The sequence below is a fragment of the Zea mays genome, chromosome 10 (genome assembly GCF_902167145.1).
Source record: "Zea mays cultivar B73 chromosome 10, Zm-B73-REFERENCE-NAM-5.0, whole genome shotgun sequence".
NCBI lineage: Eukaryota > Viridiplantae > Streptophyta > Magnoliopsida > Poales > Poaceae > Zea > Zea mays.
Genome location: NC_050105.1, coordinates 71,530,725 through 71,602,813, shown reverse-complemented (window position 1 = coordinate 71,602,813; position 72,089 = coordinate 71,530,725). Strand labels below are relative to the sequence as shown.

General features: G+C 44.6%; 2 protein-coding genes across 3 annotated transcripts; one reads left to right on the top strand and one right to left on the bottom strand.

Annotated features, from left to right (window-relative positions):
• Positions 1-6,979: 6,979 nt before the first annotated feature.
• Positions 6,980-9,966, top strand: LOC100283340 (uncharacterized). Of its 2 annotated transcripts, none has more exons than XM_035963066.1 (6): positions 6,980-7,252; positions 7,366-7,590; positions 9,030-9,090; positions 9,210-9,357; positions 9,458-9,540; positions 9,607-9,966. In XM_035963066.1, exons 1-5 carry the CDS (start codon positions 7,054-7,056, stop codon positions 9,536-9,538), a joined length of 714 nt encoding a protein of 237 aa, XP_035818959.1. In that variant the 5' UTR covers positions 6,980-7,053; the 3' UTR covers positions 9,539-9,540; positions 9,607-9,966. The 2 variants fall into 2 exon arrangements, with proteins under 2 accessions (XP_035818959.1, NP_001149713.1); NM_001156241.1 differs by having other exon boundaries at positions 6,999-7,252; positions 9,458-9,534; positions 9,607-9,965.
• A 32,469-nt stretch (positions 9,967-42,435) lies between these two features.
• On the bottom strand, positions 42,436-48,279 carry LOC100192720 (NADPH--cytochrome P450 reductase). Its single transcript, NM_001358542.1, has 17 exons — positions 47,812-48,279; positions 46,245-46,304; positions 46,096-46,172; positions 45,686-45,827; positions 45,533-45,569; positions 45,378-45,447; positions 45,059-45,250; positions 44,857-44,949; positions 44,551-44,758; positions 44,372-44,455; positions 44,117-44,268; positions 43,937-44,033; positions 43,465-43,617; positions 43,301-43,378; positions 43,092-43,214; positions 42,891-43,004; positions 42,436-42,768 (listed from the first exon to the last, which is right to left on the bottom strand). Exons 1-17 carry the CDS (start codon positions 48,148-48,150, stop codon positions 42,688-42,690), a joined length of 2,100 nt encoding a protein of 699 aa, NP_001345471.1. The 5' UTR covers positions 48,151-48,279; the 3' UTR covers positions 42,436-42,687.
• Positions 48,280-72,089: the final 23,810 nt, after the last annotated feature.

The following is a 72,089-nucleotide window of genomic DNA, read 5'->3' as shown; positions in this document are numbered from 1 at the left end:
TACATGCCAAAAGGTGTGATGAAAGAAGTCGCGAGCTGGTCGGACTCTTTCATCCTGATTTGGTGATATCCTGAGTAGGCATCGAGGAATGACAGGGTTTCACACCCAGCAGTAGAATCTACGATTTGATCGATGCGAGGCAGAGGGTAGGAAACTTTCGGACATGCTTTGTTTAGACCAGTGTAGTCTACACACATCCGCCATTTCCCGCCTTTCTTTCTCACAAGCACAGGGTTGGCTAGCCATTCGGGATGGAATACCTCTTTGATGAACCCTGCAGCCATTAGCTTGTGGATCTTCTCGCCTATGGCTCTGCGCTTTTCTTCGTCAAATCAGCGCAGAGGCTGCTTCACGGGTCGGGCTCCAGCTCGGATATCCAGCGAGTGCTCGGCGACATCCCTCGGTATGCCAGGCATGTCCGAGGGACTCCACACAAAAACCTCGGCGTTCGCGCGGAGAAAGTCGACGAGCACTGCTTCCTATTTGGGGTCGAGCTTGGAGCCGATCCGGACTTGCTTGGAGGCGTCGTTGCTGGGGTCGAGAGGGACGGACTTAACCGTCTCAGCTGGCTTGAAGTTGCCGGCGTGGCGCTTCGCATCTGGCACCTCCTTGGAGAGGCTCTTCAGGTCGGCGATGAGGGCCTCGGATTCGGCGAGGGCCTCGGCGTACTCCACGCACTCCACGTCGCATTCGTACGCGTGTCGGTACGTGGAGCCGACGGTGATGACCCCGTTGGGGCCCGGCATCTTGAGCTTGAGGTAGGTGTAGTTGGGGACGGCCATGAACTTGGCGTAGCATGGTCTCCCCAGCACTACGTGGTAGGTTCCTTGGAACCCGACCACCTCGAACGTGAGGGTTTCCTTTCGGAAGTTGGAGGGAGTCCCAAAGCAGACGAGCAGATCGAGTTGCCCAAGGGGTTGGACGCACTTCCCGGGGATGATCCCATGAAAAGGCGCCGCGCCGGCCTGGATCGTGGACAGATCGATCTGTAGGAGCCCGAGGGTCTCGGCGTAGATGATGTTGAGGCTGCTGCCTCCGTCCATGAGGACCTTGGTAAGCCTGACGTTGCCGATGACGGGATCGACAACGAGCGGGTACTTTCCCGGGCTTGGCACGCGGTCGGGGTGGTCGCCTTGGTCGAAGGTGATGGGCTTGTCGGACCAGTCTAGGTAGACTGGCACCGCCACCTTCACCAAGCAGACCTCCCGGCGCTCTTGCTTGCGGTGCCGAGCTAAGGCGTTCGCCACTTGCCCACTATAGATCATGAAGCAGTCATGGACCTCAGGGAACTTCTCTGCCTTGTGCTCCTCCTTCTTGTCGTTGTTGTGGGCTCTGCCACCTTCCGCCGGTGGCCCGGCCTTGCGGAAGTAGCGCCGAAGCATGACGCACTCCTCAAGGGTGTGCTTGACGGGACCCTGATGATAGGGGCACGACTCCTTGAGCATCTTGTCGAACAGGTTGGCGCCTCCAGGAGGCTTCCGAGGGTTCCTATGCTCGGTGGCGGCGACAAGGTCTGCGTCGGCGGCGTCGCGTTTCGCTTGCGACTTCTTCTTGCTCTTCTTCTTGGTGCCGCGCTGAGCGGACGCCTCGGGGACGTCTTCCGGCTGGCGCCCCTGAGGCTGCTTGTCCTTCCGGAAGATGGCCTCGACCGCCTCCAGACCAGAGGCGAACTTGGTGGCGATGTCCATCAGCTCGCTCGCCCTGGTGGGAGTCTTGCGGCCCAGCTTGCTCACCAGGTCGCGGCAAGTGGTACCGGTGAGGAACGCGCCGATGACATCTGAGTCGGTGATGTTGGGCAGCTCGGTGCGCTGCTTCGAAAATCGCCGGATGTAGTCCCGCAGGGATTCTCCCGATAGCTAGCGGCAGCTTTGGAGATCCCAAGAGTTCCCAGGGTGCACGTATGTGCCCTGGAAGTTTCCGGCGAAGGCTTTGACCAGGTCGTCCCAGTTGGAGATCTCCGCGGGAGGCAGATGCTCCAGCCAGGCTCGGGCAGCGTCGGAGAGGAACAGGGGGAGGTTGCGGATGATGAGGTTGTCATCGTCCATTCCACCCAGCTGGTAGGCCAGCCGGTAGTCCGTGAGCCACAGTTCCGGCCTTGTCTCCCCCGAGTACTTGGTGATGGTAGTCGGGGTTCGGAACCGGGTCAGGAACGGCGCCCGTCGTATGGCCCGGCTGAAAGCTTGCGGACCGGGTGGTTCGGGCAAGGGGCTTCGATCCTCCCCGCTGTCGTAGCGTCCCCCACGCCTGGGGTGGTAGCCTCAGCGCACCTTATCGTCGAGGTGGGCTCGACGGTCGCGGCGGTGGTGCTCGTTGCCGAGGCATCCCGGGGCCGCAGGCGCTGTATCCCGCGTGCGCCCGGTGTGGACCGAGGCTTCCCGCATGAATCGGGAAGTCGCGGCGCGATGCTCCGGGGGTACCCTTGCCTTCGGGAGGTAGAGCTTTCGGCCCGTCGGACCGCGGCATCCTCTAGGAGATTCTTGAGCTCTCCCTGGATACGCCGCCCCTCAGTGGTGGATGGTTCCGGCATCGCTCGGAGTAGTATTGCTGCTGCAGCCAGGTTCTAGCCGACCCCACTGGAAGTCGGGGGCAGCCTCGCCTTGCATCGTCGGCGATGCGGTGCTGGACGTCCTGGGCCAGATGACGCGCTTCTCCGGCCGGTGCTCGGCCTGCCCCCTCCTGCCCGATATTCTGCCGGAGCTGCACAAGTTGTCTTGCTTCCTCGTCGAGCATGGCCTGCATCTCGCGGATTTGCTCGAGCTGTGCGTCCTGACCCCCCGCAGGGACTGGGACCACAGCTAGCTCCCGAAGGATGTCAACGCGAGGCGCATGCCTAGGGGGATCGCCATCCTCCGGCATACCAAGGCGGTTGCCTTCGTCGAGACCCCCTAGATCGACGTCGAAACATTCGCGACTTGGGCCACAGTCCGTGTCGCCGAGGCTGTGGCTACCATCGGAGCAATCAGAGAGGCAGTAGTCAAATGCGGTCATGAAGTCCCGCATGGCACTGGGGTTACCGAGCCTGGAGAAATCCCAACCATAGTCGGGCTCGTCATCTTCCTCGGAACCAGGGGGCCCGTAGGTCGAGACGGGCGTCAGTCGGTCCCAGGTTGACCACATATGATACCCCGGAAAGTTCGGATATGCCTTTATGAAAGCATCCACCGAAGCGGGGTCACTTGGTGGGTCGAAGCTGAATCTAAAAGGCACAGGATAAAAAATGGACGGTACCTCTTGATCGACGGATGGTGACAAAGTCGCGACGGGGACGGACTGCACCGTTGTCTCAGGTGCGAGGCTAACGTTCAGCAAGTCCTTCGCGAGCGTGCTGGCGTCGTCCGTCTGCTTGGGGTTAGCGTGTTGCGGGGAGACGACGCTCGTCTTCGTCTCCGACGCGAGGTCAACGCCCGACGTGTCCCCCGCTGGGGCGCCGGCGCCGTTGACTCGCTCGACAGCCGACGAGGTGTCGCCTCCTGCTTGGCCATGGTTGCCCCGCCTCCTCCTCCGTCGGCGGGGAAGGTGACGGGACAGACCCGGATGCTGTTCTTCCGTCACGCGGGGAAGACGTCGTCGATTCCGCAGCCGGCGGGCGGGCTGACGGCCGCCATTGTCGTTGTCGCGCGGCGGAGGAAGGAGTATCATGTCGTAGCTACCGTCGAGGGACATGAACTCAAGACTCCCGAAACGGAGCAGCGTCCCGGGTTGGAGAGGTTGATGGAGACTACCCATCTGGAGCTTGACGGGAAGCTATTCATCAACACGCAGCAGGCCCCTACCTGGCGCACCAACTGTCGGCGTTTCGACCCCGGGGGCTCCCTGGACCGACGAGTAAATTGTCGCTGCGTGTCCCAGCCCAGATGGGTCGGCGTGAGATGGAACACAAGGGGGAAACAATAAGGGGAATCACGGCCTCGTGTTGTCCTGCGCCCAGGGCGGATGCGCTTGCAGTAGGGGGTTACAAGCGTTCGCGAGGGAGAGAGAGAGCCTGTGCGTCAGCCCATCCTCCCGCGCGGCCACCCTCTCGTATGAGGGCACTGGACCTTCCTTTTATAGATGTAAGGAGAAGGCCCAGGTGTACAATGGGGGTGTAGCAATGTGCTTACGTGTCTAGCAGAGAGAAACAGAGTCCTATGTACATGCCGACGTGGCTGTCGAAGAGGTTTTGGCGCCCTGTTCATGTGATGTCGTGGCCGTCGGAGGAGCGCTCGAGCCCTGTAGGAGCACAGCTGTCGGAGCTGTCGGGTCCTTGCTGACGTCTCCTTGCTTCCGTAGGGGGCTGAGAACCACCGTCGTCATGGAGCACGCAGGGTGCCATCATTACTTGTTTTACCGGGACGAGCCAGATGGGACGCCGGTCTTGTTCCCCGTAGCCTGAGCTAGCTAGGGGTAGGGTAATGATGGCCCCCTGTGACATGGTCGGTCCGAGCCCAAGGTCAGGCGAGGCGGAGGCTCCTCCGAGGTCGAGGATGAGTCCGAGCCCTGGGGTCGGGCGAGGCGGAGACCGTCGTCCGAGGTCGAGGTTGAGTCCGAGCCCTGGGGTCGGGCGAGGCGGAGACCGTCGTCCGAGGTCGAGGTTGAGTCCGAGCCCTGGGGTCGGGCAAGGTGGAGACCGTTGTCCGAGGTCGAGGTTGAGTCCGAGCCCTAGGGTCGGGCGAGGCGGAGCTTCCTATGGCGCCTGAGGCCGAACTTGGCGGCTGTCAGCCTCACCCTGATAGGTGGCACAGTAGTCGGAGCAGCGCAGGCGGCGCTGTTTTCCTGTCAGGTCAGCCAGTGGAGGGGCGAAGTGACTGCGGTCACTTCGGCTCTGTCGACTGAAGAGCGCGCGTCAGGATAAGGTGTCAGGCGATTCTTGCATTGAATGCTCCTGCGATCCGGTCGGCTGGCGAAGCGATCTGGCCAAGGTTGCTTCTCCGCGAAGCCTGCCCGAGCTGGGCCTCGGGCGAGTCGAAGGTGTGCCCGTCGCTTGAGGGGACCCTCGGGCGAGACGTGAATCCTCCTGGGTCGGCTGTCTTTGCCCGAGGCTGGGCTCGGGCGAGGCGAGATCGTGTCCCTTGAGTGGACGGAGCCTTAACCTGAATTGCGCCCATCAGGCCTTTGCAGCTTTGTGCTGATGGGGGTTACCAGTTGAGATTAGGAGTCTTGGGGTACCCCTAATTATGGTCCCCGACAACTACCTCCCAAGCATATCAGACCCAACACACAACCACATCGTCTTGCATGATTCTAGGTCTTATTTAACTCCCCGTAATGTATATGATTACATACATGTACCTAACAAAACAATTAGGGACGGAGCCATGAAAATTTTTAGGAGGGGTTGAACTAAACTGTTACAATGACACAATCTCACTAAATCATTAACAATAGACAAATATAATAGTTTAAAGAAATTAAAGTACTCTTCTATTGAAACATCGATGCATAGATCTAATTTTAGAGAAGGCTTTAGAGGGGCTTCATGGGATCGGGAGCGGTAGGTGGCTCGAGCCCCACACGCTCTACCACTGCATCTATCCCTGAAAATAATTATATAGACTACGACCACAAGACATTCCAGCAGCCATGGGTACCGATCGATTCCATATGTGCAACAACCACCATATGTGTCGGCGTGCACATGATCACACTATAATTACAATGTTTTCATACACATTAATTTAGGCATCCAAAAACCAATGACGATGGGGCCTTCAACATCCACTCCTTCGTATGCAGGTGCTTCAAGAACTAAAACTAACAACAAACAATAAAGTGTTCAATCTAATTTTTATTTTTGTTTTTGTTTTCCATTATGCAGAGTTTCTTCAGGCGTATGGCGACGAAAGAGAACCTTTCATCATGTTTGACTTCGACCATAACACCGAGATGTACCTTCGATTGTGTCTGTTCAAGATGTCGTTGGGCTCTCACAGATGGGGGTGCACTGCCACTATGGACATAGGAATATAGGATACCTAGCCAACACCTGTAGCCACCGTGCGGCCAGAGAAATGATGAGGTCTCTAGGTCGTCACACCTACTCCTAGGACCACGTCAACGCGTAACATGGGTCAAAGAGGTCTCGACAACCAAGAGATGGTTAGATGATTCATTATGTATGCTACAATGTAACGTTATGATTGTTCGTCCAAACTTAAACTCTTATTATTGATTCCTTGGTTTAGATTTATCTCACTGCCATGACAATAAACTATATTTGACAATGTTGCTACATACATTGAAATTCTCGCTTAAAATATGAAATAAGTAGTTTATATGCTAATTATAGCCTACACCGAAGCGACCGAGACTAATTTATGAAAAAAAAATAAAATATTACATAGCCTCTCCATCCTGGAGCGATAGGTAACTGCAAAAATTTAAGGGGTATTTGCACGGTTGCCCGTGTTCACGACCCTAACTTTATTTTATCTCTGTTTTTTGAACTTTGCATCGTTGCCTCTGATTTTTTTTCGAAACGAAGCCTCTGCTTGCCCCTATTTTGTTATAAGCACATAATGGTGTTAAGTCAGCACATAACTGTGCACCAATGCCTCTCTTATTATGAACTATTACAAATTTACCCCCACTTTGATATAAAAGTTTAGAGTATAAGTATGACATAAATGCAACCATAAATTTGAGAATCAATTATTTCATATTCAAAATTTCAAATACTTTGAATTTAATGAAAATAAATTAAATTTAACATTACAAATACTTTGAAAATATAATTTTGATAGCATTTTAGCTATAATTTGACACCATTTTATATTAAAAATGTTCTCAAATTGATGTCAAATTATAGATAAAATTTATGTTAATTTTTCAGAAATTAGGGGTAAAAATGGAGTTAAAGTCGTGAATAGAGGTAAAAATGCAATTGTCCCAAATTTCAAAGTGGTCATATAAAAGCGATTGTGGCTATTTTTCAATAAACATAAAAAAGTTACCGTTACCAACTTCCCTTTATCCTGGATTAAATCGGCCCGCGAGCTGCTGACGTCATCAGTGCCTTTCCCCTTCCTTGTTTGCTGAAGTCCCTGGTGTGGACCGTGGAGTCTCAGGGAGAAGCGCATGCGCACGCCAATCGGCAATCCACCAAAGATTCCGTTCTCCCAGTCGCCTCTCCCAGTCCCAGATCTCGTTCACTCGCACTCGCGCAACCCCGCGGCCCCGCGCCTAATGGCATCCTGTGGCGCCGGCGACGCCGCGTCAGCGCAGCCGAGGGCCAGTATCTCGCACGTCATCTTCGATATGGACGGCCTTCTCCTCGGTATCTCTATCTTCTCCATGTTTTGTCGATCGGGGATGTCCATGTTCTTGGCCCCATCACCATTCCATGGGTGGAGCGCGCTGATGATCCTCGGTCTGCGGCCCGGGGCGCAGACACGGAGGGCTTCTACACGGAGGTGCAGGAGAAGATCCTAGCGAGGTACGACAAGGTGTTCGACTGGTCGCTCAAGGCCAAGATGATGGGCAAGAAGGCGGCCGAGTCTGCCCGCATCTTCGTCGACGAGTGCGGCCTCAACGGCCTCCTCACCCCCGAGCAGTTCCTCGAGGAGCGCGAGAGCATGCTCCAAGCGCTCTTCCCATCCTGTACCAAGCTGCCAGGTGTGTCATTGATGAACTTGGACGCTGTTGGCGTCGATCTGTACGCCAATCACTAGTGTAGTACCGTCTTGTGGTGCTCTCTGTGAAGGTGATCTGGACGCAGGAATGACACCTTGTTACGTGCTGGCCGAGTCAATCTGATCGCGAGGCCGCGGACCGTCCGAGCCCAAAACTGGACCGCCCGTCACTTTTAGTGTTCAACTGACGCCTTTTAGGTAGTGTTTGGTTGAGGAGCCAAGTAGAACGGAGCTGTTCTATTCCTGATTCTAGGAACGGAGCCGCTCTGTTCTGTGTTTGGTAATCTGGAACGGAGCGGCTCTGTTTTTTGTTTGGTTGCAGAGTGAACGGAACGGAGCGTGACTGTGAGAGCGGAATGGGAACGGAGCGGCTCCGTCCGGTTGATTTTTTGGAGCGGAATGGTTCCGGATCTGAGGAGAATATTCCCTAATTGGAGTCATTCCGTTCTAGTTACTTTGTAACCAAACATCATCAAAACTGGAACAGAACGACTCCGTTCTACTTGGCTCTTCAACCAAACACTACCTTAGACTTCTCATCGATCTGACAATACTGTACAATTTACTCTATGTTGACAATTACTTTGGTCCACTGGATTTATGGGGAAAATATAACTCAAAAGGAACGAACTTGAGTTCTCAAGTTGATATATTCAGATGTAATGTAATTCCATAGTTGCTCTGGCCATTTGGTTTCATGTTGCTAATTGCTATATGCTGTCCTTAACAAGATAGTCTTTGGTTTCTAGTTTCATGCACCACCATAAAATCAAAGTGGGGAAGTGAACTTTGGTAGACACACATTACTAAGTATTATATCAATCAATGAGTTAACACATACTCCCTCCGTTCTTTTTTATTTGTCGCGTTTTAGTTAAAAAATAAACTAGTGGGCGACAAATGAAAAAGAATGGGGATAGTACTATTTTTGCATAGCATTTCTGTGAACATATAAATTCAACTTTCAGATACGTGATTTGACTTTATAGGTGATGTCAAACACAATTGACTATTTTGCGCTAACTTACATTTCACGGTATCATATGGAATATGTTGCATATGGACTTCAGGCTTTTTGATGCTAATGCTGTCCAATTATCCATTGAAGTGGAACCAAAGAAAATTGCTATATTTTTCAAGATTTCAGATTGTGGCCTTTTGCAGTTGACACTTATTCTTTGTAATGTCCCAGACCTAGTTTTGACTTTATTGTTCCTCTTAAGACAATCTCTTGTGGTAAAATTACTGTTTCATTAAGGCATGCCTTGACTGGTGGGATATTTTGAAGAATAAAAACCAACATTTTAGCATCACTGATCAAGTTGCTTTAACATAAGTGCTTTGCGATTCCTTTTTGTAATTTACTTAAATTGCGATAGGCGGTTTGCTTATGATGTGTTGAATGAATCTTGTTTCTTGCAGGAGTACTACGTTTGGTGCATCATCTTCATGCCAACGGAGTACCAATGGCTGTTGCGACAGGGTAAGTTTCTTTACACCTGATGATCCATCTGGCCTTTCCCTCAACGGTCAATGCCCATCACCTTTCATGAATTATAGAACACTACTAATGTTTTGTTGCTGACCCACTGTGTCTTACAGATCCCATAAACGCCATTTTGCACTGAAGACCCAGAATCACCAGGAAATGTTTTCCCTGATGCATCACGTTGTCATGGGTGATGATCCAGAGGTGAAGGCTGGCAAACCATCCCCTGATATTTTTCTTGCTGCTATGAGGAGGTTTGAGGTATTGGATTTTGATCGTATGGGGCAACACTTGCAGCTATAATGTTTTTGGATGCTGTCTGAGAATCTCTACTGATGCAACTGCATTGCATTTCTTTTAGGGCGGCGTAGAACCTAGCAAGTGCTTGGTTTTTGAAGACGCTCCTTCGGGTGTAGCTGCAGCGAAAAATGCCGGAATGTAAGGGTATCTACTGTTTTAGATACACGATTTTTGCAACCATTTGTACTACAACTCTTGCTACTTATGCAGGTCTGTAGTGATGGTCCCGGATCCAAGGCTGGATGTTTCGTATCACAAAGGAGCTGACCAAGTTCTCAGTTCATTGCTGGACTTCAAACCTGCCGAATGGGGCTTGCCGGCATTTAAAGAGTAGACATTCCATACAAGATAACAAGATTATAAGAGTCTAGTGAAGAAGAATGTGAGATACTCCCTAAGATGCAAATTAAAGAGTACAATTCTTTAAGATGCTGCTCAAGGAAAATTCCATAAAATGTTGGTCAAACATACAATTGAACATTCTTGTCGCCTCCTAACTATGTGTCACCAAATTACTCTGAATAAGTTCGTTCCGATTCCGATATAATAATATCCCTGTCTTTGTTTTCACTAGAACAGGAGGCGCACTTTCGTGTGCAGCCCTACAGTGACCATGGCTATGATGAATAGCTATTTTTGTTTCTGGGAAACATCTTTGCAGACGAATGGTAGACTGTGAAGTCAATGCCCAGATCTGGGTCATGCTTGGATCATTCTCTGTCGTGGTTTCAAACTCATGGTTGCTTGTTCATATTTGGATCAAAACAGAGAGAAAATTAAGGAGGTAAAATTAATGTTATAGCATTTAACCCCCCGCATCTGGTTTGACCCTTATGGTGAAGAATAAGTGCCAAGAAATATCCTCGATACCGTTTTCAGAACGAGGGTGATACGAACTAAATTGCTGTCAATGGCAACACAAAATGCAATATATCTGTGGAGGATTGAAGAAGGCAATTCAGGACTTTCACTGCATGATTTCTGCATGATTTCTCTCCTGGACTGTTTGGATCTATTTATTTTAGAAAAATTAAAATTTACTTAATAAAGTAGTCTATTTTATTTGAAATTTGTCATTCCAACACTTTTCAAAGCTCAGATATAAGTCTATCTCAAAATAATGGAATAGAGTATGAAAAATTATTTTATGTATCAACAGAATATGTTTCAACTCTATAACTTATAAGACGATCTTCGACTCACTACTCTGTACTAAAAATATAGCACATAAATATCTCTACATATTGCTAATAACAGTATACATACTCTACATAAAACAAATATTAGCTTAATTGATCTTTGTCTAAATTACTATTATTAGAATGGAATTCAATTTCAAGGATCCAAATGGGGCTCTCCAATGAAAACAAACTTGGATAAGGTGATTTTGGACCAGTTTGAAGGCCACATAAATGTGATGATAATTACAATAAGTCCTTTTTTATATTGAACACCGGAAATATGATGATAATTACAATAAGTCCTACAGAACAATATATAGCATATTGTATATTTTATGGTGATGATAATCTAGCAATTTTTTATGTTAAGAAGGCACTTCAGGTTGCCATGCAACATCAAGCTGTTGAAGTTAGGGAAAATGTCATTCTTTCTGAAAAAGATGAAACTCTCCAAAAACATGTTAATATAATGGATACTAATGCAAAATACCCAAAAGAAACTCTAGACACCCATTTATGCTTTCTTTCTTCTGATCTAGGATATTCTGAGATAGAGTTCTCAATCTAGGTAAGTGTCACAGGACTGGACACAAACCTGAAGCCGGAGAAACCAAGAATGGGAGAGAAGGCCCAACAGGAAATGGGCTGGACCGGAATGGGCCAAATGACGCGTGAAGCGATGCCCGAGGAGTAGACCTGGTTTTTAGCCAGCCAGGGGAAGAGTAGGGTTTTTGGGTTGGAACTGAAGTCTGAATACCGTCTGCGTCCGGCGATCTGGTGAGAGAGAGCTAGGCTCGATCTCTGTAATAGCGAATTCCCCCTGTACTCTGGAAACCCCAGTTAAATTTGATCTTCGTGAGAGGAGGAGAGTACCGGGAACGGTGCTCGTTATCTCAGATTTGGTTCCTGGTGTGTTCTGACGGTGGAGAGTTTATTCTGCAGTGTCAAGGGTCTTACAAATTGGTATCGGATTCTGGTCGCAATCCTGGCGGATCCTCCGGAGTATCTTCTCCGTCCGCAATACAAGACTCGCCTGCAACGTGATCTTCAAAACATGGAGCAAAGCGTGGGGGATCTCAAGGCGCTGCTGCAAGCGTTGCAACTGCAAAACGAGTCTATCAAGCAATCCCTGGATGCCAATACAGCAGTGGTGAGAGATCTTTCTGTCTGGAAACCTCAGATCGAAACTGAGGTGTTGAATCTTCGTCAAGATGTGGGATCTCTGTCGGATAAATTGGATGAATTGATGGCGAGTAAAGAGGCGAACACCACTACTCAGAAGGTGTTCGACACCGGGGCTCTGGAGTCGGGGTTTTTACCATCAACCTCTCTGGGTTTATCTCTGCAACAGGCGAGTCCAGGGAATCACGATCTTCACCTTGCATCTCTGCACCGGAGCGATGGACTTGGGGTGGTAACCACCCTGACTCCACCTCCGGTCAAAGGTACATCTAAAATCCCATCGTCTGATGTCTTTCATTCCCCTGTGATTCATGCGCAAGATCCTTATTGGGTGTCTTATCAGTCACGTTTAGCCGCAACCTTACCCCAACTTAATTTTCCCTCATTTGACGGACATCATCCTAAAATGTGGAAGGCTAAAAGTGAGAATTATTTTGATGTGTACACCATACCCCGGGAGCTTTGGGTTAAAATTGCAACAATGCATTTTGTGGGGTCAACGGCGTTTTGGTTACAGTCATCTGATTCGGTGTTACGTGTGGCACCGTGGCCGAAGTTTTGTGCTGCAGTGTGTGCTCGCTTTGAGCGGGATCAACACAACTCTCTTATGAGAAAAAATTTGCACATTACACAAAGTGATACAGTTACTGAATACGTTGAACAGTTTGATACCCTCATACACCAAATTCTTGCACATGATCCTCAATTTAGTATTTCTGCCATTGTGAATAGATTCATAGATGGTCTTGCCCCTGAAATTCGTTCCATAGTCTTTATTCATCGTCCCCTCGATTTGGATACTGCCGTCTCTCTCGCTTTGTTACAGGAAGAATTGGTGCAACCTCTAGTGTCCCCATCTTCAAGCCGAATGAATCATTCTTCAACACACAAAGTTGTTCATCGGCAATTTAACACAACCTCGTCTCCACCGGCTGCAGTAGGACAAGGAATGTTGAAACAAACATCACCTGATCTTCGCAAACCGGGTCAAGATGACCGTAAAGTGGCATCTCTTATGGCTTACCGTAAGGCGAAAGGATTATGTTATAAATGTGGATTACGTTGGAATCCAACTCACCAGTGCAGTGCAACTGTCCCTCTCCACATAGTGGAAGAACTTTGGCAACTTTTGGAAACTAAGGAAGCTCCTGTGGAAAACAAGACAACACCTGAAGACTCTGGTGACGACCTTATGGTTTTGTCTGTGCATGCCGTGCAAGGAACAGAAGCTCCACAAACAGTGAAACTGATGGCTCACTTATTTGCAAAAAAGATTATCATGCTGGTTGATTCTGGCAGCTCCTCGTCTTTCATCAGCCAACCTCTGGCAAGATTGGGTCCTAACTTAATTCCTCTTTCCCAACCGGTCCAAGTTCAAGTAGCAAATGGTCAGATCATTAGCTGCACCCATTACCTCCCTCAGTGCAAGATAACACTGCAAGGCCACACATTCTACTTGAACCTCAAGGTGTTACCCCTCCAGTGCTACGATGTTATATTGGGTATGGATTGGTTAACTTCACGTAGTTCGATGGAAGTTCACTGGGAAGAGAAATGGCTAGCTTTCACAGTTGGACAACAAAGGGTGGTGTTGCAAGGTCTAATCCCTGATTTATTCACAATGGATCACATTTCAGCTTCCCATCTCTATCATTTAGAAAGATTGGATGAACTTTGGTGTACAGTTGAACTACATAAAAAAGTCAACTCCGATGTCCCAATTGCTGTCCCAGACGAGATTCAACGCCTAATTCAACAATATAATTCCATTTTTGACAAACCATCAGGTCTGCCTCCTCCCCGTTCTCACTGCCACTCTATACCCCTACTTCCGGGGGCTTCACCTTTTAGGCTGAGACCCTACCGTTACAATCCTGCGCAAAAGAATGAAATCGAACGACAGATTTTAGAACTACTCCAGAGTGGTATGATACAACCAAGTTCCAGTCCCTTCGCCTCTCCTATCACCTTGGCTCGTAAGAAAACTAGTGATTGGCGATTGTGTGTGGATTATCGCAGGCTCAACGCGATGACAGTTAAGAACAAATACCCCCTGCCAATTATTAATGAATTATTGGATGAATTACACGGATCACAATGGTTCACTAGTTTGGATCTCTGTTCAGGGTACCACCAAATTAGAATGGAACCAGTTGATGTACCAAAAACTGCATTCCCGACCCACAACGGACATTACGAGTACAGAGTTATGCTGTATGGTGTCACTGGGGTCCAGCCACTTTTCAACTCACCATGAACTCTATCCTAGCTCCCCTCCTTCGAAAATGTGTAGTGGTCTTCATAGATGACATTTTAATTTACAGTCAAACTTGGGAAGACCACATGGCTCATGTGAAGGCAGTGTTCTCCATATTAAACAAAAACCAGTTCAAGGTAAAATTGTCAAAGTGTGCTTTTGCCCAAAACAAACTGCACTATTTGGGTTACGCGGTCAGCAGAGAAGGGGTTGCAATAGACACGGACAAGGTAGCAGTGATCAAATCATGGCCTACACCCAAAAATGTGAAAGATATTCGCAGTTTCCTGGGTCTAGCTGGGTATTACAGAAAATTCGTCCAAAATTTTGGCATTATCAGTCAACCCTTGACAAAATTGCTGAAGAAAGGACAGGCTTTTGTATGGTTGGATGATCAACAACAAGCATTTCTGGCCCTGAAAACAGCTCTTACTTCTGCTCCAGTTCTAGCTCTGCCTAATTTCAGTCAACCTTTTGAAATAGAAACTGATGCTTCGGACAAAGGTATTGGGGCAGTGTTACACCAAACAGGCCATCCAATAGCTTTTATCAGTAAAACCTTGGGTCCCCGGCACCTGGGATTGTCAACGTATGAAAAAGAATGTTTAGCCATTCTCATGGCTGTGGATCATTGGCGCTTGTATCTGTTAGGGGGCGAATTCATCATACACACTGATCAACGCAGTCTGGTACATCTTGATGATCAACGCCTGACCACTCAATGGCAACAAAAAGCGCTCACGAAACTATTGGGGCTAAGATATAAAATATGTTACAAAGCAGGACAAAACAATATGGTGGCTGATGCCTTATCTAGGAGAACCGAGGAGCAACTCTTAGCAGTTTCGGTTAATCAACCCACATGGCTGCAGGATATATCTGATGCTTATCTCCAGTTTCCTGAAACTACCGAACTCCTTCAAGCTCTAGCTACTGATTCTTATTCAGGATCTTACTCTTTGAAAGATGGTCTCATATACTTCAAAAACCAAATTCTGTTGCCAGCAACATCAGGATTTCCATGGAAAGTATTCCTTAGTCTTCATGCAGCTCCAATTGGTGGTCACTCAGGGTTTGCAGTTACGTATCATAAAATCAAGAAGCTTTTTGTTTGGACAGGAATGAAAAAGATGATCAAAACTTGGTGCAGTGAGTGCTCCGTGTGCCAACAAGCAAAACCTGAAAGAGTCAAATACCCAGGACTTCTCCAACCAATCCCTATCCCGGATGGTGCTTGGAAAACAATTTCAATGGATTTTATTGAAGGACTCCCTCATTCTTGTCACTCCAACTGCATTTTAGTGATTGTGGATACTTTTTCTAAATATGGTCATTTTATCCCTATGACTCATCCTTTCACAGCTCTGTCTGTGGCACAACAGTTCATGGATCAAGTGTTAAAACTTCACGGGTTGCCTCAAGCCATTATTTCTGATTGGGACATGATCTTTACCAGCGCCTTCTGGAAGGAATTATTCAAGTTGGTGGGAGTAGACCTTCGCATGACCACATCATATCACCCACAGTCTGACGGCCAAACAGAAAGGGTGAACCAATGCTTGGAGACCTACTTGCGCTGTTTTGTTCATGCGTGCCCCTCAAAATGGAGGAAGTGGCTTTCACTCGCGGAGTACTGGTACAACACTAGTTACCACTCATCTCTGGGATACACTCCTTTTGAAGTTTTGTATGGACACCTTCCAAGGCAACTCGGTCTGGACCTGAGGGATTCCTGTATAGTCCCTGCGCTACAAGATTGGATGCACGAAAGGAAACTAATGGTTCAGTTGGTGCAACAACAGCTCGCTCGTGCTCAGCAGCGTTACAAAACCCAAGCGGATAAGCATCGCTCGGAGAGAACTTTTGAGGTTGGGGACATGGTATACTTGAAGTTGCAGCCATATGTGCAATCCTCATTAGTGAAAAGAGCAAACCATAAACTGACTTTTAAATACTTTGGGCCTTTTCCAGTGGTGGCCAAAGTCGGCGCGGTCGCATATAAACTTGGCCTCCCTGAATACACCTCAATACACCCAGTTTTTCATGTGTCCCTGTTGAAAAAAGCTGTGGGTTCTCAGGTGCAAGTCAGTCCAACTCTACCTCCTTTTTCTGATCCCTTACAATGGCCAGAGTCTATCTTGCAGCGCAGGAAGGTGGCTACTGACAATGGAGAAGTAACACAGGTCCTGGTCAAATGGTCGGAGTGGCCAGAAGAACTTGCAACATGGGAAATGGAAGATCACCTCAAACGTCGTTTTCCTAAAGCGCCGGCTTGGGGTCAAGCCTCTTTTCAAGGGGGGAGGAATGTCACAGGACTAGACACAAACCTAAAGCTGGAGAAACCAAGACGGGAGAGAAGGCCCAACAGGAAATGGGCTAGACCGGAATGGGCCAAATGACGCGTGAAGCGGTGCCCGAGGAGCAGTCCTGGTTTTTAGCCAGCCAGGGGAAGAGTAGGGTTTTTGGGTTGGAACTGAAGTCTGAATACCGACTGCGTCCGGCGATCTGGTGAGAGAGAGCTAGGCTCGATCTCTGTAATAGAGAATTCCCACCTGTACTCTGGAAACCCCAGTTAAATTTGATCTTCGTGAGAGGAGGAGAGTACCGGGAACGGTGCTCGTTATCTCAGATTTGGTTCCTGGTGTGTTCTGGCGGTGGAGAGTTTATTCTGCAGTGTCAAGGGTCTTACAAATGATGTCAGGGGCTGGTAGTCAGCGCCCCGCCTTTAGTCCCACATCGGCTAGCCAAGGGGGCCGTGGGCAGCTTAAAAGGGAGAGTCCCCCTCCTCCCATCAGCCTGGCTTTTGGGATGTGAGTGGTGGGCTCTCTTGGCTGGGCCGACCCACGAGCGCATGAACGCCCGAAGCTGTCGAGTGTGGGCTGGGCCGGGGGTTGGACGCTGACATCTGGTATCAAAGGCCGGTTTGGCCCATGCCTGCCTTGGGGGCTTCCCAAGGGGGGTGGGATGTCAGGGGCTGGTAGTCAGCGCCCCGGCTTTAGTCCCACATCGGCTAGCCAAGGGGGCCGTAGGCAGCTTAAAAGGGAGAGTCCCCCTCCTCCCATCAACCTGGCTTTTGGGATGTGAGTGGTGGGCTCTCTTGGCTGGGCCGGCCCACGAGCGCATGAACGCCCGAAGCTGTCGAGTGTGGGCTGGGCCGGGTGTTGGACGCTGACAGTAAGGCTCCTTTACCTTGAAATATGTGTTACACCATATTTCCCCTATGAGCGTGGATGTATTATTGCAACGTTTCTTTGCTTGCAAGTATCAAGCTGCTACTAATGTTGAAAAAACATGCATGAAACATCTTGCCCTTGCTGAAGTCCTTCAGGTTCTGAATATCATAATCAACACAAAAAAGTGGATGGTGCCCCATTATTCAGGTTGGCATTCATTGTCCTTTAACATAATAGCGGTTGATGCTACTACTGCCGCTAGTGGAAAAGCTTACCATTGGTACATTATCTTCTTGTACCAATTGAACATTGAAAAATGAAGGTTGGTTTTAGTTTGATGGTTGTCTAAGGTCCTGACAATCAAAGATCTTGTTTGGGAGAAATTAGGTGTTATCTATCTTTTTTTCATTACTTTAGAAAACAACATGGAGTACCTCTCCATCTAGCTCACTGTTTTGGATCTCTGGAAGACAAGGGATCCTCATCCAGATTTTATGCCTACCTAAAAAATAATCTGTTGAAAGGTAAATAGGTAATTTAGTGTCAAACTATTTTTGTGAAGGAATCTGATTACCTAGGAAACTTTAAATAAAAAGATACACAAAACAGTAAAACCTAATGATTCTGAAATTCATACCGATAGACCATATTTTATGGCAAAAGAAATTCATGTTATGCCAGTGATGATAGAACGTAGTGCAAGCAATTGATGGCAAGTTACAAACCAAAAACTCCCTCCGTTGAATCATCTCAAGCACTATTCAAGATGGCATCTCCAGGGCCGTTCCTGACTTTTTAGGGGCCCAGTGCGAAATCCGATATGGAGGTCCTATCCACACACAAATATATATAATTATACATATATTATCGAATATTTGATGTATAAAAATTAGTATACACTGTTTTGAAGTTTATAAGATGACAAATGTAAAATATAGCCAAAAACACTTACTTATTATCTGATATCATTAAAAATATCTTCTAACATTTTGTGATACAAAGTTATCGCTTATATCATTGAGATCATTCTCATCCAACAACTTTTTCGATATATAGAATCGACAAGGCATTTAACCTCTCTTGAGTTATTGTTGACCATAAATAGTTCCCAAAAATATTTCAATTTTAAAAAGCTTCTCTCTACCGATGCAACCATCATATGCATAGTAAATAATACTCTCTCTATGTCAAAATAGAATTTGTTTTACTTCTTTAGTGGATTCATCATCATCTAGTTGAATATAAACATAAAAATCAAGAGCTAAAACAAATACTATTTTGAAACGGATGGAATATTCGATAAGTAATTGAGACATTAGTTTAATAATCTAAACGAGACTGGTCGATAGTGCATCGCTCTTTACGTATTTGTGTCTAGAATAGATAAGTTTAACAGGAAAAAGTGCTAGCGTGTAGTGGCTAGGGCCCCCTGTTTTTAGGGCCCGGTGCGGCCGCACCCTTCGCACCCCCTCATGTACAGCCCTGGCATCCCCACCATCTGCACGTATGAAGTGACATCATAAACCTAGATAATGAGAAAACTGAAGAATAGTAAGACATGAAGTTCGATCCATCTTTTCAATTTCCTAAATTAATTTTTAGGCTGGATGAAATTTGTTAGCAAAGTGGTGGACCGCTTTATTAACCTTATCTTTGATTGTTATCCAACAATCCTTCCTTGCGTTGTGAGTTCACACCTCTTTCTTTGTACAACGTCCGACTCCAGATGTCTGAATGGGGAATGATTTTAGTTTTTAGTAGGCATACATAGCAAAATCTAGACGCATCATTAACCGATGTCATGAAGTATCTCTTGTCACCTTTTGTCAACACATCATTCATCTCGTAGAGATTAGAATGTATGAGCTCTAGAGGTGTCAGGTGTCTCTTCTCAACAATCTTGTGAGGCTTTCGAGGTTGTTTTGATTGCACATAACTATGAGACTTAGAACTTTTGACAATGGTGAAATTCATGGTGAAAAGTTGAGTGATAGAACCAAAATTAATATGACATAAACGCGAATGCTAAATACTCGCAAGATCATTAACATATTAGCGAAAATATGGTTCACATACTTATTATTAAAATCTAACATAGAAAAGCGGAACAAGCCTCCATAGTCATAGCCTTTACCAACAAATTGTCCAAATTTAGACACAACTACTTTATTGTACTCCAAAACTACCTTAAACCCATCTCTACATAGAAGGATACCGCTAACGAGATTCTTGTTCATAGAAGATACATGTTGCATGTTCTTTAACTGCATAATCTTTCACGAAGTAAACTTCAGATCCACCGTGCTTGTGCCATGAATAGAAGCATGTGACCCATTTCCCATTAGGACGGAGGAATCTCGGACGGTCTGATAAGAAGAGAACATGTTAGTGTCAGAACACACATGCACATTAGCACCAGCATCAATCCACCAACTAGATGATTGAAAAACTGAGAAGATGAAAGCTAGATTACCATACCCTTTGTCTCCCTCATTTTCAGTCATCACTATGTTGATATTTCCATTTTTCCCACAATGATCCGCTAAATCAAGATAGTTCCTAGCAAAATGACCCATCTCACCACACGTTAAATAGGTCAACTCAGCCTTCTGGCTCTTCTTCTTGAAGTTTGTAGTTTTGTTGAGCTTGTTAGGCTTTGGCTTCCCTTTACTCTTGTTGTGGTTCTTCTAAACCATTTTGGCACTGGAGTGGCCTTCTCCTCCTTTAGAACTCGTGTACGTAGCTCGAGCATTCTCCTCAACATCTAAAGACGCTATCAAATTTTGAACTGATGTATTTTCTCTCTTATGTTTTAGAGAAGTGGCAAAGTTCTTCCATGAAGAAGGAAACTTTGTAATAATGCAACCAGCCACAAATCGGTTAGAAAGAACAATCTTAAGGAGGTCGAGTTCCTTGGGAATACACTGTATTTCATGAGCTTACTATACAAATAGAGCGGTTATCAGCCATCTTATAATCACGAAAGCTCTCCTTCATATACAGCTCACTACAAGCATCGATGCACCATACTTAGTAGTAAGTTCATCCCATAACTCCTTCCCATCTGTGTGATGTATATTCGCGTCAACTAGTCAGTCAACAAGGACACTAAGAATTGTTCCCGTGAAGATAATATTGGCATCGTCGTATTTTTTCTCCTCTCTAGGAGTCATTATGCCCTTAGGTTTGCCTTTACTAATATAGAACACAATCATAATAGTAAGCTGGAGCATGACCTTGACTTGCCACCTCTTCAAATGCATACGAGAGAATTTCTCTAGACTCAGCGCCTCGACAAAACCAACCATAGCTAAACCAGGAAATTGTCTATAATAAAGTTTTTAAATTGTTGAATAAGTAGATATATTCCAGATTAAATTCCTAATATAAATCATGAACAACAGTAAAGAAACTAGCATGTTGTTCCCTAATAGGCTAGTACGCAGTATGCAAAACACATCTATAACAATAGATAAACTGAAGTACGAGATTAGATCAGATAGTGTGTACTGATTGGACATACTGAATGCAGATGGTGAAGCGACAGGGTCGATGACATCGACGGTAGTCGTCAAGAAGAGCGTGAGTAGTCACGTGAAGACAACATGGTGAACTCCCTCTCCCGATGTAGGATCTAGAAAGTGACCAGTTCCAAAGACCTACTCTCCCGATTGCAGATGCGCGTCGACGCTCGGGATGAAGAAGACCATGATGGTAGTGCAACATCAAGCAGATGCAAAACCTAACTCTAGTTGTAGATGTATTTGGCGATGGTTGTTAGGTGCAACATATAGAGTCGCCACCATCAACCAATAAGGACGACGTCGTGATCTGATCATGATTGATAAGGACTCACATTCTTATCTGGTTGTGATCGGATAAGCACTCTAAACTTAACAAACAAGTAATCAAAAATGAAAAAAACAACAAGATGAGGGTTCGGATTTTGGCGAACCATTCACGTGCAAGTCACGCACCCACACCCTTCGCCCCACCCCACCTCGACCAGGCCAGGCCAAACAAGCGAGCAAGAGTGTGGCACTTCATCATTTCTCCCCTCACCCATGACTTGGTGGGAGATGGAAGCCTCGACATATAAACTAGTCTCACTCCACTTAAATTAGCAATGTAGGATTATTGCTTCCACCATCCTCTTGCCATACATGGGATTTTTGAGATTTTCTGTATTGGGCTAGGCCCATAAAATCCAACATAGTACACTAAACAACTTAAGAGCGCGACCAGACTAAGTGAAAAACCAAAGCAAAGAAGTGCTAAATGGTGGAAAAAGTTGTACTTCAAACACAAGGAAATCGTCCACAAATAGTGAGATGAATTGTCAAGTAAATTTATACCCAGAAACACTGAGAATAATTTTATGTCCACAAATCTAAGTGTATGAGGTAAAAAAATATGCATAGCATGAGAGGAGGAGCTAGGGAAGTGAAGTCTAACATGATGACCTAACTGTTAGGCATGATATAGATGCTTAAGAGTACACTGAGTACATGAGATTACTAAACTATGACACAACTAGGACAACATGTCAGAACTAGGATGACTGAGGCAACGATGTCAGGTGGAAGAAGTAGTGGAGGTAGTCAGTGTATGTGGCAATGGCGAGGACAAAAGTGGTGACAGAGTTGAAGCCATAAACCACAGGGTGCAAAGGCCCCGAAGCTATCACAGTGAGCAAGGAGGTGCTATGAGGTCATACTCTTCATAGACAAGCCAAAATAGTCAAATTCCATAGAACATGAATTATCAACAGTGAACTGATGAACAAATAGAAAAAATTTAAATAATGTTGAGGACAACAAGAACATTACAAAGATGAAAAAACAAAGAAGGACGGAATAACCTACTAAGGTGACCATAAGAGTATTCCCATTGCCAACAACGATAGAAGAGATGGATTAGGAGAGTGTAAATAAGAAGTATACCATCATTTAGAGTAGTGTGATAGGAGGCCCCAGTGTCAGCCACCCATTTGATGAGGGCAAGAGAGGTCAGTGTCATCATGCTAAATGAGTTTGCAAGTAATTGCTGATCCCACCACCAATCCATGGGGTCCAGGACAGGATTGAGTGTGGTGGTAGGGGCAAGAGCGGTGGCTCTAAGAAGAACGATGAAACCGAGGGAGGAGGGCCAATAGGGTACATATGTCGGGCATCGTTAGGGGAGACGACTGAGGTGGTGGCAAACATGGGGTGCACTACCTTAGGATGGTCCATTCCACATGGAGAAGTGAAAGGGAAATAGGCTTACACCTTTTCCTATATGAATTTTGGTGGTTGAATTGCCCAACACAAATTAATTGGACTAACTAGTTTGCTCTAGAGTATGAGTTCTACAGGTGCCAAAGGTTCAACACAAACCAATAAAAGTCCAAGAAAGGGTTCAAATAAAAAGAGCAGAAGACAACCCAAAGGCAGCCCTGGTCTGGCGCACCGGACTGTCCGGTGTGCCACTGGACAGTGTCCGGTGTACCAGGGAACCCAACTCCAAACTTACAACCTTCGGGAATTCTAGGAGCCACTGCGCTATAATTCACCGGACTGTCCGGTGTGCTAGCGGAGTAACGACTATTCCGCGCCAACGGTCGTCTGCAACGCTACAGTGAAACGCTATAGTGCACGACTGCGCGCACAAAAGTCAGAGCAGGCACATAAGGCGCACCAGACAGTGAACATGACCTGTCCGGTGCACCACAGGACTGTCCGGTGGCCCAGTTGTCAGAAGCTCCAATGGTCGGAACCCAATGGCCTGGTGACGTGGCTGGCGCACCGGATAGTGTCCGGTGGCGCACCGGACTGTACGGTGCGCCATACGACAGAAGCCTTCACCAACGGTCAACTTGGTGGTTGGGGCTATAAATACCCTCCAACCACCACACTTCAATGCATCCAAGTTTTCAGCCTTCAAACTTCATACAAGAGCTCTAGACTTCATTCAAAGACACAAACAAGAGATCAAATCCTCTCCCAAGTCCAAAGATCATTCCAATCAAATAGTGACTAGTGAGAGAGACAATTGTGTTAATTTGAGTTCTTGCGCTTGGATTGCTTTTCTTCTTCCTTCTTTCTTGTTTCCAACTCAATTGTAATCAAGGCAAGAGACATCAATTTTGTGGTGATCCTTGTGGGGACTTAGTGTCCCGATTGATTGAGAAGAGAAGCTCACTCGGTCTAGGTGACCGTTTGAGAGAGGGAAAGGGTTGAAAGAGACCCAGTCTTTGTGACCACCTCAATGGGGAGTAGGTTTGCAAAGAACCGAACCTCAGTAAAACAAATCACCGTGTCATATGCCTTATTTGCTTGTGATTTGTTTTCACCCTCACTTTCGGACTCGATTATATTTCTAACGCTAACCCCGACTTGTAGTTGTGCTTAAACTTTATAAATTTCAGATTTGCCTATTCACCCCCCCTCTAGGCGACTTTCAATTTGTATCAGAGCCCGATGCTTCATTAGAGCCTAACCGTTTGAAGTGATGTCGGGAGAAAACGCCAAGAAGGAGATGGTGACTGGCGAGAAGCCCGCCACAAGCCATGGGAAGGCTCCATCCGGGGAGTCCAGCAACAAGGTGAAGGGATCCCCTTCACACGACAAGTCGCATCGGAGCGGCGAGAAGAAAAAGAAGATGAAGAAAGTGGTCTACTACGAGATCGACTCTTCATCGCCATCCACCTCCAGCTCCGACACGTCGTCCGTCACTTCTAAGCGCCATGAGCGCAAGAAGTTTAGTAAGATTCTCCTACGCTATCCTCGCATTTCCAAACGTACTCCTTTACTTTCCGTCCCATTAGGCAAACCACCCATGTTTGATGGTGAAGATTATAATATGTGGAGTGACAAAATGAGGCACCATCTAACCTCACTCCACACTAGTATTTGGGATGTTGTTGAGATTAGAGTACAGGTACCATCGCCGGGGGATGAAGACTATGACTCGGACGAAGTTGCCCAAATTCGGCACTTCAATTCCCAAGCCACCACTATACTCCTCGCCTCTCTAAGTCGAGAGGAGTATAACAAGGTGCAAGGGTTGAAGAGCGCCAAGGAGATTTGGGACCCGCGCATGAAGGAGACGAGGTGACCAAGATCACCAAGAGGGAAACGATCGAGGGGGAGCTCGGTCGCTTCATGCTTCACCAAGGGGAGGAGCCACAAGCAATGTACAACCGACTCAAGACATTGGTGAACCAAGTGCGCAACCTCGGGAGCACCAAATGGGATGACCATGAGATGGTTAAGGTTATTCTTAGATCACTCGTTTTTCTTAACCCTACACAAGTTCAATTAATTCATGGTGATCCAAGGTATAAACTAATGTCTCCCGAGGAAGTAATAGGAAAATTTGTGAGCTTTGAATTGATGATCAAAGGCTCCAAAAAGATCATCGAGCAATGCGCCTCTTCCTCCATACCCGAGGCACAACCCGTTGCATTCAAGGTAACGGAGGAGAAGAAAGAAGACTCTACACCGAGTAGGGTCCCCATCGACGCCTCCAAGCTCGATAATGAGGAGATGGCGCTCATCATCAAGAGCTTCCGCCAAATCCTCAAACAAAGGAGGGGAAGGATTATAAGCCCCACTCCAAGAAGGTGTGCTACAAATGTGGTAAGCCCGGTCATTTCATTACTAAATGTCCATTATCTAGTGATAGTGACAGGGGCGACGACAAGAAGGGAAAGAGAAGAGAAAAGAAGAGGTACTACAAGAAGAAGGGCAGCAATGCCCATGTTTGTCGGGAGTGGGACTCCGACGAGAGCTCCACCGACTCCTCCTCCGACGAGGACACCGCAAACATCACCGTCACCAAAGGCCTTCTCTTCCCCAACGTTGGCCACAAGTGCCTCATGGCAAAGGACGGCAAGAAGAAGAAGGTAAAATCTAGATCCTCCACTAAGTATGCAACATCCAGTGTTGAGGCTAGCTCTAGTGATGATGAGGATAATTTATTTACCCTTTTTGCCAACCTAAACATGCAACAAAAGGAGAAATTGAATGAATTAATTAGTGCCATTCATGAGAAGGATGAACTCTTGGATAGCCAAGAGGACTTCCTAATTAAAGAAAATAAGAAGCATGTTAAGGTTAAAAATGCTTATGCTCTAGAGGTAGAAAAATGTGAAAAATTAACTAATGAGCTAAGCACTTGCCATGACACTATTTCTAGCCTTAGAAATGAAAATGCCAAATTTATTGCTAAGGTTGAGAAATCAAATGTTTGTGATGATTCAATTGTTAATCTTAGAAATGATAATGCTAGTTTAATTGCTAAGATTGACATGTTAAATGAATCTCTTGCTAGCCTTAAAATTGAAAATGAAAGATTAATTGCTAAGGCTAAAGATTTAAATGATTGCAATATTTCTATTTCCAATCTTAGAGATGATAATGCTATTTTACATGCTAAGATTGTTGAATTAAATACTTGCAAACCCTCTACATCTACCGTTGAGCATGTCACTATTTGCACTAGATGTAGAGACATTAATATTGATGCTATTCATGATCACCTAGCTTTAATTAAATAACAAAATGATCACATAGCTCAACTTAGTGCCAAAATTGCCGAGCATGAATTAGAGAATGAAAAATTTAAATTTGCTCGTAGTATGGCTTCCAACAGGGAGACAATGTCAAGCTTAATGCCCCTCCTAAAAGATTATCTAATTTTGTTAAGGGCAAGGCTCCCATGCCTCAGGATAACGAGGGCTATATTTTATATCCTGCTGGTTATCCTGAGGATAAGATTAGGAGAATTCATGCAAAGAAGACTCATTCTCACCATGCTTTTATTTATAAGAATGAGGCTTCTAGCTCTAGGCGTTCTACACATGTTAAAATGCCTAAGAAGAAAACTCCTATTGCATCAAATAATCATAACATTTCATTCAAGACTTTCGATGCTTCCTATGTGCTCACTAACAAATCAGGCAAAGTAGTTGCCAAATATGTTGGGGCTAAACACAAGGGATCAAAGACTTGTGTTTGGGTACCCAAGGTGCTTGTTTCTAATGTGAAAGGACCCAAGACCGTTTGGGTACCTAAGAACAAGGCCTAAATTTGTTTTGTAGGTTTATGCATCCGAGGGCTCAAGTTGGATCATCGATAGCGGGTGCACAAACCACATGACGGGGGAGAAAAGGATGTTCTCCTTGAAAGGGAAATGTGCCCTTGGGCCATTTCTAAGTATTTTGGTGATTGAGTGCAAACACAAAGTGCTTAAATGTGAATCTATGCCCATGGATGGACAAGTTGCAAATCACAAGTAAAGGTATGTTTCTAAGCCTTAGTACATTGGTTTTGTGTACTAATATCTTGTCTAAGTGTTAGAAACAGGAAGAAGAAGAAAAGAAGTGGAGAGTGGCTGTGTACAGCGAAAGGCTGTTTCGGGCTGGGGCACCGGACTGTCCGGTGTGCACCGGACAGTGTCCGGTGCGCCAGACCAGCGTGGAGCAAACCAGCTGCTCTCGGGTTTTTCTCCGACGACTTCGGCTAAAATTCACCGGACTGTCCGGTGTGCACCGGACTGTCCGGTGAGCCAACGGTCGGCCGCGCGATCGGCGCGCGACACGTGGCCGAGCCAACGGTCGGATAGATACACCGGACTGTCCGGTGTGCACCGGACATGTCCGGTGCGCCAACTGTGCGCAGATCTGCATCAGAAAGCAACGGTCGGATGAGCTTTTTATGGAAACAAATCGGGCACCGGACAGTGTCCGGTGTGCACCGGACTGTCCGGTGCGCCCGACGACAGAAGGCAAGGATAGCCTTCCAGATGTGTTCTCAACGGCTCCTAGCTGCCTTGGGGCTATAAAAGGGACCCCTAGGCGCATGGAGGAGAATATCAAGCAACTCTTGAGCATTCCTGATCATCCACACTCAGTCTTTGCGCATCCATTTGTGATTCTAAGTGATTCGAGCTCTGTTCTTGTGAGAAACTGTGAGATAGTCTTTGAGCTCGATTCTTGGCCGTGTGTGTGCGCGTTTCGCTGTGGATTTGTGTGTGTTGCTTCCCTCCCTTACTCCGTGCTTCTTTGTGAATCTTAAGTGTAAGGGCGAGAGACTCCAATTTGTGGAGATTCCTCGCAAGTGGGATAAAGATAAGCAAGGCAAAATACTGTGGTATTCAAGTGGGTCTTTGGACCGCTTGAGAGGGGTTGATTGCAACCCTCGTCCGTTGGGACGCCACAACGTGGAGTAGGCAAGTTTTGTACTTGGCCGAACCACGGGATAAATCACCGTGTCTCCTCTGTGTTGAATTCTCTGTGATTGTCGTATTGTGCAGGATCTTCTCTTTAGCCACTTGGCAATTATTGTGCTAACCCCTAACAAGTTTTTGTGGCTATAAGTTAAGTTTTTACAGGATCACCTATTCACCCCCCCTCTAGGTGCTCTCAATTGGTATCAGAGGCGTTCTCTTCAAGAAAGGGACTAACCGCCCGAAGAGATGGATCCTAAGGGGAAGGGAATCGTGATCAACGACAAGGAGAAGGAATCCTTCGTCAACGAGCCCAAAGAAGACAAGCCTACCGACTCCGGCTCGGGCCATAGACGGAGGGAAGGGAAGAAGAAGAAGACAAGGCGCATCAAGGAGATCGTCTACTACGACGACAGCGACGAATCTTCCTCTTCCCAAAAGGACGACGACCACAACGACTACGAGCAAAGGAAACCGGTTAATTCTAACTTTTCCTTTGACTACTCTCGTATTCCGCAAAGTTCAAATTCACATTTGCTTTCCATTCCACTCGGCAAGCCCCCACACTTTGATGGGGAGGACTACGGATTTTGGAGCCACAAAATGCGTAGTCACCTATTTTCTCTCCATCCTAGTATATGGGAGATTGTAGATAGTGGAATGCACTTTAATAGTTCGGATAATCCTATATTCATTAATGAGCAAATCCATAAGAATGCACAAGCTACTACTGTTCTTCTAGCTTCATTGTGCAGGGATGAATATAACAAAGTGAGTGGCTTGGATAACGCCAAGCAAATCTGGGATACCCTCAAGATCTCTCATGAGGGAAATGACGCTACCTTGCTCACCAAAATGGAGTTGGTGGAGGGCGAGCTTGGACGGTTCGCAATGATAAGGGGCGAGGAGCCAACTCAAACATACAACCGGCTCAAGACCCTTATCAACAAAATAAGGAGCTACGGAAGCACGCGATGGACGGACCACGACGTCGTCCGACTAATGCTAAGGTCCTTTACCGTTCTTGATCCTCATTTGGTGAATAATATTCGTGAGAATCCCAGGTACACCAAAATGTCGCCCGAAGAAGTCTTAGGAAAATTCGTCAGCGGGCGAATGATGATCAAGGAGGCAAGGTACGTGGACGACGCCTTGAATGGACCGATCAACGAACCACAACCTTTTGCTCTCAAAGCAACAAGAAGTAAGGAGGCGCTACCTAGCAAGGTGGCACAAATTGAGGCGGTCGGACTTAATGATGAAGAGATGGCTCTCATCATCAAACGCTTCAAGACGGTGCTGAAAGGTCACAAGGGGCAGCCGAGCAAGACCAAGACAAAGGGGAAGCGCTCATGCTTCAAGTGCGGTAAGATTGGTCATTTTATTGCTAACTGCCCCGATAATGACAGTGACCAGGAAAAGGGAAACAAGAGGGAAAAGAAGAAGCATTACAAGAAGGCAAAGGGCGAGGCGCATCTAGGCAAGGAGTGGGACTCGGATTGCTCCTCTTCTGACTCCGACAATGAAGGACTCGCCGCCACCGCCTTCAACAAATCAACCCTCTTCCCAAACGAGCGTCACACATGCCTTATGGCAAGGGAGAAGAAGGTATGTACTCGCAACTCTACCTATGCTTCTTCAAGTGAGGACGAATCTAGTGATGAGGATGAAGTAGATTATTCATGTTTGTTCAAGGGCTTAGATAGATCTAAGATAGACAAAATTAATGAATTAATTGATGCCTTGAATGAAAAGAATATACTTTTAGAAAAGCAAGAGGATTTGTTATATGAAGAACATGATAAGTTTGTAGAGGCTCAAAAATCCCTTGCATTAGAAATTAAGAGAAATGAAATGCTTGCTTGTGAAGTGTCAACATGCCATGATTCTATTTCTAACTTAAAGAGCATAAACGATGATTTAAATGCTAAACTAGTAGAAGCAAATAAATCCAACTCTTGTGTTGAATATGTTGAAATTTGCACTAGGTGTAAGGATATTGATATTAATGCTTGTAGCGAACACTTAGTTTCTATTTCAAAATTGAATGATGAATTAGCTAGTCTTAATGCTCAACTTAAGACTAGCAAGAGTAATTTTGATAAACTAAAATTTGCTAGGGATGCCTACACGGTTGGTAGACACCCCTCAATTAAGGATGGGCTTGGCTTCAAGAGAGAAGTCAAGAACTTGACAAGCCATAAGGCTCCTATCTCCGCCAAGGAGAAAGGGAAGGCTCCTATGGCTAGTAGCACTAAAAAGAACCATGCTTTTTTGTATCATGATAGAAGTGCTTATAGGGGTTATAATGCTTATGATGATTTTGATGCTCATAGTTCTTCCTTTATGCATGGTAGAAATATGTCTAGGAAAAATGCTATGCCTAGAAAGAATGTTATTCATGCTCCTAGGAAAGTAGTGAATGAACCTTCTACAATTTATTGTGCTTTAAATGCTTCCTTTGTTATTTGTAGAAAGGATAAGAAAATTGTTGCTAGGAAGTTAGGGGCAAAATGCAAGGGAGACAAAACTTGCATTTGGGTCCCTAAGGATATTTGCACTAACCTTGTAGGACCCAACATGAGTTGGGTACCTAAGTCCCAAGCCTAAATTTGCCTTGCAGGTTTATGCATCCGGGGGTTCAAGCTGGATTATCGACAGCGGATGCACAAACCATATGACGGGGGAGAAGAAGATGTTCACTTCCTACGTCAAGAATAAGGATTCCCAAGATTCAATTATATTCGGTGATGGGAATCAAGGCAAGGTAAAAGGATTAGGTAAAATTGCAATTTCTAATGAGCATTCTATCTCTAATGTATTTTTAGTAGAGAGTCTTGGATATAATTTACTATCTGTTAGTCAATTATGTCATATGGGTATAACTGTCTATTTACAAATGTAGATGTGTCTGTCTTTAGAAGAAGTGATGGTTCACTAGCTTTTAAGGGTGTATTAGACGGCAAACTTTATTTAGTTGATTTTGCAAAAGAAGAGGCCGGTCTAGATGCATGCTTAATAGCTAAGACTAGCATGGGCTGGCTGTGGCATCGCCGCTTAGCACATGTGGGGATGAAGAACCTTCACAAGCTTCTAAAGGGAGAACACGTGATAGGTTTGACTAACGTGCATTTCGAAAAAGATAGACCTTGTGCAGCTTGTCAAGCAGGTAAACAAGTGGGAGGAGCGCATCACAGCAAGAACGTGATGACCACTTCAAAACCCCTGGAGCTGCTGCATATGGACCTCTTCGGACCCGTCGCCTATCTGAGCATAGGAGGGAGTAAGTATGGTTTAGTTATTGTTGATGACTTTTCCCGCTTCACTTGGGTATTCTTTTTGCAGGATAAGTCTGAAACCCAAGGAACCCTCAAGCGCTTCCTCAGGAGAGCTCAAAATGAGTTTGAGCTCAAGGTGAAAAAGATAAGGAGCGACAACGGGTCCGAGTTCAAGAACCTTCAAGTGGAGGAGTTCCTTGAGGAGGAAGGGATCAAGCACGAGTTCTCCGCTCCCTACACACCACAGCAAAATGGTGTGGTAGAGAGGAAGAACAGGACGCTAATCGATATGGCGAGGACAATGCTTGGAGAATTCAAGACCCCCGAGTGTTTCTGGTCGGAAGCCGTGAACACGGCTTGCCACGCCATCAACAGGGTCTATCTTCATCGCCTCCTCAAGAAGACTTCGTATGAGCTACTAACCGGTAACAAACCCAATGTATCTTACTTTCGTGTATTTGGGAGCAAGTGCTACATTCTAGTGAAGAAGGGTAGAAATTCTAAGTTTGCTCCCAAAGCTGTAGAAGGGTTTTTGTTAGGTTATGACTCAAATACAAAGGCGTATAGAGTCTTCAACAAATCATCGGGTTTGGTTGAAGTCTCTAGCGACGTTGTATTTGATGAGACTAATGGCTCTCCAAGAGAGCAAGTTGTTGATTGTGATGATGTAGATGAAGAAGATGTTCCGACGGACGCTATACGAACCATGGCGATTGGAGAAGTGCGGCCACAGGAACAAGATGAACGAGATCAACCTTCTTCCTCAACTATGGTGCATTCCCCAACCGAAGGTGACGTACAGGTACCTCAAGTGGAGGCGATTGATCAAGGGGGAGCACAAGATGATCAAGTGATGGAGGAAGAAGCGCAACCGGCACCTCCAACCCAAGTTCGAGCGATGATTCAAAGGGATCATCCCATCGACCAAATTCTGGGTGACATTAGCAAGGGAGTAACTACTCGGTCTCGATTGGTTAATTTTTGTGAGCATTACTCCTTTGTCTCTTCTATTGAGCCTTTCAGGGTAGAGGAGGCCTTGCTAGATCCGGACTGGGTGTTGGCCATGCAAGAGGAACTCAACAACTTCAAGCGCAATGAAGTTTGGACACTGGTGCCTCGTCCGAAGCAAAATGTTGTGGGAACCAAGTGGGTGTTCCGCAACAAACAGGACGAGCACGGGGTGGTGACGAGGAACAAGGCTCGACTTGTGGCAAAAGGTTATGCCCAAGTCGCAGGTTTGGACTTTGAGGAGACTTTCGCTCCTGTGGCTAGGCTAGAGTCCATTCGTATCTTGCTAGCATATGCCGCTCACCATTCTTTCAGGTTGTACCAAATGGATGTGAAGAGCGCTTTCCTCAATGGGCCAATCAAGGAGGAGGTGTACGTGGAGCAACCCCCTGGCTTCGAGGATGAACGGTACCCCGACCACGTGTGTAAGCTCTCTAAGGCGCTCTATGGACTTAAGCAAGCCCCAAGAGCATGGTATGAATGCCTTAGAGACTTTCTAATTGTTAATGCTTTCAAGGTTGGGAAAGCCGATCCAACTCTTTTTACAAAGACATGTGATGGTGATTTGTTTGTGTGCCAAATTTATGTCGATGACATAATATTTGGTTCTACTAACCAAAAGTCTTGTGAAGAGTTTAGCAGGGTGATGACGCAGAAATTCGAGATGTCGATGATGGGCGAGTTGAACTACTTCCTTGGGTTCCAAGTGAAGCAACTCAAGGACGGCACCTTCATCTCTCAAACAAAGTACACGCAAGATCTGCTGAAGCGGTTTGGGATGAAGGACGCCAAGCCCGCAAAGACTCCGATGGGAACCGACGGACACACTGACCTCAACAAAGGAGGTAAGTCCGTTGATCAAAAAGCATACCGATCCACGATAGGTTCTTTGCTTTATTTATGTGCTAGTAGACCGGATATTATGCTTAGCGTATGCATGTGTGCTAGATTTCAATCCGATCCTAAGGAATGTCACTTAGTGGCGGTGAAGCGAATTCTTAGATATTTGGTTGCTACGCCTTGCTTCGGGCTCTGGTATCCAAAGGGGTCTACCTTTGACTTAGTTGGATACTCAGACTCCGACTATGCAGGATGTAAGGTCGATAGGAAGAGTACATCGGGGACGTGCCAGTTCTTAGGAAGGTCCCTGGTGTCATGGAATTCTAAGAAACAAACTTCCGTTGCCCTATCCACCGCTGAGGCCGAGTATGTTGCCGCAGGACAGTGTTGCGCGCAACTACTTTGGATGAGGCAAACCCTCCGGGACTTTGGCTACAATCTGAGCAAAGTCCCACTCCTATGTGATAATGAGAGTGCTATCCGCATGGCGGAAAATCCTGTTGAACACAGCCGCACAAAGCACATAGACATCCGGCATCACTTTCTGAGAGACCACCAGCAAAAGGGGGATATCGAAGTGTTTCATGTTAGCACCGAGAACCAGCTAGCCGATATCTTTACCAAGCCTCTAGATGAGAAGACCTTTTGCAGGCTGCGTAGTGAGCTAAATGTCTTAGATTCGCGGAACCTGGATTGAACTGTAGCATACATGTGTTTATGCCTTTGATCATGTTCATTCTGCATTTTGTTGCTTATTGTGGTGCTCAAGTTGTACAAACACTCCCTGGACCTCACAAGTCCGTTGCAAAGTGATGCACATGTTTAGGGGGAGATGTGTTACAACTTGACCCTTTGAGACTAACCATGTGGTTGAGTTTGCTTGATTTAGTCTCGAAGGAGAATTGAAAGGGAAAGGTGGACTTGGACCAATGAAAGACTTCCACTGCACTCCGATGAGAGGGTAACTTATTCCAAGTCCATCTCATGACCTCTTATTGCCATTTGCTCTTAATTGAAGATTTTGGTGAGGCAATGGGGTTAAAGGGCCAAGATTGATCCCGTTTTGGTGCTTGATGCCAAAGGGGGAGAAAATAAAGGCCAAAGCAATAAATGGATCAGCTACCACTTGAGAAATTTTGAAAAAGTATAATCGAGCTTTTGGTTTGTCAAAACTCTTGTATTGTCTCTTTTGTCAAAAGTTGGCTTCTTGTGGGGAGAAATGTTGATTATGGGAAAAAGGGGGAGTTTTTGAAATCCGTGGTCAAATTTCTTTGGAATGACTCTCTTTATGCTTCAACATGTGTGTTTGACTTAGAGATAGAGATTTGAGTTTGATTTGCAAAAACAAACCAAGTGGTGGCAAAGGATGATCCATATATGCCAAAATTGAATAAAACTCAAATTTGAGTTCCATTTGAAGTGATTTTGCACTTGTTCTAGTTGCTTTATGTTGTGTTGGCATAAATCACCAAAAAGGGGGAGATTGAAAGGGAAATGTGCCCTTGGGCCATTTCTAAGTATTTTGGTGATTGAGTGCAAACACAAAGTGCTTAAATGTGAATCTATGCCCATGGATGGACAAGTTGCAAATCACAAGTAAAGGTATGTTTCTAAGCCTTAGTACATTGGTTTTGTGTACTAATATCTTGTCTAAGTGTTAGAAACAGGAAGAAGAAGAAAAGAAGTGGAGAGTGGCTGTGTACAGCGAAAGGCTGTTTCGGGCTGGGGCACCGGACTGTCCGGTGTGCACCGGATAGTGTCCGGTGCGCCAGACCAGCGTGGAGCAAACCAGCCGCTCTCGGGTTTTTCTCCGGCGACTTCGGCTAAAATTCACCGGACTGTCCGGTGTGCACCGGACTGTCCGGTGAGCCAACGGTCGGCCAGGCCAACGGTCGGCCGCGCGATCGGCGCGCGACACGTGGCCGAGCCAACGGTCGGATAGATACACCGGACTGTCCGGTGCGCCAACTGTGCGCAGATCTGCATCAGAAAGCAACGGTCGGATGAGCTTTTTATGGAAACAAATCGGGCACCGGACAGTGTCCGGTGTGCACCGGACTGTCCGGTGCGCCCGACGACAGAAGGCAAGGATAGCCTTCCAGATGTGTTCTCAACGGCTCCTAGCTGCCTTGGGGCTATAAAAGGGACCCCTAGGCGCATGGAGGAGAATATCAAGCAACTCTTGAGCATTCCTGATCATCCACACTCAGTCTTTGCGCATCCATTTGTGATTCTAAGTGATTCGAGCTCTGTTCTTGTGAGAAACTGTGAGATAGTCTTTGAGCTCGATTCTTGGCCGTGTGTGTGCGCGTTTCGCTGTGGATTTGTGTGTGTTGCTTCCCTCCCTTACTCCGTGCTTCTTTGTGAATCTTAAGTGTAAGGGCGAGAGACTCCAATTTGTGGAGATTCCTCGCAAGTGGGATAAAGATAAGCAAGGCAAAATACTGTGGTATTCAAGTGGGTCTTTGGACCGCTTGAGAGGGGTTGATTGCAACCCTCGTCCGTTGGGACGCCACAACGTGGAGTAGGCAAGTTTTGTACTTGGCCGAACCACGGGATAAATCACCGTGTCTCCTCTGTGTTGAATTCTCTGTGATTGTCGTATTGTGCAGGATCTTCTCTTTAGCCACTTGGCAATTATTGTGCTAACCCCTAACAAGTTTTTGTGGCTATAAGTTAAGTTTTTACAGGATCACCTATTCACCCCCCCCCCTCTAGGTGCTCTCACTCCTCCTATGAGAAAACCAAGATCCCCAACGAGCTATCACATTCGGGGATGGAAATCAAGGTTTGGTCAAAGGACTTGGTAAAATTGCAATATCACCTGACCATTCTATTTCCAATGTTTTTCTTGTAGATTCCTTAGATTAAAATTTGCTTTCCGTTTCTCAATTATGTAAAATGGGCTACAACTGTCTTTTTACGGATATAGGTGTTACTGTCTTTAGAAGAAGTGATGATTCAGTAGCATTTAAGGGAGTGTTGGAGGGTCAGCTATACTTAGTTGATTTTAATAGAGCTGAACTCGACACTTGCTTAATTGCTAAGACTAACATGGGCTGGCTCTGGCATCACTGACTAGCCCACGTTGGGATGAAGAATCTTCATAAACTTCTAAAGGGAGAGCACATTTTGGGACTAACAAATGTTCATTTTGAGAAAGACAGGGTTTGTAGTGCATGTCAAGCAGGGAAGCAAGTTGGTGTTCATCATCGACACAAGAACATCATGACGACTGACAGACCACTCGAGCTACTCCACATGGACCTTTTCGGCCCGATCGCTTACATAAGCATCGGCAGGAGTAAGTACTGTCTAGTTATTGTGGATGATTATTCTCGCTTCACTTGGGTATTCTTTTTGCAGGATAAATCTCAAACCCAAGAGACTTTAAAGGGATTCTTGAGACGGGCTCAAAATGAGTTCGGCTTAAGGATCAAGAAAATAAGAAGCGACAACGGAACAGAGTTCAAGAATTCACAAATTGAAGGCTTTCTTGAGGAGGAGGGCATCAAGCATGAGTTCTGTTCTCCCTACACGCCACAACAAAATGGTGTAGCGGAGAGGAAGAATAGAACTCTATTGGACATGGTAAGGACCATGCTTGATGAATATAAGACTTCTGATCGGTTTTGGGCCGAGGCGGTCAACACCGCTTGCTATGCCATCAACCGGTTATATCTTCACCGAATCCTCAAGAAGACATCTTATGAACTCCTCACCGGTAAAAAGCCCAATGTTTCATATTTTAGAGTCTTTGGTAGCAAAAGCTTTATTCTTGTTAAAAGAGGTAGAAAATATAAATTTGCTCCTAAGGTTGTAGAAAGCTTTTTACTTGGTTATGATTCAAACACAAGGGCATATAGAGTCTTTAACAAGTCCACTGGACTAGTTGAAGTTTCTTGTGACATTGTGTTTGATGAGACTAACGGCTCTCAAGTAGAGCAAGTTGATCTTGATGAGCTAGATGATGAAGAGGCTCCGTGCGTCGTGCTAAGGAACATGTCCATTGGGGATGTGTGTCCTAAGGAATCCGAAGAGCCTCCACAAGCACAAGATCAACCATCTTCCTCCATGCAAGCATCTCCACCAACTCAAGATGAGGACCAAGCTCAAGAGGATGAAAATGAAGATCAAGAAGATGAGCCACCTCAAGAGGAGGACAATGATCAAGGGGGAGATGCCCATGATCAAGACAAGGAAGATGATGACGGTCCAAGACCGCCTCACCCAAGAGTCCACCAAGCAATTCAACGAGATCACCCCGTGAACACCATCCTCGGCGACATTCATAAGGGGGTAACTACTCGATCTCGTGTTGCTCATTTTTGTGAACATTACTCTTTTGTTTCCTCTATTGAGCCTCACAGGGTAGAGGAAGCACTTCAAGATTCGGATTGGGTGTTGGCGATGCAAGAGGAGCTCAACAACTTCACGAGGAATGAGGTATGACATTTAGTTCCACGTCCTAACCAAAATGTTGTAGGAACCAAGTGGGTCTTCCGCAATGGTGTGGTGATAAGAAACACAGCCCGACTTGTGGCCAAGGGATATTCACAAGTCAAAGGTTTGGATTTCGGTGAAACCTATGCACCCGTAGCTAGGCTTGAGTCAATTCGCATTTTACTTGCCTATGCTACTTACCATGGCTTTAAACTCTATCAAATGGACGTGAAAAGTGCCTTCCTCAATGGACCAATCAAGGAGGAGGTCTATGTTGAGCAACCTCCCAGCTTTGAAGATAGTGAGTACCCTAACCATGTCTATAAACTTTCTAAGGCGCTTTATGGGCTCAAGCAAGCCCCAAGAGCATGGTATGAATACCTAAGAGATTTTCTTATCGCTAATGGCTTCAAAGTCGGAAAAGCCGATCCTACTCTCTTTACTAAAACTATTGCAAATGATTTGTTTGTATGCCAAATTTATGTTGATGATATCATATTTGGGTCTACTAACAAATCTACATGTGATGAGTTTAGTAGGATCATGGTACAAAAATTCGAGATGTCTATGATGGGGGAGTTGAAGTATTTTCTAGGCTTTCAAGTCAAGCAGCTCCAAGAAGGCACCTTCATTAACCAAACGAAGTACATTCAAGACATTCTTGCAAAGTTTAGGATGAAGGATGCCAAGCCCATCAAGACACCCATGGGAACCAATGGGCATCTCGACCTCGACACGGGAGGTAAATCCGTAGATCAAAAGGTATACCGGTCGATGATAGGATCTTTACTCTACTTATGTGCATCTCGACCGGATATTATGCTTTCTGTATGCATGTGTGCAAGATTCCAAGTCGATCCTAAGGAAGTTCACCTTAGAGCCGTAAAATGAATCTTGAGATATTTAGTTTATACTCCTAAGTTTGGCCTTTGGTACCCCAGGGGATCCACTTTGGATTTAATTGGTTATTCAGATGCTGATTGGGCAGGGTGTAAGATTGATAGAAAGAGCACATCAGGGACTTGCCAGTTCTTGGGAAGATCTCTGGTGTCTTGGGCTTCAAAGAAGCAAAATTCTGTAGCTCTTTCTACCGCCGAAGCCGAGTATATTGCCGCAGGCCATTGTTGCGCGCAATTGCTTTGGATGAGGCAAACCCTTAGGGACTATGGTTACAAATTAACCAAAGTTCCTCTCCTATGTGATAATGAGAGTGCAATCCGCATGGCGGATAATCCTGTTGAGCACAGCCGCACTAAACACATAGCCATTCGGTATCACTTTTTGAGGGATCACCAACAACGGGGAGATATCGAGATTGCTTATATTAACACCAAAGATCAATTAGCCGATATCTTTACCAAGACACTAGATGAGCAAACATTTACCAAACTTAGGCATGAGCTAAATATTCTTGATTCTAGGAATTTTGATTGATATTTTGCACACATAGCTCATTTATATACCTTTGATCATATCTCTTTCATGTGCTATGACTAATGTGTTTTCAAGTGAATATTATGCTAAAGTCATAGATTGAAAGGGAAATGGAGTTCTCGGCGAAGACAAAAGGCTTCCACTCCACTCCATTCTTCATCCTTCGCCGTCGTTCCACAACGCTCTCCAATTTGGTATAATCTTCACTCCTATATTATTTACCAAAGGGGGAGAAAGTTTGAAAAAGGGCTTATATTTCACTCGCAAGTATCCGTTTTTGGCGATTCATGCCAAAGGGGGAGAAAGTATTAGCCCAAAGCAAAAGGACCGCACCACCACCAATTTCAAAAATGTAGTCTCTCAAATTTGTGTTAAGAGAAGTTTTTTTTCAATTGGTATCTTATTTTAAATTAGTATAACCCCTTTCAACCCTCTTGAAGACTAAGAGAAGAATTTCATTGAGGGGGAGTTTTGTTTAGTCAAAGGAAAAGCATTTGAAACAGGGGGAGAAAATTTCATATCTTGAAAATGCTTCTCAAAATCTTATTCATATACCTTTGACTATTTGTAAAAGACTTTGAAAAGAATTTCCAAAACATTCGCAAAACAAAACAAGTGGTGCAAGCGTGGTCCAAAAATTTAAATAAGAAGAACGCCATCCATGCATATCTGGTAGAAATAATTATTGGTTTCATTCCAAGCAACCTTTGCACTTACCTTATGCAAACTAGTTCAATTCTGCACTTTTATATTTGCTTTGGTTTGTGTTGGCATCAATCACCAAAAAGGGGGAGATTGAAAGGAAAATAGGCTTACACCTTTTCCTATATGAATTTTGGTGGTTGAATTGCCCAACACAAATTAATTGGACTAACTAGTTTGCTCTAGATTATGAGTTCTATAGGTGCCAAAGGTTCAACACAAACCAATAAAAGTCCAAGAAAGGGTTCAAATAAAAAGAGCAAAAGACAACCCAAGGAGCCCTGGTCTGGCGCACCGGACTATCCGGTGTGCCACGGACAGTGTCCGGTGCACCACCGGACAGTGTCCTGTGCACGAGAGAACCCAACTCCAAACTGGCCACCTTAGGGAATTCTGGGAGCCACTCCGCTATAATTCACCGGACTGTCCGGTGTAGCACCGAACTGTCCGGTGTGCCAGCGGAGTAACGGCTATTCCGCACCAACGGTCGTCTGCAACGCTAAAGTGCACGACTGCGCGCACAGAAATCAGAGCAGCCGCAGAAGGCGCACCGGACAGTGAACAGGACTTGTCCGGTGCACCACCGGACTGTCCGGTGGCCCAGTTGTCAGAAGCTCCAACGGTCGGAACCCAATGGCCTGATGACGTGGCTTGCGCACCGGACCAACGGTCAACTTGGTGGTTGGGGCTATAAATACCCCAACCACCACACTTCAATGCATCCAAGTTTTCAGCCTTCAAACCTCATACAAGAGCTCTAGACTTCATTCAAAGACACAAACAATAGATCAAATCCTCTCCCAAGTCCAAAGATCATTCCAATCAAATAGTGACTAGTGAGAGAGACAATTGTGTTCATTTGAGTTCTTGCGCTTGGATTGCTTTTCTTCTTCCTTCTTTCTTGTTTCCAAGTCAATTGTAATCAAGGCAAGAGACTTCAATTGTGTGGTGATCCTTGTGGGGCTTAGTGTCCCGATTGATTGAGAAGAGAAGCTCACTCGGTCTAGGTGACCGTTTGAGAGAGGGAAAGGGTTGAAAGAGACCCGGTCTTTATGACCACCTCAACGGGGAGTAGGTTTACAAAGAACTGAACCTCGGTAAAACAAATCACCGTGTCATCTGCCTAATTTTCTTGTGATTTGTTTTCACCCTCGCTTTCAGACTCGATTATATTTCTAACGCTAACCTCGGCTTGTAGTTGTGCTTAAACTTTATAAATTTTAGATTTGCCTATTCACCCCCCTTCAAGGCGACTTTCAAGAAGTGACCAGTCCACTGGTTGTAGAGAGATGGATAGAGAGCGTCCCCCCTAAAGCATAAGCGTAGGGAGCCAAACAAAATAGTGGACCCCAAAACTAGAGCTAAAGATGGCAGTGGCAGTGTCGAGGCGAAGCTGGCCTCCCTTGGTGATCTTCTTGAGGATAAGGTCATTGTGGACCTTATGGAAGAATGAGAAAGGCACGAAACAGATAATCCATGTCCGTAGATAGTCATAGCGCTCATTGAGGCCCTAAAGTAGGTTATGGATGCACGTACGATTGAAGATATGCTCTTCAATATAATAGAGGGAGTTCACCATGCCCTTCAACTAATGGGAGTATTTAGTGATGGAGAGATCACCCTACACAAATGCTCGGAAGGCGACATCGAGGTGGAGAGCATATGTCTCGTGGTAGTCAAGGAACTATACCTCGATGACAACCCAAGCTAGATGGCGCTACCACCACGCTCATGGATGATGTCCTACAACTCGACCATGACGACTCCAAGGATCTAGGAGAGGACCATATTGTCCATCTGACATCAGGCCGATGGGGACACTGTATCTTGAAGGAAGTGGACATCAAGGGTGTAGCGCTGCAAGGTGAGGAGGATGAGGTTGCGCTAGCAGATGTAAGAGGAGGTTGAGTCGAGAAGCATAGGAACCAGGTAGTGAGCGTTCTAGACACCAGCTGCCTAGGCATGGATGTTGGCAATGACTACAACCTTGTATGCCAAAAGGGGGTGACCACCCGATACTCTAGGGATGGATCAAGAGATGTCACTCAAACTCTATGAGATATTGAGCGAGGCATGCATAGCAATCCATTCCTTCTAGGCGACTATAACGTGCTTCATTCCTAGGAAGTAGCCACAATGGCCTTAGCAGCCTTGAGGGCCACAACTAGAGTGGAGTGAACAACCTCGACATCATGATGGGAAGGATCAGTTGGTGGAGGTCTGAAAAGGGGAGCAACGTCGATGAGCTAGTCTGAGGCAAGGAAGGCATGAGGATGGTGTCTCCAGGGCTGGTAGCAATAGTACCAAGGTCGGCGAGGCCCAAGCTGTCATAATCCGCAAGGCCTAGACCACTAGACGGACCATCGGCAATAATAGTAGCCCCTAGACCACCAACCTCGAAGGTTGGGCCACTGGTTGTTGCAGCTACGCCAGCGTCGGGGTCAAGGGGGGGATCGAGTCGTGCCTAGGCCGCCCACGCTAGGGCCACCACCCTAGGAGCTAGGGCAACTCACAGTCGGACAGAGGGGGTCAAAGATGGCAGTGGCAGCAACATAGAGACACCGAGGGACAGTGAAGGAGGGGTTGATGCCAATAGCCACTGATGGAGACAGTGTAACAATTTGGAATACCTATCTTTCAAACCCTGGGTCCACCACTCCCTGCTTTGCCTCCACCGCTAAGACCAAATCCCAAACTTATAAATATAATGGCCTAGGACCTCCTGGTTGCCTCAGTTGGATGGAAAACCCTAACCCCTGAGTCAGTGGGGTTAGGAATTGTATAAATAGACTCGATAGTTAGGCCAGATCCATTACAGTAGGGACAAGAGGGTAATTACTTAGAAAATACCCAAAACCCTAACGGGTACTCTAACACCCCCTGCAGTCGGAACTCTATCCTGTACAGATGTTGAAACTGGACCGAAAGTCTAGAAATACACACGACGACAACCCGTGGTCTCTCGCTCCAGCGCAGATGCTGAGTATCGCATTGTGGCCAACAGCGTGGCAGAGACCTCCTGGATGCGCTAGCTCCTCCACGAGCTCCACAGCCCCATTCAGTGCGCCACCCTCGTCTATTGCTCTGATACCAAGTTGGATGGGAAACCCTAACCCCTAAGTGGGGTTGGTAATTGTATTAATAAACTCGGTAGTTGAGCTAGACCCATTACAGTAGGGGCGAGAGGATAATTACACATGAAACACCCAAAACCATAACGGGTACTCTAACAGCCTCCACTACATAGTATGATGATTGATAACACGAACCCCTATTTATTTGAACCTACTAATATTCACCGCGACAAACTGACAGGCAACATGCTTATTGCCAAAATTCTTCTTATCTTATACATATCCAGGATTTATCATACATAGCTACAAAAAATGCTCTAGAGAGAACCTCAAAAAGAAAAGAAAACGAGAGAGAATAAACAAAATAGAGAACCAAATAAAAATATCTGATCTAATCCATTATCATTACTCTTCTGGCAATAGTTGTACACATGTATAATACGACTGGATGTTTATCCCCTGAATACTAGGGTATTTTTTTGCCCGTTTATATTTCACAATCGTCTTTTACCACACGTCCCTCAGATATCTGCCCTCCATTTGGAGATTCTTCACAAAGCTCTCGGCCTTAGAACTGTCGAGGGAGCCCTGTTCGCCAAAAAAAAATTGTCGACAATTGCATGAGAAACAACAACAGATGCAGAGAAAGAAGCATATTTATAGTGTGCAAGTATTTTTTTTAAAGTTTCAACTAGGCCTAAGATCAGTACCTGCTCCTGAACAATGGTGTGGAGAACTCTATGTACATCTCTGGCCATGCCTTTGGCATCACCACAGACATAGATGTAAGCACCTTGGGAGATCATGTCCCAGATTTCAGATGCCTGGAAAAAATGAACAAAGGCAAGAGCAGTGAGCCACTGGGTTTGGAGGGCAGCAGAAGTTGATCAGAAAACGAGCAGCTGTGTTACTTTCTGTGCCATTTTGTGCTGCACATATTCCTTTGTAGGGCCCTGACGCGAGAAGGCGAGAACCAGCTCAAACAGCGCTCCCTGCTCGAGGAAATTGCTCAGCTCATCCTCGTAGATGAAGTCCTGCAAAATCGTAATTGCGTTAGCTGCAGCCTACAACGTTGGATGGTATCTGGTGTTAGGTGGATCATCTTGGGTTTGCTGTGTACCATGTTGCTGTTCCTGCATCCAAAGAAGAACACAGAGCGACCGAGCTCAGCTCCAGATTCTTTCCGAGCCAGTCTCTCCTGGGACCATGAGCAGAATCTGCGTGTTAGCGATTTGACTGGTGTTGTGGTGTAGATATATAGAGTATCAAAGGGCTGCAATGAACCTGCAAGAAGCCACGGAAGGGTGCAAGACCGGTCCCAGGGCCAATCATGATAATCGGCACTGAAGGATCAGCGGGCAGTTTGAAGTTTGATTGCCTCACAAATATCGGAGCCCAGCTGCTGCAATCCTCGCTCCCTTCCGATGGAACAGCGTTCTGCAGCAGATCCAATCAGGAAATTGTCCTGGTGAACTGGCTTACAAAGTGCAAATTGGGAAGCAGGGGTTGTATTTTTTGTAAAGCAAGAGTTGCATTCTTTTTTTTCCCCCCAAATACCAAGGCAGTTGTTAGGAATAACCATGGTTTGCAGAAACAAGCATAAAACCGATTATATATATTTATAAAAAAAACAGGCAGCTCTATAACCTTCAGTTGCCAGATGAGAACAGAGAGATCAACAAGAAAGACATTGATTGATACATCAGCCATGCAATAAACACAGAGGAGATCATAAACATCAATAAGAAGTTACGACCTTAATCCAGGTTGAGCAGACTCCCTTGTGTACCCTTCCAGCGGGTGTCGTTTCGTGCACGAGCGCACACGTGACATGAATCCTGGTTGGTGCCATACTGGACGGATGAAAGGAAAAAAAAAACAAGTCAACAGATATCCATGACGAGAAAGGGGAAATTTATGAGTGTGGCTTATTTACCTTGGTGAAGATGAAATAGAATAGTATCTTGGTTGAAGGCGAGGGGCAACAGCCGCAAAGAAGACTCCTAGTGGAGGCTTTGCCGAAGGGAACTCTGCCATGACTTCCAGCAGGCTCCTCTGGCTCGCCACAACCCATTGAGCGTACTCATCCTGCACAGTGGGGAAAAAAACCTCAGGCGGTCAGATCCATGAGAAAGAAGCTCCATAGAAAGAACAAAGCTAGCTTGCACAGATCCCTGAGAAAGCAACTGACCTTCCCAGCGGCGGAGGCCAAGAACGTCAGGCGGTCAGCCTCGGCAGGATCTGAAGCATACGTAGCTAACGCAACCAGAGAAGCCTGCAAATCGTAGTATCATTTGGTCGGGGAGATTTTCGTCGTCGTTGTTGTTTTGCATAAACGCTGTAGGATTTGTGCACTAGTGAAACACTCACCTTCTTCGGGGAATTCAGAAGGTCGGCGTATCTAGCGAGCGCATTCCTCAGTGTGGTTGGGGACGGGAATGGAGGAGGACTGCCGTCGTCTCTGTCTGCGTGGATGGTGAAAGATGTGTCTGGCGAGTAGCCCAGCAACCTCTCTGCCTCCTCTACAACCTCAGGGCAGTTCTCGGTGCACACACCCACATGGTCGCCTGTTTCATACCTAACAATAAGCAGCATGATGGTGAAATTGAAGTTTAGAAGCAATGGAGGAGAACCAGGATTGTAACAATGCTCATGACTTTAGATGTGGTGACTTACGTGAGACCAGTTCCAGCAATGTCGAACTCCAGATGAGTGCACGAACGATCAGAAGCAGGGGTGTGGAGCTCCCGCCGCACCGCCACATCAGCCCTAAATATGCACATAATTTTTTTTTGACTTGTTAGCTTGAATTCCAATGCTACAGTAAATCCTGGGTTCGGCCGTTACTGCAGATGTAGGGAGTAGTGGGCATTCTTACTGGCAAGGATGCTGGGCATCATGGACTGCATGGCCATTTGCAAGGCTGGAGTTTCTCTCCAGATGAGCTGCCTCCTCAGGACCCATGAATTCAACCCGGTATTCAGGAATAGCAGCTGTGTATGTAGTGCCTGTAGAGATATCATTTCCATCCCCAAGTAATCGATCCAACTCTGGCCAGAGAGTTTCTTTCCTAAATATAAGAACACAACAGAGTTCAACTTCAAGTTCAAACAATGCAGCATAAATAACACTGAAGCAGTCAAATGCCAAAAAAAAAACAGAGAGAGAGAGAGCTCAAAAGAAACCAGAATATGTACCATGTGTTGAAGTCATCCTCAATGCATTTGTCATCATCTCCAAGACCAACTGGAACAAGGCGCTTTCCGCCTACAAAAACATTTAATACTTAATAAGATCAGCTGAACATAAAGGTAGCCTGAGAGGATACTAAAGACTCAAGGGGGGTGCATACCTTGTTCTGTTAGGATCTCATCGACCACCTTGGCAACCTGTAGCCATAGCCAGAAGCAAAACATTCAGAAGACCATGAACGGCAATACAGTAAGATTTTACAGATGGGCAATATGTAGTAAAAAGGATCTGGTAAGTACTCCTATCTGAGTACCTTGTTGAAATGCTCGTACTGTCGATTGCCCAGACCGAACACAGCATACTCAAAATCATGTAACCAGACACCCCTCTCATTTCCCTCAGTGAACCATTTGTAGAACCTAACAGCATTGTCAGTCGGCTCACCATCTCCATACCTGAATTGTTACAAAACTAACATTAGGTAGGAAGGCTTCCTTGATTTTGCACTCCAAAATTAATTTTTTAAAAAAAAAAAACACACACACACACCCGTTGACATTCCCTGAACATTAACTGAATTATCATTTCTATGTCAAATCTTCCATGCATCCACATTTTGCTACAGGTTTAAGTGCACTATCCAGTAACAAGTTACAGGGTTTGCTGTCAAAAAAAAGAAAAAAAAACTATAAGGGTGCAGCACAAAGAGAATAAATGCCTCACGTTGCGACGAAGAACAACGCTAGCTTCTCCTTCTTCAACTTCTCCTCATATTCCTCATCCTCTGCTGCATAATCATCCTACAAACAACCATGGTTTGCGTGTAAGATCGTCTCAAGTGATCCCAACACTAGTTATCGGTTTCTTATTACCAAGTCCACGACTTTGAAGATCGCCTTGTCATATCTTGCCTTCGCCTCCTCAGCAAGCGCCTGTTATATATAGAGAAGATCAGAATATTTAGTAGGCATATTCCTAAGGAAGAATTCAGTATACTGAAAATCATGTCGAGGGTGATTGGTTCAAACTAGAAAAGACAGTTGCCTTTTCCCACCTGATCTACCAAACCAAACCAGTCACTTTTTTCCCCTTTGTTCGTTGCTCTTGCGCACAGAACCAAACACAATTGATTGGACCCAGAGAGAAGGAAGAATGTAGGAAGACGAAGGTTTGTTTAGCCCACCAACTCCTCCTTGAGTTTTGACATTGACACCTGTATTATTGCCAGCCAGGTGCTCGTGTTACTTAGGGCCTGTTTATTTCTTTGCAGGATTATATAATCCAGTTTATATAATGATGTTTGCTTACACAAATTATTAGTGGGCAAAAAATCAAGCAATAATCTAAAATATGCAACTACCGACCAGTTTATGTATTATCATAATCTGGGTACCTAGATTATAAAATACACTTTAATAATCTGTGTTGTTTCAATAATCTGTGTTGTTTGTTTATCACTTAACTTATCTAAAGCTGCCTGTTAGAAGTTTGTAAAAAAATCTTATGGATGGTGATGAACTTGCGGGTTGACTTTCCCATGCTGATAGGTGCGATAGTTTGGACTATGATGCTTGTTGTTCCTTTTTCGACAAGTTAGGCCCCGTTTCAATCCCATTAGATAAACTCAGCAGCTTTTTTTAGCTACTTTTAGCCATTTAGTGATCTAAACAGGAGAGCTAACGGTGGTGTGATAAAATTTAGCACATATTATCTCATAAGCTGCTCAAGGGGTGCTAAAAATAGCTAAACGTGGGCCAGGTTTCACTCATACCCTTCAACCTCATTCCCTTTCTCTCCGCATTAGGGGCATATGTGTCTTTTTATTCCAATGTGCTAAACTTTATTAAAGTAGTACAAACATCTCAAGGAGCTAAAATTTAGCACTTTAATTTATATGGCTAAAGTTTAGCATGAAGCTAAAATTTATCCTGTGAAATTGAAACAAGCCTTTAATAGGTGTGCATAAAATTCAAGTTTTGTTCACAAGTGTTTCAAATCTCGCAGTAAACTTTCGTAGCCTCGCGTGCAGTGAAATTTCCTGCCGTGACGAAAGCGAGACCCCTCATCATACCAGTGATGGACAAAATTTTAAAAATCTGTCGGCATCAACTATGCACTCCGATTCTTCAGAGCTAGTTCGGGAAACTCGTTTTCGGAAAGGTTTCATATTTTTAAGAGAAAATAAAATAATTTCCAATAAGAAAATGAAAATCCTTTTAGAAAATAAGATTCTCAAACTAGCTCTTAATAAAAAAAACCATACCCTTTGGATTGTTAAAAAAAAATTGCTGACATAAACAAGAGTAGCAATTCATCACCTAGAATTTCGTCAAACACGAGGGAGAAACTAAGAGGCGACCTGTCTTTCGGTAACTCTCATTACCGTAAGAAGAAATTTGGTTGCAGCAGGCATGCAGCGCACGCATGACGCACACGCACCTTGGCGAACCCCTCGGCGGTGCCGGTCTGCGTGCCGAAGAAGACGGTGACCTTCTTCCTGCCGTCGTCGGCCGGCTTCTCCTCCTCCTCCTCGGCGCTCACCTTAACGCCCCTGGCCTTGGCCCGCGTGGTCTCCGTGGCGGCAGCGCCCTCCGTCTTGCGCTTCTTCCCGGCGGCGGCGCGCCTCCGGAGCACGAAGAGCGCGGCGCCGAGCACCGCGGCGGCGAGCGTGGCGACGACCGCCCGGCCCTCGGCGCCCTCCCCGCCTAGCTCGGGCGGCACACGGCCGCGCAGCAGCGCCGCCACCAGCTCCATCGCCCCCGACGTCGCCGAGTCCATCGTCACGTCACTCGGCGACGGACCGAGGGGTTGGTTTAGCGGCGGTGGTATGGACGTATGGTAGTAGATGAGGCGATAGCAGGAGAAGGCCGCGCCGGGCAGTGAATGGATGGTGAACGCGGGGTACGTAATCACAACAGCTTCTGGAACGCTGCTGCCGGCGAGGCGTGGGACGTACCGGGGCTTATATAGGTGGCCGGGGCGCCGGCGGTGGGGTTGGCGCGACGCGGTCAGTCAAACCCGATGAAAACGGAGGGACAGGAAAACCTCTTTCCCGTTTTTATTTCCGTAATTTTTCATCGAAAACGGATCCGTTTACGGACGTAAACGGGTATACGAAAGAAATATTAAGCGGAAACTTATTATTTAATACAAACACACATAATAGTAATGACTAACTAGTAGTTGACTGGCTGAGTAATAATATGAAATAAATAGATATAGACGGACAGTAATTTATTATCGTTAGCTTGATAGTGTTGTATTTATAGCTATGACCGGCATTGTTGGGCCTTTAGACCACTTGTCATTAAGGAGAGCTGCTGGCTAGAATGACCTCTTGTGCTATAATTTGTCACCTAAGAATATGAGACATTACCTAATGCATTGATGCATAATGGGTTCATCCCGGATTTCTCAAATACGGAATAAATACAGGTTCAACACGGAAAAAATGGGATCCCACAAAAATGGACGGGATAGATCCTTTCCCGTTTCCGTCTCATTTTCGGAATTTTCCGCATATTTGGAAACAAATAGGTCAAATGTGGAAAACGGTATGGGTCATGATGGAATTTTACACGTCCATTTTCAATCCTAGCCACCACCCTGTGGAGCCACTGGGAGGCGGAGCGGGGGCTCTGTTGCGTGGACCTGGCGCAGTGGTGTGGACGTGTGGTGCAAACTTTTTTTGCTGCAACCCAGATGTAAAAACAAGTCGTTGCATCCTCGGAGAAACGAGATGTATCTTTTTCTCTCCCGCTGGCATCCCACAACAAGATTCCATCGAGATTTCGTCGGTTTTTGCATTTCTCGAACCATTTTAAAATTCAAACTTTCGGAAAATCAGATTTTGGTAATTTCGACGTGAAACCACCATTATCAAGTGGTTTTAGGTGGTTTCCCGATGATAAGTTGTTGATCTACTTTGATTTTTTAAAATACAGGATTTGTTTGATTTTTTTAAAAATACATTGCACAATGTATATAAATAGATTCACACAACATTTTATCACCAAAATCATGTATAACATACATATGCATATAGAAACTGCAATTCTCATGTAGCATGAAGCAACTGGACTTCACAACAATGAAATGCAAATTCATATAATGTTTTCCAACAATAGTCCACATATATTGAACGGTGAAGCATCCACATATTCAACTTGAATCATAATATTCAAGCAAGTTGGAAGCATCCTGGTCCATATACATGATCCTATACAAAGATAAGAAATAAAATTAGCGAGAAAACATGAATGACAAATAAATAGTTTTTTACCCAGAATGAAAAATAAAATAGTTAATGACGAAACAAAAATAACACACCTAGTTGCCTATAGAATCATATGGATCCAACATTGCAACACCAAAACATAGAACACATGGGGGGCTTGGGTACTCCTAGATGCGAATATGAGTATAAGGTGGAGGGAGTGATTGTTCGTACCCATACATAATTGATGGTTGTACTTTACCTAGAGATCATTGCCATGCATAAGGGTTTAGGTTTCAGTCTCATCGAGCTATATAGTTGTAACTAGAGCAGAATGTGTTCTGGCATCCATCATCAACGGAAAGGGAAACTGATCGACAACGACCGCTTCTTGTCTCCTGTTGTGAATGAGATGCTCCATGGTCTGAATGTTATGTGGCATGGGTGATCTCACTCTCTTCAGTGAATCTCAAATCCCTCATACCACTCCATTCTGCATGACTATCCCAAGCATCATATGTTCCAGCATAACTTCCACCATCCCCATGGCTACCATCATCATCATCTCCACCATCACCTCCGACTTTAAAACGATGGTAATCGTCGGGTTGTTACTGGATTTCAAAGCTACAACCTCAGCTCCAACCAACTCCTGTGAAACCAGCATCGCTCGCACGAGATCTGTGGTTTTTGGGATTTTTCTGTCAGGAAATCGCGGTTGCCAAGCGGATCCCGTGGCCTCAAGAGCGAGAAAGGCATCATGGGCTCCTGACTTCGAGCTGAGCCGAGAGGTTGAGTGGAGAAAGTGAGTGAATGAGCAGAGAGGGTGAGACGGGTGAGTGAATATCCATTCAATAATGTGTTTGGGTTAACATGTCTAACATGTGAGTGAGCATCCAATTTTTACACCAAAATATGAATTTTTGAACAACAAAAATATTTATGACCTCCTGGGACCCTCTAGTTTTTAATAGAATGTTTTCCCAATTTTAGATTTTTTTAATTTCAAATTTCCAATTGTAATTTCAGAAAAATATCACTAGAACCGAAACCGGCTAACCGCAATAACGAGAAAAACCAGCGGTAACCACTGGTTTTCGAGCAAATTTTTTAACCCTAGTCGTGGGTTAGTGGGTTGCGGACATGCATGGTAGAAGCCCAACAATGATGAGATTATCATAAATATTTTGCAGCAAAATATAAAAAGAAATGTTACTCCATTCTTAAAAAAATTCTTAGCTGCCTACGCTTCTAGATTTGAATAACATCAATATTATTGAGAAATTATATATGTACTTATATAAATTTATAATTATTATACTTCAAGAAAAGTGAGACATAGTCGTTGGAACTTCAAAAACCATATCTGTGCACCATCAGACCATCTAACACACTGTCGTCAGATAACTGTGTTAGAGTCCAACGACTCTTAATGGCTAATATGTTATCTCTAGCCATTGCTGACCGTTGGGGGCATGCCTCTATAATGTATAATCTGATGCCCACTGTTGAACCAGTCTTGCCCCCCTTCGTCTCTAGAACCTCTCCGTCTACTATAGGACTCTATGTCGGATGGTCCGATGTTCCTGTGTCACCTCGACTTGATGCTCTGTTAAGCATAAACAGTGTTGGAGGTTGGAGTGATGGTTTCGTCGGTAGGAGAAGGGTTCATGGTTATGGTCCTCCGAGCCATGGATTGGTTGTTGGGTGGTACAATGGGGTATCCATGAACGGTGCCAAATATGGGTGCTTTGCTCTACCTCTTACCCTTTCTAAGGATTAGCACAAAAAGGTCAAGGGTGTCCCACGGAAAAGGGGGAAAGGTGAGAAGAAAACATGAGTGAAGGTAATGTGATGTGCAATGCAATATGATAAAATGAATTCTAGAATAATGGTCATTCATTCATCATCATCCATGGGAATTTCTTTGGTATTTATAGGCCATACCTAGAGAGCGATGAAATTAAAATCATATGTCGCCAACTAGTGGCCTCTCTACACAAAAGGCAAGGGCATCATGGGCATTTCCTCCTCTGCTCTTAGCCCCATCTAGATGGCATCGAAGCCTTCAGTCACGGGGGACTAACTCCTGTTGTCTTCCTCTATGGTTTCATCACGCACTACTACAACAAACCTCTGTACAGGCGGTTTGGTTCGCCTCTACACATGCGGCTCCAGGAACCGCTTGTGGTGCACCGCCTGTGATGTAAAACAACATCACGGGCGGTCAATCAAAAACCGCCTGTGAAAGACACAGATTACAGGCGGTCCAGTTCAAAGGAACCGCCTGTGATAGACACACATCACAGGCGGTTTCTTATCCTAGCCGCTTGTGTTAGCCACACATCACAGGCGGTTTTTTATATAAGTCCGACTGCATACAATATAAATCACAGACTGTTTTCATTATACAGATTCATATATATAGAATTTTCAAACACAGAATATACACAGATTTCATACACAGATTATACACAGATTCACACAGATTGCATACACAGATTTCATACACAGATTACAAGTTCCATAATAGGTTCCATACACAGATTCATCCACATATCAAGTTCCATCGTCATACACAGATTTATACACATATCAAGTTCCATAGACAACTAAACATCTCAAAGTTCCATAGACAACTAAACATCTAAAGTTCCTAACTGAAGACCTAAACACTGTGTGATGTCGTGTACAAACTTAGTTCTGGGAATTTTTGCAAATTTCCATTTGTATTGTAGAATAGCCCTTGTTGATGAAGAACATCACGGCACATAAAGTAAAGCAAGTCTCTTACAACCTTAGCCACGCCGACGGAAACCATATCTCTTTCTAACCATTCAGCATTGATCTTGGATTTAGGAACCTGCAATGAAAGCAAAAAGCAAGCAGTGCTAAGAGTAATGTGATGAGCAACAATATAACATAAAAATTGCAACATAGACAATGATAGCGAACTTACATCCTCACGATTGACCATGTAATGGAAGGTGACACGACACCATTCACATACATAATAACCGCACAGGACAGTACCCGGAGGTTGTTTGTCACCATGTGGAAATAATGATATTGACAAATTAGGCTTGTCCTCTGGATGTTCGCCACCAAGATCTTTCCAATAAAAACGGTATGCACTGCATATAAGAATAGCATTGTGAGATTAAGAATACATTTGTTAAGTTGTAATAAGTACAAGTGTGCAATAATAATCATACTTCTCTAAAATCTTCAAGAAGTCATTATACGTAGCCTTTTCCATTCTCAGTGAGTCGAAGACCACGACTTTACCATCCTTTGGAAAGATCATGATACAAATGTAGTGGTCACTATATAGACATAGACGAAAACACATGTTAAGATCACGATTGCCATAATTTATAGTTCAAAACCATGTCGATAACTTACTTAAAGTGGTGTGGAGCTATTATTAAGTCCTTGCCATGTTGTACATGATTATACATGGCTCGTCCAATGTATGCCGCCATTACCTTCATTTTCTTTCTCTGATTCTGTTTGACGGCTTTCTCAAATTCAGCATCGTCCAAGTCTTTGTATTCTTCTCCATGTCTCTGAACAACTTCTTTGTAGCGAGCTTGGGATATCATCAACGGGTCAAGAAACCCTGTCTTAAGTTGTTTCTTCTTATCATCCATGTATTGCATCCTACGTGTAAAAGTGTTAATCGTTAGACTCTCGTTTATGTGTGCGTGTACAAAACTAACAAATATGAAAGTTTAGAGGTATTTACAAGCAAAAGAGGGTTAAGTAGTTGGTTTCCATCCTTTGTTGGTGGTACAACGACCAGAGATCGTCAAAGAATAAATGCCGCACATGATCTATATGATCATTGCTCCAAAATGCATCTTCTGGCACAACAAATGTGAAGTCCTCGAGTTTGTATTTGTTGCTAGCCACCATGTACCACTCATGCATTCTAATCTTCGGAGTCGACAACTTAGAAAGTTGCACCGTCGTCAAGAACGGCCTCCCATTCGCAAATTTTGGAGGAACATCCTCCTTCTTGTATACCGAGATATTGGTTTTAAGACGTAATGATTCTCGAGTATGAATCATTCCATCTTCTTCCCATTCTTCGAAATTGTCTATTTGAGACCGTGTGCCTACTCCATGAGATGCTGATTCCGCTTTTGATTGATTTGTCATAACTCTCCGCAATTTATGCAGGTAGCGTGACACTGATTCTGACGGTTTCTTGACATCATCAGTGGCGATTCGCTTATGAATTTTCTTTGAAATAGTTGGCCCTTCAACATTGGTGCCAACCTTTGGTTCCTTTTTGATGTTGACGTCGACATTCTGAGGAACAATTTTGTCTACGTCCCCCTCGTCGAGTTCCTTCGCAAGAGGCGATATGATTGTTTCAACGATTTTTTTGGAGGTCGGTGTCATATTTTCCTGCACCATGGGGTGTGGAATGATCGAACTATCTTTTTGTTGCATTGGTGTTGAATTCGGCTCATCACCCAACTTGATGTCGCGTTGATGCCAAAGGACCAACTCGTTCATTGCCTCCTGCAAAGTTATGATCCAACGAATAGCTCGCTCATCGATATCTTTTAATATTGGGTCCAAAGTGCCGTTAGCTATAGCTTCCTCGATTATCTTGTTCCACTGCACAACTTTATGGTGATATCCGGTTGACCCCAGGCGATGGGGTGTTTGTTCATCTTCGCTCTCTGAGAATTAGTTTCGCCCAGTTCTTTGGCCTTCAGTTCGGTCTTCTGACGAACAAATTCCTCCCACTGAGCTTGAGTGATTTTCCCCATTTTCTTGGGCGGAGGAACCTTATTCTTCTTAACAAATTCCCTATTCATCTCGGTCTTCCACCCACGAAACATCTTGGCCATAGCAGAGAGCATCGACTTCCTTACTGCATCCTCTGTGCCTTTTGGGAACTTGAATGACTCAGACAACTTAGCCCATAGCTTATTGCGGGTGTCTTCATCTAAATCCTTCCATTTTTGAAGTGTGATTGGCACTATATCTCTAACAGTAGACCCGCAGGAATTTCGAAACTTTGTAACCACGTCAAGTGGTTCTTCAGGAAACCCCTCTGCATTTAGTTTTGTTACGTACATAATTGCACCTTCTTTCATCTGATTCGGACCTCGTCGCCCTCGTTTCCGCTTATGTGAAACGGATGATTCAGCCATCGGAGCCTAAGAAGAGATTATGGCCTGTCGTCCACCACCACTGCCCGTTATTTGTGGGCTTCACCGAGGGCTGGAAACATTTGGTGACAGCAAACGACCTTTAGACTGGGGACGTCTGCGAGATTGTTAAGGGGCCAGACGATGGTGAGCTGGTGTACTCTGTCCGGATGTGTGGTCACAAAATTTAAAGCCGCCCCGGCTTCATCTGTGCGCTTCTCTTCTCTTATGTCAGCTACTAAGATCACTTAGCACCCCACCTAAGAGAAGAGAAGCGCACACATGAAGCCGGGGCGGCTTTAAATTTTGTGACCACACATGCGGACATAGTACACCGGCTCACCATCGTCTGGCCCCTTAACAAGCTCGCAGACGTCCCCAGCCCGAAGGTCGTTTGCTGTCACCAAATGTTTCCAGCCCTCGGTGAAGCCCACAAATAACGGGCAGTGATGGTGGATGACAGGCCATAATCTCTTCTTGGTGTCCTTCAGCATTATAACATCACAACGATGCCTTCTCTGTCTAACTACATTGGAAAGTGCACTTCTATCTGCTCCGTGCTTCCCGACCCGATTCAGGCATTCAGCCGATGCCATTCTCCATATAAGTCCCAAACAAAGAATAGGGATGAGGTAGTCAAGATTGTAGGCGCTAGTGCTCAACTACTAGCATCTATAGATATGGACACAAGTCCAAATTTGGTGCTACTCGGCACCATCGATATCACTAGAGAAAACAAATACATCAAAGAGATCCACTTCCCAATAGTACTCGAAGATAGTTCATTGACTTGACACTCTCTAAGAGGTTCATACAAAATACATTATCTCTAAGAGTGAAACCTACGATACTCATATCGTGTTGTTTAGGACTAAACATCAACAACCCCTTGACTGGTCGCTATCATACTCAATTCCAAAATATTTTTCCAATATGTCGGCTTGAGTAAGGAGATCTGGGCTTGGGAGTTCCTCCAAATCATCTGCAGCTTCATCATCTTCAGCATATTGCAGGGCTTCATCTTGAATAATTTTAGCCCTCTTGGAGTCAGCATACTTTTTGATGGACAGAGCACACTTCTCAAGCATGTCGCATACATCTCCAATTTGAAACAAAGTGGTCTTAAGTGTGTACACTGATTCCGGTTCACTAGTATCCACAAACCCATCAGTCACTAGACTGCGAATGATGTCAACATGTGTCTCGATGACTCGAACTGAGCTCTCAACCATGTCAAGTGGCTCTTTTTCCATCTCTGAAACTGAAAATGACCAAGTCTCACAATCAAAATTGAGATCGCAACAAAGGCAGGGATCAGAGGGAAAACAAGGATGTGGCTTATAGGGCAAAAAGAAGGGTCCAAATAACATTGTCATGGCTATGAACAAGTCAAAGATGGGAGATAAGAACAAGTCTTATAACATAGGGTTGGGAAGCAAAGATAGGTATTCAAAAAACTTAGAAGGGAGATAAGAACAAGTCTTATAACATAGGGAGATAATAACATTTTCATGGCTATGTACTTCCATGATGTATGTGGCCATAAGCACATTTGGCCTAATGATTATCAAACAAAGATAGGTAGTCAAAAAACACTAAAAATAGACTTCATTCGAAGGATACTAACACCTTAATGGTATACAAACATTTAATCAATAGGGATAAAAGAAATAAAAAAAACTGATACATGAGAAGTAATTGACAACCAAACAATAAGCAATAAGCATATTGACAATATATGTAAGTGAAAACGCCAACAGTAATTAATCTAAGCACTGATAATCAGGGATAGCCATCGATTGGGCAGAATGCATATACACAATTTGTCAATATGCACTTATAAAATATACACAATGAAATACTCCAAGTACTTGAACTGAAATATACACAATGAAATACACAATTCTGCTTGGCTCTTGAACTGAAATAAGAATGCATATACACAATTTGTAGCCAATGGAACCTGAACATTGCTTGAACCTGAACATTGCTTGAACTGAACATTGCTTGTAGCCAATGGAACCTGAACATTGCTTGAACTGAATTAAGAGCTCGGGGAAGAAGAAATGGAACCTGAACTTCGACCTTATCGAGAGGAAGAAGACAGAGCTCATGGACGGCGGCGCTCGGGCTCGGGGACGGCGGGCGCTCGGGCTCGGTGAAGGGGACGGCGGCGCTCGGGCTCGGTGAAGGGGACGGCGTTGCTCGGGCGCTCGGGGACGGTGGCGCTCGGGCTCGGGGACGAGGACGGTGGGGCTCGAGCTCGGTGAAGGGGACGGCGGCGCTCGGCCTCGGTGAAGGGGACGACGTTGCTCGGGCGCTCGGGGACGGCGGCGCTCGGGCTCGGGGACGAGGACGGCGGGGCTCGAGCTCGATGAAGGGGACGGCGGCGCTCGGGCTCGGTGAAGGGGACGACGTTGCTCGGGCGCTCGGGGACGGCGGCGCTCGGGCTCGGGGACGGGGACGGCGGCGCTCGAGCTCGGGGACGGGGACGGCGGCGCTCGAGCTCGGGGACGGGGACGGCGGCGCTCGGGTTCGTGCTCGGGGACGGGGACACGACGACAGCCTGGCAGCGCAACTGTGTCAGCTCGGGCGGGAAGAGTTAGGGTTCCTGCCGACCAACGAGCCTTTTATATTGTAAAGAATCCCAGGCGGATATTTAGCAAAACCGTCTGTGATAGACAACATCACAGGCGGTTGTTCATTCCGACCGCCTGTGATAAATTAACTTCACAGGCGGTTGACGTAAAAACCACATGTGATGTTATCTATCACAAGCAGTTTTGCTAAATATCCGACTGTGATGTGTGTACACTATAAAAGGGCTAGCCCCCCCCACGGGTTCCAGAACCCTAACTCGCAGAACCCTAATTCACAGCACTGTAGCGGCGGCGGTTTTTTTTGAGATCTATAGGGGGAAGGTTTTGTTTTTGAGTTTATTGATTGATTTCAATAGTTTATGCATATATATGATCTCCATTTGTTTTCTTTCTCATTTTTGCGATTTTTTGCCTCAATTTTGTAATATAGACCGGATTTGAAGAAAAGCTTTGGAATTTAAGATTTGGACTTATAATAGTTGATCTAGTTTAAAGATTCTTTAAAAACACAGTTGTCTCACCTCAAGGTATCTATGTTGCAATGTTTGTTTTATTTTCATACACATCAATTCGTTTCATGTTTTATGGATGATTTCAATTAATTAATGATTTTATTGATGTTAATCAATATAGGGATAGGTAATGGACCGAGGTTGGATGTACAATGTGCCAAGACCACATCCGTCGTATATTCGAAATTTGAGAAGCTTTATTGAAGCGGCCAAAAAGCACGCGAATTTGCGAAAGAGAAAGGAGATATTATGTCCGTGCATCGATTGTGATAATAAGATAGCTTGGAGAGATACAGGAGTAATCCAATCACATCTGCTAAAAAGAGGGTTTAAAAACAATTACACGATATGGTCAGAACATGGTGAGTTGGATCCGTGTGAAGTGCCTGGTAATGACGAGAGAGTTGTCGGAATTTTAGACCTTAAAGTTGATGGTAAAGTGGATAATGTGGATGCTAATCAAGATTTTGAAGAATTTGATTGCGAAGAGATGTTGCGCCATATGGAACCAGAAATGTTGAGTTCTGTAGGATCGCAGAAAGGTCTATCTAAAATGGAGGGACTGGAAAGTGCCTCAAAAGAACCTTTATATGATGAATCAAAGGGTTGTGACAAAGAGTTTACTACACTGCGTACAGTTCTAGAACTTCTGAAGTTGAAGGCTAGCGCCGGATGGTCTGATACTAGCTTCACAGATCTTTTGAATTTTCTGTCCCAATTACTACCAAAACCCAACAAACTACCAACAAGCACTTATAAAGCGAAGAAGCTTATATCTCCCATAGCTCTGGGTGTGCAAAAAATTCATGCATGTCCGAACCATTGTATTCTATATCATGGCGATTTTCAGAATGCATCAAGATGGCCAGTTTGCAATGTCAGTCGATACAAGAAGAGCTACAATCAAGACTGTGTAAAAAATTCCCGAAGAAAAATAAAAACAAGAAATCCACTATTGGACCTGAAAGTGACGATGACACTTTTGATGACATGGATGGGAAAAAGAAGTCAAAGATCCCAGCTTTGGTGATGTGGTATCTTCCAGTAATTGATCGCTTAAAACGTTTGTTCTCAAATCCTAGGGAGGCTGAGCTTATGCGTTGGCATGCTGAAAATCGCAAGCAGAATAACAAACAGATTCGACACCCTGCTGATGCATCACAATGGAAAAATTTTGATCTTATGTATCCCGAGTTTGCCAAAGAAACCAGAAAGGTAAGATTTGCTTTGGGTACAGACGGAATGAATCCATTTGGTGAAAAAAGAAGTGTACATAGCACCTGGCCCGTGACTTTAACGATGTACAACCTTCCATCATGGCTGTGTCACAAAAGAAAGTACATTATGTTGACTATTCTTATTCAAGGTCCGAAATCAGCTGGTGTTGATATTGATGTGTTCCTAGAACCTCTTATGGAAGATATGACAAAGCTCTGGAATGAAGGAGTTAGAATATGGGATGAGTATTGCCATGAGTATTTCAACTTAAGAGCAATTATATTTGTTACCATCCATGATTCTCCCGGTGGCGCCACACTATCAGGGCAAAAGACTAAAGGAAAGAATGGTTGTGTAGTGTGCGTCGATGGAACTGCTTCCATGTACCTTAAATCATCCAAGAAGTTGGTGTTCATGGGACACAGACGGTTCTTGATGAAGCAGCATAAGTTCCGAAAGATGAAAGAGGAATTTAACAATCAACTGGAAAGTGAAGGTGCACCAAAGCCTTATAGTGGGAAACTTGTTTTTGAAATTGTAAAGAACATTCATGTTGTATTCGGAAAGGGAAAAAAACAAAGAAGAAAAGAGAAAGAGAACTGGCCCTTCAACTTACACAACTTTCAAAAAGCAATCAATTTTTTTCAAGTACCTCCCATACTGGAAGGATATGGAAATTTGCCACAACATTGATTTGATGCATGTAACAAAAAATGTTTTTGACAGCATCATTGGAACCTTGCTGGGCATGCCGAGTAAGACAAAAGACGGACTCAAATCACGCAATGATATAGTAGATCTTCAAATCAGACCGGAACTTCATCCAGTGGATAGTGGCAAAGGGAAGCCTTACCTCCCCCAGCTAGCTACAACTTGTCAGTTGAGAAGAGAACAAAGATTTGCAAATGTTTGCGTGGGGTCAAAGTGCCCACAGGTTTCTCATCCAATATCAGCAGACTAGTCAGGATGAAGGACTTGTCTCTATTTGGCTACAACTCTCATGACCGCCATGTGATGATGACGGTGTTCCTCCCAATTGCGGTAAGAGCCCTCAAAACAGAGCATGTCAAAGTTGTCATCACACGCTTGTGTTACTTTTTCAATGCGGTTTCACAAAAAGTAATAGCTTTAGAAGACTTGGACTATCTAAAGGCATACATCATCGAGACTATGTGCAAGCTTGAAATGTGTTTTCCTCCATCATTTTTTGATATGCAAGTACACCTAATCATACATCTCGTGGATCAGATAAAAATATTAGGGCCACTATATTTACATCATATGTTTCAGTTGGAGCGATACCTGGGAGTATTAAAAGGTTATGTGCGAAATCGCGCTCACCCAGAGGGTTCAATCATGGAGGGATACACTACAGAAGAAGTGATTGAGAGCTGTATAGATTATATCAGTGACGAAACAATGATAGGTGTGCCTGTACCTAAACATGAGGGTAAACTATGTGGGAGAGGGAGAATGGGCAAGAAAACTTTTCGCGTTGAGGATTACAAGCTAGTACATTGTGCTCATGGTAGTGTACTACAACATCTCACGATAGCCGAGCCTTACATAGAGGAACACCTGGATGAGCTTCGTAAAGAAAATCAGAACCACACAGAGGACTGGATCATGAGGGAGCACAAACATCGTTTCAGCGAATGGTTAATGGACAAAAACATCCCATTCGGAGACTCTTTGGAAGAGAAAACAATGAAGAATTTGGTTTCTGGGCCATCGTGTTTTGTGACATCATGGCAAGCATATGACATCAATGGGTACACATTCTACACTAAATCAAAAGACATGAAAAGTGTTGCACAAAATAGCGGTGTTCGTATCGATGCTTTTGACCTACATGGACAGAAGACCACATATTTTGGATTCATAGAGGAAATATGGGAACTTGATTATGGCCCAAGCATGAAAATACCCTTATTTAAGTGCCAATGGGTACAATATCCCATGGGGGTGATAGTGGATAACTACGGACTCACACTGGTAGACTTAAAGATAGTAGGATATAAAGATGACCCGTGGGTTCTCGCTGAATGTGTTGCACAAGTGTTCTATGTACTCGATCCAGCAGATGAGAAGATGCATGTAGTTATTTCTGGAAAGCAAAAAATTGTTGGAGTTGAGAATGTGGGAGACCAAGATGAGGAATACAATAAGTATGAAGAGATGTTCGTCTTTAACGGTCCAGAGAGAATCAAGCGTGTGGAAAAGAAAATTGATAAGAACTTAAAGCCATATATGCGGAAAAATGGTAGTTCATGAAAAATTGTATGAATCAAATTGTATTTGTTATCATGTATGATCGACTATGAATTGTGGTTGTCAATTAATTTAAAATCTCTCTAGTTATCTATGTGTGCTATTATAATTCATTTAAATTGTATTTGCATATTATTGTTAAAAATTAAATATTAATTCATTTAAATTGTATTTGCATATTTCTGTTAAAAATTAAAATTATTTTCATATTTAAATTGTATTTTCATATTTTCACAATCACAGGCGGTTTTTACTTAGAGTCCGTTTGTGAAAAGGATAGAGCACCACAGACGGTCCTAAACAAAAACCGCTTGTGATACTATTACATCACAGACGTACCGAACCGCCTGGGACATCACAGGCGGTTTTCTAACCAAACCGGCTGTGATGTAAAAAGCCTACCGCTTGTATAGAGCCAAATTGTACTAGTGATGGTTGCACCAAATATCTTAGGCGGACTCCCTAGGGTTCCTCATTGCTGATCAACTTCGCAGTCCACCTCTCTTCCTACACAACATAAGTATTTAAATGCTTTCCATAAGGAAAGCCATCAATATCACTCTTGCGAAGATGTTCCAAACACATACACTCGTCAGGTTAATCATTTTTTAGTTTGGTCAACACTTTCCCTATAAAAATGCAATCATATCATAGTACCAAGTTAATCATTTTTAGTTTGGTCAAATTTGTATAAAGAATACCAATATTTATGATACTAAATAAGTGTTAAGATTATTCATTGAACATATTTTTTGTAATCTACCTAGCTTGTTTAAAAAATATTTGTACAGTCATATATAAGTCTGGTCACATGTTAGATTGTTTAATTTGACCGAGGAAAACCTAAAATGCTTGATGTAGCAAACAGTTAGAAAAAAACTAGTCAAAGTTATACCTCAAGGTCTGAATTAGGAGTACGTGGTGTAAATTCTCATCTCCACACCGAGCGTGGTTACAAAATTACGTACTCCCTTGGATTATAAAGTCATTTTAATTTATTTTTAATTTTTTTCTTATGTACTATATCCTGCCTCGAATATTTGTTGCTGCCAAGTTTATTTTAAAACTAAATTACGACAAATAAAAAGGAACGAATGGATCTAATTATACGCTATGTTTCAATTTATAGTAGAATTCGTATGTCTAGAAAAAACTAAAACGTAGAATGATGGAAGCAAAAAAAAGTGATTTCCCCATCCAGACTTTATGTATTTTCCACCGTTAGATGATCACTCAAACCCAGAACGTTCATCGGGACGATGCATGTTTTTTTTTAATTTACTGCATTCACAGGATATTGGAGATTTTGGTAAGACATCAGGAGAAAAAGTTATCATTAAACATAAATGAATATGTGACAAATCACCAAAAATTTAGACTATCTCTAGCAGCTTACTCATGATATCTCTGATCTTATTTTTTATTTCAAACTTCACTCTGCAAATAGTACAATCTATTGTGCAAAACAATGCTTTGGGTAACCATATGAATAATCAGCTGGACACGATCTTACCTGCACGATATATGGTCGGTGACAGGGGCAGATTCAGAGAGGGGGCTAAGGGGCTACAACCCTTACCGTGGGCTAGCTTAAATGCCCTCCTTTGTAACTCACCACGTAGTAGCCACGTCCATATCCGACACACGTGCACTACAACGACGACCTCGTCCCTGTCTAGTTGTGTCCTAACCCTAGCCATATGATGTCTGGCTCACATGCTCCCCGTCAGTCGTCGTTGTTTGTCTAGTGGCTGCCCTCCATCTCCTTCATGGCACGACCATGGTTGGTAGATGCATACACTCGTGCCTAGACTCTAAGTCGGCAGGCGACAATGGCTAGTGGGCTATGTTACCACTGCAAGGTACCAGTCGCCACGCCACCAATGCCATGGTTGACGACTGGCTGCAGGTTGCTACTATAAAGATCATTAAGGCCGAAAGAAGAAATAAAACATGTGATGATTGGATGAATAATAGCATGCTATGCTTATATTGAGTGGGATATGTTTGTAGATATTAAAAACAAAAAGATTTTGAAGCGTTTCCAAGGCATAAGAACCCAGAAGATAATTTTGTCTTGCAACCGCAAATCATGCACTGCCAGAAACAACTTCTTTGCCGAGTGTCTGAAGCACTCGGCAAAGCCTGGAAAACACTCGGCGAAGAATTTGCTGAGTGTGACACTCGATAAATAAGGCTCAGTGAACTGTACATCAGCAACGACTTCTTTGCTGAGTACTTTTTGTCGGGCACTCGGCAAAGAAAAAGTCATCGTCGCGATGCGCAGGTGACGGCGACGGAGCCTGTGCCGAGTGCCACGGGGAAACTTGGCAAAGACTCACTCTTTGCCGAGTGTCTACTGTATTGAGACACGGCAAAGAAGCTCCCCGTGGTCCCCTTTGCCAGTTCCGTTGCCAAGTGTATTAGGTGGCACTCGACAAAGGCTTCCTCTTTGCTGAGTGCACTAGGAGGCACTCGGCAAAGCAGTGCCAAGGCCACAACACTCGGCAAAGAAGCTTTACCGGTTCCTAGGTGTGCCTTCTTTGCCGAGAGCTATGACCTTAACACTCGGCAAAGTACCTCTTTGTCGAGTGTTACACTCGACAAAGTGACCAACATACCCCTTTTTATTCATTTTTATTATTACATCCAAAAAATAAAAGATATATCACATATACATCACATATATCACATATACATCACATATCTCACAAAGACCATAAATCTCATAAATCAAACAAGTTCGAACACAAAAATAAGTCTCCAACACTCACAAACATAAGTCTCAAGTATCTCACAAAGCATTACCAACAGCAACTAGTTCATACCAAGTTATCTCACAAAGTATTAACAACACCAACAAAGATAAGGTCATGTGCACAAAGTATCTTAGCGAGGTGGGCGACTGGACTGGTGTGGCGATGGGCTGGGCGATCCATTAGGGTTGTTGGATGCCGCCCCAGATTGTCCCTGCACAGGGAAGAGATTGCATGTGTTATACCAGATAAATATATATCATGCAGGACTAGAATTTTGGTACTCACAGGAGTATGGAACTAAGCAGGGTCAACTGCAGGGAACAACGAAGGTGGTGGAGCAAAACCATGTGCGACGCCAAGACTCTGCATATACTGGAACATCTTCGCCATCCTCTGCTGATCTGCTAAGTGGGCCTCCCGCTCCGCCTCCTGCTCCGCCATCATCCTCGCCTCCATCTCCTATCGTTCCCTTCTATCTTCTTCTAGATGGGCATGTAATATTTCACCCCAATGCTATAATAACTCAAAGAGAAGGTATATAACTCAAGGAATGATGAGTTATAGAAGCACTAACCTAGAGTTGTTGTATCCGATGATGTGAGATGTGCTACCGAGCTTGTATGGCTGGGCTCGAGCTCGTGGTCCTTGCTCGTACCTAAGACAGAGTGGGAGTGGACGACGAGTCGATTGCCCCATCGACAATCTAGTACCGCACATGCCTCTTGCCTCCTCCGACCCTCATGAGGACATCTCCGTTGATGTCCTCGGTCCTCGGATCGTAATCTAGCCCATGGACCTCCTGTGCCATGGTAGTGTACTCACTTAGGCGGCTGTAGACAGTGGGGTTGCTATACGCCTCGGGCCCGTCCTCCGGGTTGTAGATGACGTCGGACATCGCCTTGCCCTTGTGGGCCATAGACGCCGAGAAGATGGAGCAAGGCTAGCCACCATGTGATGCTAACTGCAAGAAAACCAACGAGATAGTTAGAAATAATATCTAATCCAGTGTTATATACCTAAATAAAAATGAGGGCGTACCCATGCTAAAACATATTTTTTGAGTCTGCGGCTGCCTTGGTGGTGGGAGGGACCTTGCTTCATTAGACGTCGTTCCCGGCTAGCGTTGTGCGCCTCATCGCACTCAGGCGAGCACCACCTATCCACCATCTGCTCCCAGCACCAAGGATGCTTGGCGCACCAATAAGGAATCATCTACAATATAAAACAAGTACATTGCATATCAGAAGATAAAATTAAGCAAGTTTTGTCATGAATATTAAAGTTCTGTATTTATCTGTAAGTACTGGTCCCGAGTCAACGACATGGTCCGGGCGTTCTGCTTGGTCACCTTCTCCCCAAGGACGGAGCCGTGGTAACCGACGATGGCCTGGATTCACGCCTCATAGTGAATGTCCACGACGAGCTTCTTACAGCTCGTGGTAGCCACCACAAATTCTCACAAAAATTGATATTTACCGTGGAGGCCGTTGAGTCGGGGATCGTCGGTGGTAGGGTTGGCGGTGCCGGGGTCGGGGCTGGTGATTGCACGGGCGCGGGGTTAGCGCAGTGGTGGCCGGGGCCGAGTGCGGGTGTGGCCCAGACGCTATTGTGGCCGAGGGCGGGTGCGGGGGCGGGCCGGGCGACGGCGGGAGGCAGGGCTGGGTGCGGGCGGCTGGTAGCGGCGTTAGGCAAGTGAGAATGAGGAAGAGGCCCCGATTCGGTTTACATAAACCTTCTTTGCCGAGTGCCCACGATCTGGCACTCGACAAAGAGTTTTTTATTTTTTAAAAAATCCACTTTGCGGAGTATCCCGCGGACAACACTTAGCAAAGATTTTTTATTTTTTAATAGCAAACTTTTCTGAGGGCTTTAATAAGACACTCGGCAAAGTCAGTCTTTGCGGAGTGTCACCTGTGGGCACTCGGCGAGGCAAGCTTTGTCGAGTGTATTTTCCTGACACACGCCAAAGTGTATTACTCTTTTTTTCTTTTTATGCATGATTTTTTGTGTGTTCTTATGGTCTCTATACCTACCTGTTCAATTTTGGCATATTTCTCAAAGTATTTGCGATACCCATTAGATTTAGTTCATTTAATTGAATTTCTTTGGATAATTTAGATTTGAACTGTACGCCACTCGAAATATGGAAAACCGTGAATGCAAAAATGATATTAAAGTTATTTAGCACAAGTTATGACCGATTTCAGGAGTTGATCAAATTTTCGAACACCATGCTCACGAAACATGACTGTGAACTTGCCATCCAGTTGTTTAAAATTGTATAAAATACAAACAAAGTCAGAAAATCATGAAACTTGTCGACAAGTCATGATTTCATATGTAGAGCCTATGATAAAAATTTAAGAAACTTTCAAAAAAGTTGTCACGCACTACGAGTAGAAACCTAAATGTCCTACACATGAAATTATAAAACATCAATGTACACCGGCTAGTGATGAGCGGTATGTACTGAATAATCTATTTATAAATTACGTACCTAGTTAATTGGTCTACATGCTTTTTGAATATTTGAATTATATCTTGTTAATTTATCATATTAAACATTAATTATTTCATTTATTTTAGACTATAAAAAATTTAGGCTTAGGGTATGTTATATATATTTGCACAGTTCTATCCGAAAGCCGTTAAAAGTAGATCTATATGTATTTTCAATTTTGCACTACGAGAAAGTTAACTTTTAAAAAAAGTTGTTTCCTCGATCGAGCCCTTTGTTTTGACTTTAGCTTTGAGAGAACAAAAACCAAATCAAACACACCCTTTATGGTAGTAGCCCGTTTGGAGTTTATTTGATTGCATATAGGATATAGATTGAAGAGAATTAAGCGAGATTAAATCAACTTATATTCAATTTTAACAATCACAGGATTTAATTCCCTTCCATCCTCTTCGAACCCTTCTAACCGAATAGGCCTGACTCAAGAGACATGCACAGTCGCAGCCATACGCGGCCGGCCAGACAAGTTGCCACGATGCGGTTGCTGGAGCCAGTCGCATATGTTGGTCAGAGGCCACGGTGAGTAGTCGACAAAGTCGTCATCAAAGTCCATGAGCATGGTAGACTATTAGAATTAATTATTGACTAAAAAATTACTAGTAAAATTAGCTAGCTAATAAATAGCTAACAAATTATTAACTAATTTACTAAAAATAACTAATAACTAAATTATTAGTCAGAGTGTTTGGATTCTCTAGCTAGTTTTAGTCGCTAACTATTAACTTTAATAGATTCAAAAACATCTCCTTAGTTTTCAGGAGTGATGACATCGTGGCTGCTATCCAATATAACGACATCGTCGCTACATGCTATGTATACGTCGTAGCCCGATTTCATCCATCTTTTCGTTTTTCCTTGTCTATTTTTTGTGTTAAAATTATAGGCATTTTCCGTATTATTTTAATTACATAAATTAACATTATGATGATGACATATAATAAATAATTAACCATAGAAATCGTGATCTGAAATTGATCCATACCAATATGAATCAAGAGAACATAGAGCATGTGAATTATATAAATCATATAAATACGATAAACATGTATACTGACTGAACAAATGAAAATAAACAGATAGAAATATAAATAGCATGACTGTAAAATTAAAACAGACAGATCTATCATATTATAATAAGACATAACAGATAAGATAAAATCATTCGTAAATATGAAACATCATAGATGAATGTATGAAACATATATAATCTCCAGAACACAAAACAGTAAGTAAATAAACTGATCATACCCTCATATGCGCTCTGATGATCCAGATCCTTGACCAGCTTCCTTTGTCATGTTGAAGATGTTTTGGGCAGTCGCGTAGACGCTCCCCAAAAACCTAATTGCCGATCCCCCGTGCAAGGTCTCGAACGGCACCGGCTTCGGAGGCACCTGCCCTATCGCTTCTCTGTGCGCGCAGAGTCACGAGATGAAAATACCCTCACTCGGGCGGCTAGACTGTGAGACTGAAAGTGTTTCTCGCGTGTACCGAGTGACAGGGGTGCTCCTCTATTTAACCTCTCGCAGAGGGAAGTTGAAGGAGAAAGGTCGTCGAGTCACGCCAAGAGTCGGCCAGCTCTCGCCGAGTCATGCCATGAGTCGGCCAGCACTCGCCGAGTCATGCCATGAGTCGGCCAGCTGAAGGAGAAGGGTCACTCGGCTGGCTGACGAAGAGACAGGGTCACTCGGCAGACGAAGAGACAGGGTCACTCGGCTGACGTACGCGGTTAGTGAGTGCTAAAAATTAACACAACCACACCACACCACGCCCGCTCGCCTGCCTGCCTGCCTGCCTGCCTGCCACGCCACGCCACGCCCGGCCCGGCCCGGCCGGCGGCGGCGGCGCGCGCGCGTGTGGCACGCCCTTGTCCATTTCTTGACTTCTCAAGTTAAGTGGAATAAATCCCACCATATAAGTCAAGGCAAAAGACCTTTGGACTTCCAATGTGGTACTATTGATATTCTCCACCATTACACACCTTAGAGTTTATTCAATAAATGGGCCAAGCCCATAAAAGATCCAACAATCCCCACCAAACTCTAGGGTTTGTAATGATGAAGTATCAGAATCACAATCCTTTGATATACCAGTGTTTCGATGGAGACTGTTAAGTTGAACATCCATCTAGAATAAGAGTTTCACTCATTCACAACTGAACAATGGACTATGCCTTGAATTGACAGTTTTGTGCAAAATAAGATTCACTCAAATCCTTTGCTGATACAAGGCTGCAAAAGGGTATTCCCGCTTTTTAGAAGCATATAAGTCACACTTCAGTGCCTTTCATGAGTATTTAGGGATTACCCAAGTCCCATAGACTGTGACCAGCGGTCTGACTCATATAGGTGTATTCCTCAAAAGATGTTCTGTAGGACAACATCTCACCTTTATAAGACTCTTGGAATACATTAAGGTAAAAACCATCTTGCCTTACAGATAGGAAAGATGTGCATCAGAAATGAGTTAAAGAAGGGATCTTTCCTCACAATCTACTCCTAGCTTGTTTCTCCACTCTACTTCACGGGATCTCCGATCACATAGAGCAGGTTACCACTAGAGTAGATCTCACATGGGTCTCATACCCATTTCCCTCGATGGACTTTCTATCACATTGCGTGATAGACCCTTAGTGAATTGATCTGCCAGATTATTCGATGTGTGGACATAATCCACCGTTATAACTCCGGAGTTTTTCAACTTTCTGACAGATTTCAATCTTCTCTTAACATGCCTTGTAGACTTCATGTTATTCCTAGAACTGTTAACCTTTGTAATCACCATTTGGTTGTCACAGTTCATGGAAATAGCCGGTATCGGTTTTTCAACTACCGGTAAGTCCAATAGGAAATCACGAAGCCACTCGGCCTCAGCCCCAGCAGTGTCTAATGCTGCGAGTTCTGCTTCCATTGTAGACTTCGTTAAGATAGTCTGCTTGCAAGACTTCCAGGAAACAGCGCCACCTCCAAACAGAAACACATATCCGCTTGTGGCATAAAGCTCATCAGCATCAGAAATCCAGTTGGCATCACAATAGCCTTCCAGCACTTTTGGGTTTCCGGTATAATGAATACCGTATGTCATAGTACCTTTCAAATACCGCAACACTCTCTCAAGAGCACGCCAGTGATCATCTTCTGGTTTCGACACAAACCGACTTAGCTTACTCACAGCATAAGAGATGTCTGGCCTTGTTGCACTTGCAAGGTACATAAGCGAGCCAATGATCTGGGAGTATGTCAATTGATCCCTTGCTGTTCTCCGATTCTTTCTTAATAGCACACTAGGATCATAAGGTGTTGGAGCATGATCACAGTCACTAAAACCAAAGCGACTCAATACCTTTTCCACATAATGGGATTGTAACAAAGTTACCCCACCATCAGCTTCTCTAACAAGCTTGATGTTTAGAATGACATCAGCCTCTCCCAAATCTTTCATCTCGAAATTGCTCGATAGAAGATTTTTAACTTCCTCAATCACATTGAGATTTGATCCAAAGATCAAAATGTCATCAACATAAAGGCACAGCATAACAGACTCACCCCCACCATACCGATAGTATACACACGTGTCAGATTCATTTACAACAAGGCCAGCTGCTGTAAGAGTATTATCAAACTTTTCATGCCATTGCTTAGGTGCTTGTTTTAGGCCATACAATGATTTTATCAACCTGCACACCTTGTTCTCTTGACCATCCGCAATGAACCCTTCTGGCTGATCCATATATATCTCCTCATCCAACTCTCCATTTAGGAAAGCTGTCTTAACATCCATCTGATGAATGATGAGACCATAAGAGGCTGCCACGGCTATTAATGTGCGAATTGTAGTCAATCGAGCCACTGGCGAGTAAGTGTCAAAGAAATCTTCACCCTCCTTTTGGGTATATCCTTTGGCCACAAGCCTTGCCTTGTACCTCTCGATTGTACCATCAGGCCTAAGCTTTTTCTTGAAGATCCATTTGCAACCTATAGGTTGACAACCATAAGGACGGTCAACGACCTCCCAAGTTCCATTAGACATAATAGATTCCATCTCACTCCTTACTGCTTCCTTCCATAAGTCAGCATCAGGAGAGGAATATGCCTCACTAATGGTAGTTGGTGTGTCTTCCACAAGGTACACTATAAAGTCATTACCAAAGGATTTTGCAACCCTCTGTCTCTTGCTCTTTCGAGTGACTATAGTGTCATCCTCCTCAGGGATGTGCACGTGAGAATCCTCAGCATGATCTATAGGAATCGACAGTTCGTGCTCATGGGGAATTATAGTCTCATGACTTGTATCAATAGGTGTGTTCTTCATGGGAAACTCATTCTCAAAAAATGTTGCGTCTCTTGATTCCATGATAGTATCAACATACATATCAGGCACATCAGATTTTATAATTAAGAACCTATACCCAGTGCTGTGAAAAGAGTACCCAAGAAATATACAGTCAACAGTTTTAGGCCCAAGTTTACGCTTTTTGTTGATTGGCACATTCACTTTAGCCAAGCAACCCCAAGTGCGCAAATACGAGAGATTTACTCTTCTCTTTTCCCATTCCTCAAATGGAGTGATCTCTTTGTTTTTTGTTGGAACTCTATTCAGGACATGACATGCTGTCAAAATCGCCTCACCCCACCATGCCTTGGATAATCTCGCTGTACTCAACATGGCATTCACCAAATCTGTTAGAGTGCGGTTTTTCCTTTCAGCAATCCCATTGGATTGTGGTGAGAATGGTGGTGTCCTCTCATGAATAATACCATGTTCCACGCAGAACTCATCGAACACATTAGAGAAATATTCTCCACCTCGGTCGGACCTTAAACGTTTTATTTTCCTCTCAAGTTGGTTCTCAACTTCAGCTTTATAGGCCTTAAAATAATTGAACGCTTCATCTTTTGTTTTTAAGAGATACACATAACAAAATCTAGTGGAGTCATCTATAAAAGTGAGAAAGTATCTTTTACCACCTTTGGTCAAAATTCCATTCATCTCGCACAGATCAGAATGAACAAGTTCTAGAGGTGCCAAACTCCTCGCCTCAGCAGCCTTGTGAGGCTTGCGGGGTTGTTTTGATTCAACACACACATGGCACTTAGACTTTTTGACCAAGTTAAATTTAGGAATTAAATTTATATTTGCTAACCGCATAAGACAGCCAAAGCTTGCATGACAAAAACGTGAATGCCATAAATCTGACTCATCAGAATAATGAACAGAATTCACCAGTTTATTACACACATCATGCAGTGATAAGCGGAACAAGCCTCCGCAGTCATATCCTTTACCAACAAAAGTACCATGTTTCGACACAACACATTTATTAGACTCAAGAACAACTTTGTATCCATCTCGACATAGCATAGAAGCGCTAATGAGATTCTTCTTGATAGAGGGCACATGCTGCACGCTCTTCAATGGCACCATCTTTCCCGAAGTAAACTTCAGAATGACC

Excerpts from the sequence above, each read along its gene's own strand:
- LOC100283340 (NM_001156241.1), top strand. The coding sequence starts at position 7,054 with ATGCGCACGCCAATCGGCAATCCACCAAAGATTCCGTTCTCCCAGTCG. Across the intron at positions 7,253-7,365 it reads TATGGACGGCCTTCTCCTCG|ACACGGAGGGCTTCTACACG; the intron begins GTATCTCTATCT and ends CCCGGGGCGCAG. Across the intron at positions 7,591-9,029 it reads ATCCTGTACCAAGCTGCCAG|GAGTACTACGTTTGGTGCAT; the intron begins GTGTGTCATTGA and ends TGTTTCTTGCAG.
- LOC100192720 (NM_001358542.1), bottom strand. The coding sequence starts at position 48,150 with ATGGACTCGGCGACGTCGGGGGCGATGGAGCTGGTGGCGGCGCTGCTG. Across the intron at positions 44,456-44,550 it reads TTCTGAATTCCCCGAAGAAG|GCTTCTCTGGTTGCGTTAGC; the intron begins GTGAGTGTTTCA and ends TACGATTTGCAG. Across the intron at positions 42,769-42,890 it reads ACACCATTGTTCAGGAGCAG|GGCTCCCTCGACAGTTCTAA; the intron begins GTACTGATCTTA and ends TTTGGCGAACAG.